Source organism: Chionomys nivalis, chromosome 1, assembly GCF_950005125.1.
Source record: "Chionomys nivalis chromosome 1, mChiNiv1.1, whole genome shotgun sequence".
Classification (NCBI taxonomy): Eukaryota; Metazoa; Chordata; class Mammalia; order Rodentia; family Cricetidae; genus Chionomys; species Chionomys nivalis.
In genome coordinates, this window is record NC_080086.1 from 186974218 (window position 1) to 187046306 (window position 72089).

Here is a 72089-nt window from a genome sequence, read left to right on the forward strand (position 1 = left end):
AAACCATTCTTATCCATTTTTCTCCTTTTGATCATGTTTCAATAAATTAGTTCAGACAATGTTATAGTTATGACTAATTTTAACTGTCAACATGACTGACTTCAGAATTATCTAGGAAATACACCTCTGGACATGTTGGTAAGAATGTTTGCAAAGAGGTTTAACTAAGGAGGAAGGATGTATACTGAATGTGGGCAGGTCTTTTCCAGGGACGTGGGTCTTGAACTGAATAAAAACGAGAGACCAGAGAGCTACATCACTCACTTTTCTTGCCAGGTAGCAGATGCAACCTGATCAGTTTGCCTCAGTGACCTGCTGCCTTGACTTCCCCACCATGGTGAACTGTCTATCATACTAAACCATGAGCCAAAATAAACTCTTATGACTTTTAGTTGCCTTTCTTAAATATTTTTTTACTGCAGTTATAAAAGTAGCTAATATAATTGCCAACTTATAGATTTCACCTTTTGGTCCATTTTCAAATCAGCTTTGCTCTATTCTAAAAGAATAGCATGAGTCTGATTCAACAGTTACTGGTCAAAGGAAATTCTAAAAGCCATAGATAAACACACCACAATCTATAGTGTTTGGAAAAATATATAGAACTGTTGCTGTGTCAATTGGAGGGAAAGACTATAATCAAATCTCATAATTTTACATACTATTTTCTTAATAATTCAACATCACTAACAAACGAGATTGATCTTACAATAATTAATAACCTTTAAGCCTGAAATAAGTAATGTATTCTTCTCTGGGAGAATATAACAAAATTAGTATGGTAACATTTTGCCCCGAAATTTTATTTTTAGCATCCAAATTAGATTGCTCTTTCTTTTCATTCTACATGGAAAAAATCTGATAGTCACATTTTAAAACTGTGTATACTAATATATACTTACAAAATTGTAGCGACACTATGCTTATACCTGACAAGAAAACACACTATTGCTAAAACCTACATGAATTACAAAGTCATACTTGCCCCTATGTCCCTAGTATCCTTTTACTTACTCAACAGTCATGGCTGGAGCCTAGAGGGCCCACGACTGTTCTCACCAAGCTCATAGGCTGGAGCCTCGAGTAGCCAGAGATATCCTCACCAAGCTCATAGGCTGGAGCCTAGAGGGCCCATGGATGTCCCCACCAAAGTCATAGGCTGGAAAGGCTGAAGCCAGCACATATACTGTATTCACCAAGGCATTGTGAAGAGCTGATTCATGGTATGTGCAAGCTTGAACTTTCATATATTGGGTTTTCTTACACAAACAGACACCTCTAGTTCATTTCAAATACAAAACAATTGCTTAACTTTCTATTACAACTGCTCCCACTAAACCAAAAATAATTTGCTGCTGTGAAAGTGTTTAGTGTTGGTTTAAAGAAATGAAAAGCTGTTATATAAGCAGAATATTATAATTAATCTTTTCTTTAACAAAAGTTAAATTAATAACCATAATTAATACACATCATATTCTGTCTACTTTACTATACAGAAATGGACACATATATACCCTTACTGTTTTTGATAAGATGAATTAAAATTTTCCTCTAGACTATTAGCTTGCTATGTGCACTTTTTTTTACAAGATTAAAAAAAATTGAAAACATTACAATAGAAAGTACTTTTAAAATGCATATAACAATGCTTTGATTATATTTTATGATCTAACAAATAAAGCTTGCCTGAGGACCAGAGTGCAGAGCTAGTCACACTAGCTAGCCACAGAGGCTAGGCAATGGTGGTACACACTATTGATCCCAGGACTTCAGAGACAGAGGCAGACAGATCTCTGTGGGTTCAAGGCCAACCTGGGCTGTGCAAAATTGATGGCAGTTTAAAAAAGAAACAGCTCACACAAAGGTGATACCAGCACTTGGGATCACACTCCTTTGATCCGAGCATTAGGGGGTTGGAGACAGGAGTGACATGGGTGTTCAGAGAGAGGAATATAAGGCAGGAGGAGACAGGAGTTCAGGGCAATCTGAGGAAGCAGTCAATCTGAGGATAGGATCGCCCCTTTGTTCTGAGCATTGGTAGAGGTAAGAACTCTAGTGGCTGGCCACTCTGCTTCATCTTTGATCTCCTAATTGATGTAAGTGGGTCTTCTATCTATCTGTTGTTTAATTGGTTAATTAATAAAGAAAACTGCTTGGCCTGATAGGTCAGAACATAGGTAGGTAGGGAAGACAGAACAGAATTCTGTGAGAAAGAAAGCTGAGTCAAGCAGACGCTATAGCTCTCCTCTCCAAGATGGAATCAGGTTAAGACTCTTCCTGGTCTAGGATCACGAATTATTAACCTTCATCAGGCGATGAAAGGAGATAGAGACAGAGACCCACATTGGAGCACCGGGCTGAAATCCTAAGGTCCAAATGAGGAACAAAAGGAGAGAGAACACGAGCAAGGAACTCAGGACCGTGAGGGGTGCACCCACATACTGAGACAATGGGGATGTTCTATCGGGAACTCACCAAGGCCAGCTGGACTGTGTCTGAAAAAGCAGGGGATAAAACCAGACTCACTGACCATAGCGGACAATGAGGGCTGCTGAGAAGTCAAGAACAATGGCACTGGGTTTTGATCTTACTGCATGTACTGGCTTTGTGGGAGCCTAGGCTGTTTGGATGCTCACCTTACTAGACCTAGAAGGAAGTGGGAGGTCCTTGGACTTCCCAAAGGGCAGGGAACCCTGACTGCTCTTTGGGCTGATGAGGGAGGGGGACTTGATTGGGGGAGGGGGAGGGAAATGGGAGGCAGTGGTGGGGAGGAGGCAGAAATCTTTAATAAATAAATAAATTAATTTAAAAAAAAAGAATCTACCTGGTAAGCCACCACCTCATGATGCTACACAGATTAATAGAAATGGGTTAATCAAGATGTGAGAGTTAGCCAATAAGAGGCTAGAGCTAATGGGCCAAGCAGTGTTTAAAAGAATACAATTTGTGTGTTGTTATTTCCGGTATAAAGCTAGCCATGCAAGGCTGGGTGGGAACGCAGCCTGCCACTCCTTCTACACCTAATAACTGACTCCAAGGTTTTAGTATTAATACCAATTAGAATTCGTGCTCCACAATGCTCTTAAAATATACTGAAAGTCATGATGGGCTGTTCCAGCTAAATTCCTGTGTATAAGCCACTTTTCATAGTTTCCAAATACTAGAGGCAGGAATGTCAGTAGATAGTTTTCCAAATATGAAATACTTATGAAGCTAAATATTTCATTTTTGCAAGAGCAAATATGAGCATCTATGAATTTACTAGGCATTTGTCGTGTGTATGGCAATAATAGGCATACAAAATTCAATATTATCACATTCAGATAAAAGACTTGAGTGATAACAGAATTGTCAACAAGTGTAAAACATTTTATGTTCATTTTCATGATATTCCAAACTATAGAAATAATGTCTCTGGTATTAATTTTTCCTTTTTTGTGTGTAAACATCAAGAAACTAGGGTTGGAGTTTCACTAGAAGTATCAATAAGCATTGATATAATTACATTATTAAAAATTATGCCTGCTTTTATCTTTATCTATTCTTGATAATCTGGTTCATATTATCTCACATTTTGGGATGCTGAAATAGTTTAATAGGGAAAGGAACTTGCTGACAAGGCTCAGAATTAGCTACACCCTTTGGGACTCACAGGATGGAAGGATAGAACCAAATCCTATGAGTTGATCTCTGACATCCACATGCATGCTTTAGCATGGGCAAGGGAGCAAAAACACAAACACATAGACACATGCACACACAGAATCTAACATAGGCACCAAATAAACAGGTAAATATAAATTTTGAATTATAAAAGTATTATTCTTTTATTCCCTGGTGGCTCTTTTTTCCATTATGATTTCACACATTTTTGCATTTATCCTCAATCTATACTATGTATTTCATATATGCGCAGCTGTTTCAGTCTCATGAGATTCCTATGAGGTAACTGCATGTTTTCAATGAAACTGGGCATTCAATCACCATAATTTGGATGATTATCCCAGGGGCATACAGATAGCCAGTAGAATACCTGGCATGAGACTCACATCTGTCAGACTCCAGGCTCCTTGTCCTAATCGCTCATTCTGTAATTGTGACGTCAACTAAAATGCATACTTGATAAATAGTAATGTTGCTTGATTTTCCTTGACAATCCAATAACTGTACCAAAACATGCATGGAGTGCTGAAACCACAGAGTAAGCTTTTTATTAAGGTTCATCTTCCATTTCATGAGCTAATATTCTCACTTTTGGGTAGCCAGAAAGCCTACAGTTCCCTTTAAAGAAACTACTAACTTGCAAGCTGCCTACTACACAGTTACTGTGTGTTAGTTCACCAATGAAAAGTGGAACTGCGTAGCCTGTATCCAACACAACTGCTGTCAGAACCACAGTCATAAAAGATACATTGTGCTTTTATGCAGAGCTTTTTTTTAAAAAAAAAAAAAACCTTGATTATCCTATAAATAGGAAAGTGTAGTAGTATTTCATTTTATAGAAGGAAAAATTGAGACAAGGTGAAATCTTATTACAGGAAGGTTACTCAGTAAATTGATAGGAAGGTTTCCATCTACCCATAAAGCACTCAGAATGAGAAGCAAAATAACCTTTGGTCCCTGTAGTACCCTAGTAGTCAGCCCTGTGAATACACACAGCCACCAAGCAGGACATAATTTTATTTCATCAGTATTATGACTAGCAGTTAAAAGTAGATGCTACATTATAGATTTCTGGGTACCGTGAAATCTCCCCACTAAGTTATCTGATATTTATAATTTGCTTTCTATTGCTAACAGTGATGCTTATGGCTAGGAATGAGAGGGGCAGTGTGTAAGGGGAAATGTAATATGATAATGGGAACCACTATTAATAATTTATACTTGTGTAGATTCTCCCAAAAGTTGGATTTTTGAAGGGAGAGAACTGAATTAGCTGGAGATCAACAGGAATTCGAAGGGAAATTTGCTTGGAAGAGGGTGGACTGAGCCACAGTCCAGCAGACAACACCCAAAGACCTGGAAGTAAACTGATCTGCTTTTCTCTTCTCAGGGGACAATTACCCAAGCAGTAAGTCCAAGCAGCCAAAGTTCATCCAACCTTTATTAATTGGGAAACAATAGTTGTAATAATTTTGACTACATAAACGAATGTGCTTAATATTGTAATAAAGTCCCTTCATGCAAAACATAAATAAATTTAAAATGTTGAACTTGGGTACAAATAAATCCCAGGCTTATAAAAGAGTGAACTAACTGTGCTGAGCACTATTACTGGTGACAAAACAAGGGGTCACCTGTCACCAAAATAGAATGTGTCTGCTAAAGACGGCTATGGCCCCATATCATCACTCTAGAGCAAGCTCAGTATCTTGGGAGACATGGCCAAGGATTCAAGTCTAGGTAGGCAGTGGAACTGTCTGTCAGAACTGTTCTTTTTTTGTAATTATTTAAGACAGTAAATAAAACAATAAAAATGCGTTGTGGACATAATAGAAGTCTCCCATCTAAAATTTGTCCGGCAGGAGACAGAAATGTTGCTCTACCATAGCTGTTTCCCAGGAATGCCATTCATTAGGGAAACCTTGTAAATATGATCATTTCACCACCACATTGCAAATCATAGACTCTAGGGCAGTGTGCTTTGCTAAGTTGGAGGTCTTATGTGTCTTTATCACGGAGTAGAGAAAAAGAGAGCAACCAGAAACCCAGATCCAACAATCCATGAAAATAGCCTAAGCATGCCTTCTCAGGCGTGCCCTACCACATTCTTTTTTGAACCATGGAATTATTAAAGTATAAACATGTTGCTTGCAGATGTTTAAGCAGTTAGGATAGTGACATGAATTTTCCCATTATTTCTGTAATAACGTGTTCAAGAAGTTGACAGGTATGTGTGAGGAATGGAGGACAAGCCCCGGAGGTTCTTTTTGTTGTCTCAGTGTCTGATGAAACTGTTAAAAGAAATGGTAATCCTAGGAGTTTCAATGTTTACCTTTTATACACTGGGTTCCAGTGATCAGGTTCTGATCTCACATACCAGCCGGAAACACACATTTTATTTTGAAGGCTTCCAGCTATAGTACTTTAAGATCATGGCTATTTTTGCAATTTACCTTTTAAAATAAATAATATGCTACTTGGTATTTGATAACAGGTCAGTAACTTTGGATATCTAATATAACTTTGGTGGTATTATAAAGGCCTATTATTAATATCTAAGCAGTTTACCATACAGTTTAACATCTAGAATCACATACAGATAAGAGATATTTGTTAACCACACATTTTGAGCAGACTTCATGAAAGTTATTGCAAATGTCACCAGTAGTTCCATATTTATCTTGAAATTATTTGTACACATTCTAACAGTCATCAATATTTGCAAGAAAATTTCCTAAATATCACTAGTTCTTTTAAGATGTAAGGCATCTTTGAAGAATTATCATTTTGTGCTGCTCTACTTCAGTATGGAGCAGTGAGCAATTGAAGGCCTGGCACTATTACTTTTTCACAGGGTCAGACTTATGTCTAAAGATTGATAAGCAGAGCAGACAGAGTACAATGTCAAACACTCACGGGGCAGAAGGTAGACCAGGAAGCAGTGGATTCCAGAATACCTACTCAAGGTTCATGTTCAGAGGAACCAAAAACCAAATTTCATTACATTTTTCAAAGTTTGTAATTTTCGTTGGACTGTGTGTTCATATCAAGATTATTTTGTTTTCACAGGACTGCACCTTCTCATCCTTCTAGATATTATACACATAGCAGAGAATTAAGCATAATAAAACACTAAAATTAATTTGTATTGATAATTGTTTTCATCTTAAAAATGAGGAAGTAATCAAATGCCAGAATTAACTTTTATTGATAATTGTTTTAATATTAAAAACAAGAAAGTCATCATTTTCCCCTGAATGGTTATGTGTTTTCTTTAATGATAGGGCTACAGTTGCCTGGTAAGTATGATTTATCAAATGCACCAATAACTGTTTGCCAAAGAATAATAATTGTATCTTGCTGAAAATGATGCTCACATCTCTGTCAAGTTCTCCCACAACAGAATGATTTACTTCTGAGTAAATTGAGTAAAACAACGAGCACATTATACTTAGACAGCCACTTCATATACTTTATTTATTCCACAAAAGCAAAATTGTGAAGGAAACAATTTAACAGAAGCAAACGCTGCTCTCTTCATCTTCGCTTTCCTCGCTGCCTGTAGCATTCACAGTGTGGTGGTTATATTGTCAAGATTCTACTAGATTGCAATTCATTTTCCCCCTGTTACCCAAGAGCCTAAAAGCAAATTCCCAACAATACATTAAGTGGCGTAAAACAATTTTTGAAAGAAAGAATTAGATTAGATATGAAGCAATACAGGAAAAGTTGGAGATTGGGAATTGCGCTTATCAAGTTGTGTGTGAAGAAATGTCATTTGCGTGATCTCAGAGGAACCTGTTGTGACTGTTTGAAACACTCTACCTAGGATTTGTCAGGTTGTAGCCTAATTCCTGGATTCAAAGAAGCAAGGGCTCACTTTTCTTGCAAAACTGTCCCCAAGATGGACCAATTTGTCTGCCAATGTTTATCGCTCTTTCAAGGTAGCTGTACTAACTGATTTTTTTTTTCCAAATAAAGGCTAAGCTCCAGACTTCTGTATATTTAACTGTTTTCTTGGTCATGAATATGCTTAGTCTTTTTCCTAAACTTTTCCACAAAGTTACTAAATATCAAAAAAAATCATATATGATGTTTCATTGTCTAGAGAAAAGGCAAAGATAAAGATAATTTAGGTACTAAAACCTATTCCAAATCCACAACCCTCACGCTCCGTCATTTGCTTGATCTTCTTTCTTCATTGTGCTAGAAAGCAAAGCGTTGGTCTCTTGTTGTTTTATGACAATAAAGCTTCGAAAAAAAAAAGGTATAATTAGCTGAGTATATCCATCACAGCAGATTCCTCTGAGATCTCTCAAATGAATTTCTTCACACAACTTGATAAGCACAATTCCCAATCTCCAACTTTCTCTGTATTGCTTCAAAAAGCAGAAGAGAAAAAGAAGAAAATAATGCTAGAATTGTCTAAGAAATGATTGTTTTGGAACATCAAACTCTTTTCGAAGGCCATTCCTCCCAGGAAGCAGTCGAATTTTATTTACATGTTTTGTTTTCTTTATGAAGTTCGTATTGCCTGTTTGGAGGGAACACTGGAGCATTGCTCTGTTGTAATTCCTCGACATTCTGGCTTTTAACACTTCCCAGTTGCTGCGTCGCCTAGAGAAACTGTAACTGTGAAAACAATGTCTTCTCTGTGGATATTCCCTCTTATTTTTCTTTCTATCTCCTAAGGACTTATTCTTCAGAGAAAAGGGGCGGGGCAACCAATTAGGGACACAGTGCACTGTGCCCTTTACTAGGGAGCAAAAACCTTTCCAAAGACGTTCCCTTCTAACATAATGGAATCGGACAATTACAGTTTTCAGAGTTCTATAACTCTCACTGCTCTAGTGCTTTCCAAATATTTTCATTATGTGATAGAAAATGGCTTTCTGCTCAGTACACCAGATAAATCTGACCATGAAGCTACTTGCAGGGTAACTGAAAGGTGTTGGTCTGTGCTTTTATTACACTATTTATAGAACGATGGCTAAACCTCACATTATCTTATAACCCAGGAATAAATTATGCAGTCTTATGTATAAGGCCTGAATTCCCAACCAAGTAAGAAATAAGACTGTGCTACATTTGAGGACTTTGGCTTTACAGACTCCTTACTTATGCAAGGGAAAATGGGGCCATGCAGCCTGACAATCCGAGTTTGGTTCCTGGAATTCACATGGTACAAGAAGAAAGCCAAGTTCCACAAGTTGTCTCCTTACCTTCCGTTAAAGGCTGTGGCATTTGTACACACACACGGGGTGGTGGAGAGAGGCAGAGGGAGAGAGAGAGGAGAGATTTGCATAATTAATAATATTTAAAAAGAAAGAAAACTATTATTCAGTGATTCCTTCCCCAACTACAGACAATTATCCCTACTATATACAATCCGTGCTTTAGCTTTACGTTTTTAGCTTTAGTTTTTAGTTTTAGATTTGAGCTACAAATCTCCTGCTCTGTAGTCCTTCAAAGTAGGGATGGGGATGTAACTTGTTCACTTGTGTTCTTCTAAGGTTCATGGAGTAATCAATCAGGGGTTTTCTTTTTAAAAATTATTGATTTATTATACAAATGTCTTTCTCCCCCCCCTCTGCGTGTGTGTGTGTGTGTGTTCACATGCCACAGTCCTTAATCGAAGGTAAGAGTAAAACTCATGGGAATTGTTTCTCTTCTTACATCATGTAAATTCCAGAACTCAAACTCAGGTAGATGGGATGGGTGTTTATTATACTCATATAAACTTCTCATGTGATGATATGCAATGGTTTATTTTTATTGAGCTCTTTGTTATTTTTAGGAATTAGAAAAAATACAGAGTAATACTATTATAGTATTTATAGAAAACCAACTCAGAGAGTTATGGGAATTGCATTCTCCAAAACTCATACTAGCCCAATAAAAAGAGAGAAGAAAAGCAAGGAATCCATTTGAGTCCCAAACGGGCCACTTGGAATTTGTGTGACCCAAACAAATTACCCTTTCTGTGCAGTGAATCTAGTCATTCTTACAAAGTTGCTTGTTGAGGATCAGCCTCGACTAAAACACTTCTTACCAGGGTACGGGCATGAGAATTTAGAACTATTAGTAAAGAATACGAAGACACATGTAAAAATAATAAAACAGAATCCATAGAACAGAATCAGGAGGGCATTCCAGTGAATACTAAAATTGTCCATGTTTAATTTTCCATGCACTTTTATACCCTAATGCAAAAGGGGAAGAAGGATACAAAAAAACTTCTTTTTTTTTTTTTTAAAGTTTAAGTTCCATTTTATTTTCCCAAGGTGTTTTCTTCTATTTTTATGAAGTCACTTTACATGGGCTTTGGTGGAGATCATGGTGCGGCACCAGCAGGTCTAAATCGGGGTGGGGGTGTTCGGTCCTTCCGAGCTTCCCGAGATCGATTCCTGACTACCTTGCTATGAATAGCACAGCTCACACAGTTATGCAGCTTGACATAGAGTTTGGGGAGCACATAGGCGTCGAAGACACTTGCTTCGGTTATGTCCTTGACGGCAGCCGCCTCTACGATGTTCCGAATGACGAACTTCTTAATGGCCTTGTCCTTGGGCACACAGCAGGCGCAGTTAGTGCAGCGAATTGGCTGCACATGGCCGCGGCCCTTTTTGGCACGACCGTTGTTTCTCCTTTTTTTGGTCAGCTTGGAGCCAAGTCCCCAAAAAAGCACAAAAAACCTTCTTTAACATGTTATAAAGGACAACTCAAAAAGTTAATTGCAAAAAAAAAAAAAAAAAAAAAAAAAGTTAATTGCTTTAACACTTTGAGACATCAAGTCATTAGTATTCTGTTGTCCAGGCAGTGAAACTACCTTAGACCAAGTATCCTGGAGGCAGCCATTCTCCAGGTAACCTCATATTATAAAAGAAGGAGCAGAAGTACATTGCATATCCTGTCCATCTTTCAGGTAGATGGAATGGATCTACCTGTATGAGCCATCTTAATATCAAAAGAACCAAGTAATCACATCCTGTGTTGAGATGTGCAGCTATGCTCAAAAAAACTATTTTGGGCAACTGTCAAACTCTTTGACTATCAGACAAGGTGGCAATAAGCTCACATTTTTGGGCCTCCACAGTTGCTTCAATATGTAAGCATGATGGCTCTTGCAAAAATACTTAGCAGACCACCTATATCACTCAATAGCTATAATCTTCTAGAGTCTTGAGTGGGTTGGAATGAAGTCTTGACCAGATTTGTTTTTTTTTTTTTGATTAATTCTTTTTTTTTATTCTTTTTTAATTAAAATTTCCAACTGTTCCCCGTTTCCCATTTCCCTCCCCTCCTCCCACACATTGCCCCCTCCCCCCACTCCCCTCCCCCACTCCTCTTCTCCTCCCCCCAGTCCATTCCCCCTCCCTCTCGATACTGAAGAGCAGTCCAAATTCCCTGCCCTACAGGAAGACCAAGGTCCTCCCACTTCCATCCAGGCCCAGGAAGGTGAGCATCCAAACAGGCTAAGCTCCCACAAAGCCAGTTCATGTATTAGGATCGAAACCTAGTGCCATTGTCCTTGGCTTCTCATCAGCCTTCATTGTCCGCCATGTTCAGAGAGTCCAGTTTCAACCCATGCTTATTCAGTCCCAGTCCAGCTGGCCTTGAAGAGCTCCCAATAGATCAGTTCCACTGTCACAGTGGGTGGGTGCACGCCTCGTGGTCCTGATTTCCTTGCTCATGTTCTCCCTCCTTCTGCTCCTCATTTGGACCTTAAGAGCTCAGACCGTTGCTCCAATTTGGGTCTCTGTCTCTCTCTCGATCTATCGCCAGTTGAAAGTTCCTGTGCCATTCTCCTTGGCCTCTCGTCAGCTCTCATTGTCCGCCACATTCCGAGAGTCCGGTTTTATCCCATGTTTTTTCAGTAGCAGTCCAGCTGACCTTGGTGAGCTCCCAATAGATCGGCCCCACTGTCTCAGTGGTTGGGTGCACCCCTCATGGTCCTGACTTCCTTGTTCATGTTCTCTCTCCTTCTGCTCCTCATTATAACCTTGGGAGCTCAGTCCGGTGCTCCAGTGTGGGTTTTTTTTTTTTTTTTGAAATAACATGGCAACTTGTTAAAATGAGTCCTTCAAATCCCTGGGAATTCATAGAAAGAGAAAGAGACTAGAATTGTATTGCCACAGTCAACCTTTAGATCCATTACTTCTCTACACTTTTCTAAAGTGATCCTCTTTCGGAATCCTGCCAAAGGTAGGAAAAACAGTGCTTTCTTTTAACTTAATTCCTCCCAATTAAACAAAAAGAAAAACCATTATTTTTTAACTAACAGCTAATTCATATTACATTGTTCCACAAGGAAAATGTCCCAGGAGTGGTCAAGTGAAAGGGCAAGTTAAAAATGAAACATAGATACTCTGTGATGAGTCTTTCATGACATGTTTATTCCATCTGTTTTAAAGAGTATAATTCCAATGCAAATTGACTTCTTAGAGTTAGTCACAACTTAGCAATGTCAATAATAGATTTTTGCTGATTTTTATAATTTGACTATTACTAATAAAAACTTGATCAGAGGTTCTTATTTTGGGTTTCTGTTGTTATGAAGAGATACCATGACCATGGCATGACTATGGCAACCCTTATAAAAGAAAAACATTTAGTGGGGTGGCTCATAGTTTTTGAGATTAAGTCTATTATCATCATAGTGGGACATGGTGACCTGGAGGCAGACATGGTGTTGGAGAGTCTTACATCTTGATAGGCAAGCAAAAGGAAGAAACTGTATCACTGGAGCATATATGAGACCTCAAAGTCCTTTTCCAGAATGACACACTTCCTCCAGCAAGCTCACATCTCCTCCAATAAGGCTAAATCACTCTACTTGGGGACCATTTTCTTTTAAATCACCACATTTTACTCCTTGGCTCCCAAAGGACTGTAGCCATATCATGGTGCAAAAATGCATTCAGTCAAACTTCAAAAATCCCATAGTCTGTGGCAGTCTCAAACTTATTTAAAAGTCTAAAATTCAAAGTCTCTTCTATCATCTATTACATCTTAACCGTAATCTCGTGATTCTAGAGAGGCTAAACAAGAAGGTGAACCCAAAGAAAAACATATAAGCATCCTCCTGAATATTCACCTTCATCAGGCGATGAAAGAAGACAGAGACAGAGACCAACATTGGAGCACTGGACTGAAGTCTCACGATCCAAAGGAGGAGCAGAAGGAGAGTGAGCACGAGCAAGGAACTCAGGACCGCGAGGGGTGCACCCACACACTGAGGCAAAGGGGATGTTCTATCGGGAACTCACCAAGGCCAGCTGGCCGGGGTCTGAAAAAGCATGGGACAAAACCGGTCTTGCTGAACATAACAGACAATGAGGACTACTGAGAACTGAAGAACAATGGCAATGGGTTCTTGATCCTATTGCACGTAATGGCTTTGTGGGAGCCCAGGTAGTTTGGATGCTCACCTTAATAGACCTGGATGGAGGTGGGTGGTCCTTGGACCTCCCACAGGGCAGAGAAACCTGCTTGCTCTTTGGGCTGAGGAGGGAGGAAGACTTGATTGGGGGAGGGGGAGGGAATGGGAGGTGGTGGCGGGGAAGAGGCAGAAATCTTTAATAATTAAATAAATTAATTAATAAAAAATGTAAAAAAAAGATTATAGTAAATCTTGCTATAATTTGTCTCTTGCTTAGCTTTCTGGTTGTAACCCTCTGTCTTCCAATGAGAAGTTTTTAGTGAGCACAAAGTTGGGGCATGGTGATTTCTTACTTAGCTGTAGAGTGTTGTAAAGTGTTGCTCATTTCCTGTTTTTCTGGGCACTTGTTCTAGAAGAAGTCTTGCAAAGAAAGCACCATCCTTCATGTCAAAAATTCCTTCTGATTAACCTTCACCCTACTTTGCCTGTCTTGGCATTCAGCGTCTAAAATATTTACAACATTTGGATCCCATGGACTGTCCATGACTCTGTGCTCTATCTCAAACATATTGCCACTTAAAACTCTGTTTTTTTATACTGAGTGGCCAACGTGGGTAATTCCATACCCCATGTGATTGCAAGATGCAGCCCTGCACTCATGTCCTAGGCTTCTATTTTAGGAGAAATGTGGGCACCAGTTTTGAGGAGCCCTGATGCTTCTCTACCCAAATGAGGTATCTAGAGAGGCTAAGGCTAAAATTAAATTTTATCATACAACTTTGTAAATCAATTCTGAATATTTGACTTGTCTCACAAATCTTCGTTTCTTTCCCCAATATCCAGTCTGAAATAAACAATTCAAGCCCAAATGTGGATTCCAGCATCAGTATGTCATCTAATATGTCTTTGTCATTTGAGATTGTAGTCTTTATATCAAGATATCCATTAATTAATAAAAAAAAACAGATCACTCACATCTAATATATTGTGTTATAAGATATGCATTACCATTCCAAGATATAGGGAAGGGAGCATAGTGAGGAAACATTGGCCCAAAGCAAGACTGAAAGCCAGCTGGACAAACGCTAAATTCTACAGCTCCAAGTATGATGTTAAAAAGCTCTTTAGATCTCTGACTCCTTTCAGCTTTGTTGACTGCAACACACTTATCCCTCTTGAGATGATTCCACTCTCTGTTAGTAGCTTTGCTTGGCAGGTAACCCGTAACTCTGGCATGTTTAACATCTTGGTGTCTCCAAGGCAATGCATGCTTCCTTCACAGCTTCATACAATGGCCTTGCTGGGTCACCATTCATCTGACACATGGCAGACCTTATTCATTCAGAAACATTCCATAACCCACCTTTTTGTCCTAACTCCACAACCATGTGGTCAAAACTGCTGAGTCCTGCTTCTTGCTCACACTAGAACGTGACCCCTTCATTCAATTACATCTGCACTGCCTTTCCATTTTTGATGGTTTTCTTTACTGCCTAAACTTGGCTGTACTGGAAACTTGCTCTACAAACCAGGCTGGCCTTGCCTCTGGAGTGCTGGGATTAAAGGACTGCACCGGCACTCCAGACTGTAAGGTTTTCTTTAATTTCTTTCACAAGTAGGAAATTTAGCTGGGTGGAGTATTGCCTTGAGGTCACCACTCCCTTTATTCTATTTCTTATTCTGTTTATCTCCTTGAACACAGGATTTAGCTCCCTTCCATGTCCACATATTTTACATTTTGTAATTTATCCTACTCAGCTTCTTCAATTTCATTATTCAAATCTTCGTTAAAGTTGTCACTAATAACCACATGACAGAGTCTATACTAGGCTGTTTTGAGATTTCTTCTGCCAATTGAATTAATCCAAAAGTCTTCACTTCAACCTTAGATGGAATCTTCAGACAAGGGCAAAGTCAACCACATTCTTACCAAAATATCACAAGAGCAATCTCTATGCCACATATTAACAGTCTTCTCATCTGAAACTTCTTGACCAAAGCCACCACAGCTCAAATAACTCTTAGCACAGTTTTCCATGCTCCTTCTAGTATGGCCCATCAGGCAGCATTTAAAGCCTCCCACTTCTTTCCTAACCCAAACTCCCAAAGTACCAAACTCTTCCAAATAAAACCATGATCCAGTCTATCACAGCAATATCCCACTCCTGGTAACAACTTCTGTCTTAGGGTTTCTATTGCTGTGAAGAGACACCCTGACCATGGTAACTCTTATAAAGGGAAACATTTAATGAGATGGCTTACAGTTTTAGAGGTTTAACCCATTATCATCATGGTGGGACATGGCTGCCTTCAGGCAGATATGATGCTAGAGCTGAGAGTCCTATATCTTGAGAGGCAGGCAACAGGAAGTAAACTGTCTCACTGGGTGTGGCTTAAGTATATATAAGATATCAGAGTCTGCCTCCAGAGTGACATACTTTCTCCAACAATACCATACCTACTATAAGGCCACACTTCCTAATAGTGTCATTCTCTTTGGTGGAACATTTTCTTTCAAACTACCACAAAAAACATGAAAATTATTTAAGATTCAATTTTGATTCATATTATTTTTATATACAAGATATGATGATTCAGTGGGTAGAGGTGCTTTCTGCCACACCTGAACATCTGAGTATAAATCTGTGTTGGAAGGAGCGAATTGACTCCCACATATTTTCCCCTAGTCTCTACGTAGTCACTGTGGCGTGTGCTTGTTTCTTCCTCACAGATAAATAAATGCAATTTTAAAAAGAACTAATTCCTATTAGCAATGAAAGCTCTTACAGGGTGATCAATAAAAGACATTCAAGTATGAAAGGTTTGGGATATATGTAAAGTGCTTGCCTAGCCTATCCAAGACCCTGGGTTCTATATCTGGCACTGTAAAAACAAAATAACAACCAACCAAACAAAAAAGATACTTCTGGATGAGTATGTTTTCTAGCTCACACCTCTATTCTTAACACTGAGGAGTGAGATAGAAGGATTATATCACAAGGTATATGGTATCCCGGGCTACATATTGAATTTGAGGCTAACTTGACACTATTTCAAAATAATGAAGCAAAAAACCCTTTTATTATGCTAATGCTTTATGGCTGCAGTCTATAGAAATTTTTTATTTATGTCTATTTGGTTTTTCTATTTTTTTTCTAAAGAGAGAAAAATAAGTCATAGAGTTGGATGGGTGGGGAGTTGGGGAGGTTCTGGGAGGACACCACAAGGGAAACTGTGATAGAATACACTGTATGAATTTTCAATTTAAGAAAATGTTTTGAAGTTAGGTACAGGCAAGATTTGTACCACAATCTGAATGCACTGAGCACTGTTCCCACTTGAACTTCTGCACTTCCCATGCTGTAGATTTTGTGGCAGCCATTCTTCACCTGTAATAACAAAGATGATCACTGACCCTCACTGTTCCTGCCTTGTTTCCTGGTTTTATTAACTGGAGAGCCAAATGTTTCCCAACTTGAAAAACAACAGCTGTCAACAATGGTCCCAGCAAAGCTGCCACTCACAGTCATGAGGCCACATGATGGAGAGGAGGCTTTCTCTGCAAAGTGAGAATACATGTGAGCCAGTCACAAGCATCCCTCCTGACTGCAGTTGCTCCACCAAAGTCCTCGTGTGGACTAAAGGGAGCCCTGCTAACGTTTTAGGGACACTGGGGATTTTCCACTTCCACACCAGCTCTGGAGTCACAAGAAGAGCTGAAGGAAACAGAAGAGACTGGTCTGGGGAGGTGGGGCTGAGAGAACAGTCTAGACACAGAAAGGGATTTCCAGTTAGTGGCCTTGCTCAGATATAGTTCTAATTTGAGTAGTTGCTTGTTCCTGACTGGTATACAGACTCTTTAGGTGAGATTCCTGCAAGAAGATGTAATTTCCTCTCAAAGTTGCCTGAGGGTAATAATTACTGTATGTGTTTGAAGAATAACAAGTTCCTGGGCCCCATACTAAGCATGATCACACCAGGGTTTCACTGGGAAGCTTGGGAAGTGAGAGGTCAATGAGAGATTTTCTCGAAAGAAGAAAAAAAATGTGTTCAAGGAACAACTTGAAGCTTAAGATTTTCCTTTCACTTCCACACACAGAGGCATAGATGTGCATTTATACATATACAAACATGCCTGAGCACATTCACACACACGCATGCACACACATACACACACACACGCACACACATACACACACACACTCAAACACACACATACCTTTTGGAATTGTGGACTGAGTACTGTGTTCTTGGGAAGCAGTGAAGAAGATGGAGCAAAGATTGTACCTTTATTATTACATCAGTTAACAGTAGGCTTCTTCTAAAAATTATTTTCTCTTGCCCTATTTTTTTTTGTAATCTACACCAAAGTTTGGCATGAGAACTTTCCACAGGATATAGCAAGTGACAATGCTATCTTTTGATAAAGCAAAAGATTTTACTATTCAGATTGTAGCAATACTGAGAGGGGCTTGAAAACAAAAGTTAATGTGTTGTCTTTTGCATCAGACATACTAGAAAATGAATTTTGCTATTTTTATGTCTTATAAACATGGATAATTCTTTTAACTTCTGTGATACTAAGCTTTACAAAATGATCAGAAAACGTATTTTTTGGCCCTAATCACAAGTAATATTTCTTATTAAAACGATTATATATTACATGATAAAATTTGTGATAAATCAGTTTTTCCATGTAATGGAAATAATTTATTTGGAGGCAAGCAAATTAGACAGCATATAATACCTAATCAAGGAGTTGATATTGATCACCATCTGTTATCTGATCAAGGAACCATTACTGATTCAGTTATTATTGATTACATTGATTCAGTGGTTATTTCATAGCAACGCCGTTTCCAGGGTTAAATGTAAGAACAGACGGTTGAACACTTTAACCAATCTAGTTGATACAGACAAAAGTGCCCATTTATGTGAACTTTCTCTCAAACAGGAACATTAACAAAGACAGCCCTGATAAGTGACAAGTTCTGTAAAAGGAATGTTCACCAAGCCATCCACGAAGCTCAATTATTGGGTCAACATTTTAAGGGACATAAACAGTAATTTCCACATAGCAGAGAGCAAGTTCCACGTTGTAATGTAACGAGTTTAGATATTGAAAAAGCATTCATTTGTAGAATAAAAATCTTAGACAACAACTCATCTCCCTCCTATACATTCATAGTACAACACACTGAATTTAAAATACAGAATACTTAGATCTCTGTTGCTGCAGACAGTTATTACTCATTGCAGATGTGTTTTCTATAATACCAGGTTTTCATCTCATATGCCTTCTATGCCTCAAAATAGCAGTTCATTCTCTGAAGACATTTCAAAATCTACCTTGAATTTAGATTCTAAAATGATGGGGAAAATGGGAAGGAAAACTACAAATAGTAAAATTTACCAACACAGGCTACCAGTTAAATCTGAAAAACAAAAGGACGACTCTCCTCTTTACTCACATTTTCTATTCCTGGTAAATGAGAGAAATATTCACATCGATTTTTCTAGAATAGTATCCAGCTATATTGAAACCGGACATTTTTTTTTTTGTCGAGTTACAGCTGTGTTTTAATCCTGTGACTGGTATGTCTTCGATCTGGTTCCCCTTTGTTTCCACAAGCACACAAACATTTGAGTACACCGTAGTAAAATTACAATCCTGCACAATACATAATATTGCAAGTTTTTAAGTGCCAGAATGTCACTTAGATGAGTATTTTTTAATGCTTTATCCAAGAGGACATATGTAGATCTTAAGTTCTTGATATATATATGCATATATGTGTATTATAATTTATGTGTTTATATACATACATGTGTGTATTATTTATCATATTTCATTACTGCTATCAAACAGGTTGCTTTCAAATTTTCACTATTAAAAGAGATGCCACAATGAAAAATCTAGGATAAAACAAAGAAATGCTTGATCAAAACATATTTTATTGGAGATAAAAGGTAAATTTAGGGAGAGACACATAGTGATGGATGAGTTTTTGATATTAATGTCAATCATCTATCAATGTCAATTCTATTTTATCAAGAGGATACTTTTCTCAGTAGTTTTTTGAAATCTATTTTAGCTGCTTTCTTTTGACTCTGATCTTTAAATTTTATTTCATTTTAATCAAGGTAAATTATCTGTCTCATTATTAATTTCTTAAAATATGTTGAGACTTCTTATAGGCTATTCCTTCTATAATTAACGCAGGACTCTATCCATCTGTATTAGTTAAGGCTTGAAATTTTTTTACCTATGTCTTCTGTGTCCTCAACATTTTCTTTTTCTCCATCTGTTTTTATAAAGATGTCCTTTTATGAAGCCTTCCTTTATGACTGTGGGTGTCAGTTTTAGCCTTACAACTTTAAGAGATTTTGCAGCTTCTCTAAGATTATGTAGTTAGATGCAAAGAGGGTTATGAGTATTTCATTTTTTGGTGGATGATCCCTGCTAATGCCTTTTGATTAAATTCCATTTTGCTCAATATTAGCATTGTCATTTGACTTCTTTTTAAAGTTGAAATTTAACTAGCACGCCTTTTTTATCTGTCACTTTGTTCTAAACGTCACACAGTTGTCTTTGTGCTTCTTGTGCTGTTCCTAGGAAGGGCATTCGATTTGCTTTTAATCAAGTGTAATAACCTAGAGAGCTAATATCTCCCCCAACTTCTTCATATTTTCTAGTTTCTCTTTTCCTTCCTCTTTTTTCTTCTGATTCTTTATGTCAGGTTTTTAAAGTTTTCTGTTTTCCCCTGTGTCTTAGATCAGGTTCACATTGCTGACCATGACCAAAAGCATCCTTGGCTTAGATTGTCACATCACGATTTATCATGAAGGCAGAGTGCTCAGGAATGCAAACAGGACAGAAACCCAGAGGCAGGAACTGATACAGAGGCCACAGAGAAGCATTACTTACTGGCTTGTTCCTCATAGCTCATTCAACTTCCTTTCTTATAGAATTCAGGACCACCAGCCCACTTAGGGATGAACCTTCCTGGATCAATTGTTAGTAAAGCAAGTCCTCTATGGGCTTGCCTACAGTCCAGTCTTATAGAAGCAGTTTCTCAGTATAGGTTCCCTTCTCTCAGATGACTATAGCTTGCATGAAGTTGACATAAAACTAACAGGCACACCTTGCATGACTTAGAAGAAATGTGCCCCATTTGAAAGTGTATTTCCGTTTCCACATTTAAAAGAATTGAAATAACAACACACATTTGACTGTTAATTTATCTAAAACTTCTTAAAGATATTCACAATTTCAAGTTTTTTCATCAAGACACGAATTCCATCTTGCAATTTCCCTTTACCTCACACTGTTTTTGTGACTGATTTTCAAAGGAGATTAGGAATCATAGCCCTGCTCTGAAAATATTAACCATAGCTGGTCTAGACAAAAAAGTAAAAATACGATTTCAACTACTCTCTCATACCAAAATCCTAGATGCATAATATTCTGTGAGGGGAAGCCAAGGAGGGTGCTGGCAACTGTTTCTTCTTTTACATGCATGGGACCCCTCCTCATCAACAAATAACAAACACAAGATCCATCATATAGATTTTGTTAGCTGATTGACACTTCTAACCCAGTATGACTGCCACTACCTCTCCCCACATTGCTTTAGTTTTTATTTTTAAGATTTATTTTCATGATATTTAGGTTGTGTGTGTGTGTGTGTGTGTGTGTGTGTGTGTATGTGTGTGTTTCTGTCTGTGTATATCCACATGCTGGAGGAAGCCACGTGCACAGTATTGATTCCACACAGAGTAGAGTTACAGCTCATTGTGAGTTTCCTGATGTGGATGCTGGGAACCTAACTAGGGTTCTCTCTAAGTGCAATATGTGCTTCTAAACTCTGACCCATCTTTCCAGCTCCTTCTACTCATTATTTTGCATTTTAAAAAATGAATTTCTAGTCCTCCAAGGTGTTTATGTTAGATTTCAGTCTAGGTTTACATTTTCAGATTTACTTATTTTATTTTTCCGTATCATGAAATAGAACAGATAGTTCAGAACACTGTCATTGTTTAGTGGGAAAGGCAGAATCCAAGACATTCCAGGCCATTGATCTTCAGAGCAGCTTAGTAGCATAGAAAGTAAGGTCTTCCCTCCATGTTCACTTTCATCACTTACTCCAGCACTGCCCAGAGTCTCCTAGGGTAGATTCAATGACGACAAACATTCTTGTGAATCCATGCACTATTTAATTTACTTGTGTAACTTTTCCTTATATGAAGTAAATGTGATTTCAATAGGATCACATAGGAGAATCATTCAAAAAAAAGCAACATTAAATCAACAAGTGTTAATTAAATTTGTATCATATATGTTGTTAGTGACCACTTGTTCATTTCCTGGCTGCTCAGACCCAAGTAATCACACAGAAACTATATTAATTACGATACTGATTAATTGATGTCTCAGGCATATTTCTAGCTAACTTATATCCTAAATTAACCTATTTCTATTAATCTGTGTATCACAATGAGGCTGTGGCCTACCTAAGGTTCTTGTGCGTCCTCTTTTGGCAGCTATGTGGTGTCTCTTTGACTTCACCTTCTCTCTCTCTCTCTCTCTCTCTCTCTATATATATATATATATATATATATATATATATATATATATATATATTTGGATTTCCTGCCTGGGTTTACTCTGCTAAGTCATTGATCAAAGGAGCTTTATTAGTCAATAAAAGCAACACATATACAGAAGGGCATTCCACATCATATATGTTATCAAACTTAAAAGAACTTAAGTTTATCTGGGTCTTTAAGTAAATAAAATTATGTGGTCATTCTCCTAAACACGTTTGCTTTGTCTCAATTGCTAAACAGTACATCCTGATGTGAAATCATTAGTTCAGTGTTACCTGATTTATTTAATTGATCCTGACCCACTGATCCTCTGATGTGGTACACTACACTTAACAATAAAATCTTATAGTCTAAAATATTTTGTACAGGAAAAATACAATATATTATTCCTTTAAAATTTTTTGTACCTATTTGTTATATATATGAGTATTTTTGTAAATGTATGTTTGTATTTGTTGCCGCAGAGGTTAGAAGAAGGCATAAGGTATCCTATAACTGGAGTTACAGATGGTTGTGACTACCATGTGGGTCCTAGAAACTGAACGTTGGTCCTCTACAAGAGTACCAAATATTCTTAACTGCTATACTGTCTCTCCAGTCCAGAACAAATTGTTTCTATAAGAGAGTATCTATGATATTTCATGTGAATTCTTTCATACAAAAGATTTGAAAAACAACAAGTAGAAAACAAAATGGGAACAAATGTGGCAATTAAAAAAATAAACCACTGGAAATCTTCTATTTTATTTCATACAGGTCATCAATATATTAATTTGTCTCTTTCAATAAAGTCAATAAATTTACTTTTTATTTTAGAAAGAGATTTGGTTTCCTGTTAAAAACTAATAAAGATCATTTCAGGTTACTGATCTTTTTTTCTGGACAGGTCACTATTCTCATACGTTGTAACTTAATCTACTCACTCTGTATAGATTCCTCAAAAAATAGTTTTGAACACTACCATGCGACTAAAGAAACCACAGTATTTTTACTGTGCAGAAGAATTGCTAAGCTTTTGCCTCTTTTTTTTTTTTTTGATTAATTTCATGCCTGACTCAGTCAGAGATTAGGCCTTGACACAGGTTATAATTAAATATTGAAATCATGAAGTGCAAGAATGTTTAATTTTTAAAATATGAGTTTTAATTTACCTCATACAGAGAGTAGCTCTGGTCACCTGCAGAGATGCATTACACACTACATTGCCTAATGCAGGATGCCTGAGTGAGGCTGAGCACACAGCCAAAGTAAACTAATGCAATTTACTGAACAGCAGTCAAATATTTATCCAGTTGATGAAGCAGACTTTATGTGAAACTCAGACAATAATTAAAGAGAAGCCTTGCTTAAAACATGCTTACCTCCTGTTTTCACAAATATGTTAGAGCTTCCTTTCTTGATCCTCCATATTCCTAAATAACATCATGCTCCTGAAGCACTCCACATTCTACAGAATTATTTTGAAGCCAGTCCCTACTGTTTCCCAGCATTTTTGCAGTAAGGAAGGTAGACTGGCTGCAGAAGCAGCTTCATTCTCCTTGTCCCTACACTTATGCAGTATGACTGCAGTGTCGCCCATGAAAGGCGATTTTTCTCATCCTTTGAATCTGCCTCACTTGTGACTTCCTTTGCCAATAAAGTGTAGGGGTCATATTGTTATGGTGTTTAGAGCCTCTGCTCTGTCTGCTCTTCAGCTTGCTTGCCACTTGTTCTTTTTAGACCCTTCCATAAATATTAGGACAAAGTCAGAAGGTTTCTAGAAAGACGAGAGACCTGAAGGAGAGAGCTTATCAAAGACTTTTCAACTCCTAGATACCTTACTGATTAACTAAAAAGATGTCCAACCAAGTTTGCTCAAGCAAATCTTCAGGCAAGAACAACCCGAATTACTTGTAGACTCATGATAAATTTTATTTATTTTGTTATTTTAAACCATTATTGTTGTAATTGCTGGTTATACCAGAATAGCTAAAGGAAGTATGATTGGGAGAGCTAATTCAATTTCCCCATTTTAAGAATAAAGCAACAGAAGCCTCAAGTGGCCCAATGCTTTAATTATATTTATATATTGCTATCAGAGCCAGGTTTAGAGATTATATCCCCCAGAGAATTAGTCAAAACCTTCTGTATTTTAAAAGTACTACTTATCTTTGTCCTCTTTAAAAAAAAAAAGACAGATTAAAGTATGCCTATCAACAAGCCCGTGAAATTTCTGTAAAATAAACTGGCATTTTAAGCATAATCTTAATATACATATATTCATTATAGTCAAACTAAAGCTACCATGTGTTTTCTTAGATCTCCTTTCCTAAGTTGTATGAATTCTAAATGACAAGATTGACTTCATGCCTAAGAATCTTATGATCTTCAATCATCATGATATTGCCAATTATTACTTTTTTAGAATATTACATAAATGTTGAAGTCCACAGAACCTTTGAAGAGTTATGTTTGGTTGAGTTAAATTTTCCCTGACTCTCGTTGCATCCCAAATACCATATTGAATATTAACAATATACACCGCACCATCCCTGTATCATTTTGGAGATGACAAACATTTAAGAACTATTCAGCTACTTAGATGAGGTTCACTGAATGAACTGGGGATGCCTATGTCTACACTTTTAGCAGACAGCATATGATGAAGTCATGCACAATCAAGCCAGCTCTAGAATAAAAAAAATATGATATTTGGGCTACTTTTCAGACCAGAAAATATTTTCAATTTTATTTGTTGTACCTACAATTCTTATCCCATAAAACATTAGTTTCCTTTTAGCTCAGGTACATCACCAAGATTGCTTGCAAAATCACAAATAGATGGACCCTGGCCCCAAAATCCCAGTGGAGGTCTTCTAGTAATGAAGTCTTGTAGAGAAACAAACTGCTGAATAGGGGAACAAACTACTGATTGGGGAAACTCACTTTGAGAATTCTTCCTCATAAATTCCAATAAGTTTTTATAAAATTTGTGGATACTTTATCCTAAAATACACCATACTATGATATTTGAATGGAAGTTAAAGAAAGCACATGAACTACATTTACAACTTATTAATTAAATTCTATGTTACAACAGTCTGTCAATCAAAATCAATAACACGGTCACTGCACGTAAAGTTTGTACAGTTCTGACTTTTGTTTGAGTTATATTCAAAGTTTGCCCACAGACCAAGGGATATGGTGGAAGGGACTTGTAAAAAAATAAAATGTTGTACTGTCACAAGACCCATAATATTTGGAATGCAGGCAAATTAGCTCAAATGATCATTTCCAAAGGGAAATCATTTGCTAGAGTTTTAAGGTAAAGCAATACCCACTTCCAGTCCACAGCCAGGGTTTTTGTTTTGTTTTGTTTTTAATGGGAGTATTCACATAACACTTTCCATGACAGTTTCTGCTTTCCATCACTCAACTCTTTGTGAAAATAGTCCATTTCTGGCTTACTGACTCTTTTTGGGCTTCATCCAAAAATGAACTTCTTGAAAGGTTTTTAAAAAGTGATTTCAGTTATTTTTAATTCCTGACTGCTTCAAATAAAGAAAACAATCTATGAAAAATATAGTGGGATTTTAATAACATTTTCTCCGCATTTAAATATCAGATAACTTCCTAATGGGATTTTGCATATCTGTGTCCTCTACAAAAACCTCATACTTTCCTCCAGTTGAAAAGACAACCGAGATTAGAAAAAGATGGCTGTCTGAAATGGTCCTCTGATAAAATGCACAAAAAAGCACATGTGTGTCCTGAACTCTTGAGTGTGCACACTTAGGAGGCGCCAGCCAAGCCCATCTTTCTTCTTGGAGTAAACATGCCTTCTCTGGTATTTAGAGAGCTCACTTTCTGAGGGGCCTATCCTGTAGTGTTTATCATTTTTATCAGTGTGGTTTTTCTCCATCACCTCCTTAAAAGTTCATTTTCCCATTTCCTGCTTTTCTTCGCAACTCCTTGTAGGAAAAAAAAAAAAAAAAAAAAAAGAAAGACCATTTCAGATAATCATGCATTAGACAGAGATTTGTTTTTTTTCCCTTCTACTTTTAATATTCTCAAGCAGAATGAAAGCTTCTATATGTAAAACAACACAGCCAGGTTGCTAATGTGGTGGATTCTAGCTCAGAAAATGCTTCTCACAGACAGGATGACACAAGACACAGGTTTCCTGTTGATGAAGACAATAAGTTCTTTAATACTGACACTATTCACAATCCAGTTATTTGGTTAGTGAATTATTTTAATATTGTATCATTATGAGATACTGTAAACTGACATTTAATGCTTCAAAAATTTCTATCTCATGGAAAAATGTATTTTCTTGCTGCAAATATTTTCCATTTCTTCTTGAAGATTTACAATTAGTTTCAATTTGCTATGAACCTTTGGAATCATGTGACTTCTATGTCTGATACCTGACGGGAATCTATGATGCTGCCTGCTGACTTTTTCTAGTGGTGAGTACCCACCTATCAAGTTCACATGTCTTGAGGAGAAGGTTTTGTGATTTGAGATGTCACTATGGCTTGCATATTAGTGACACACTGCACGAATCAGCAAGCTGATGGGTAGACTGACCGAGTCAACGCCCCCCACATACACACACACACACACTTGGCTTTAAAGAAGGCTGGAATGGATGGGATTGAAATCAAAATAACTAGATAATGATTCCCCAACCTAGTTTAGAAGTTCACTAGAAAAAAAAAAAAAAAACTCCAAGACAAGAAGCTGAAGAGCAGCTAGGTGTAGACCTAGACCTATAATAAATATGTCCTGTTAAAGAAACAGGAAGCTGAAATGAATGTCATTAGGAAATAGCCTGAGAAACAACTGCCATGTAACAGGTAATGTTGAAGTGTAACCAATCACACTCCTCTGCAATAAAGGAAGGGGGTGGTTCCTCAGAGGAAAAGATGCCTGACACCAAGAATCTACCAAAATAAACTGAGATGCTGCACTGACAGTGTAAATAACAGGCCAGGAAATTCATTTATGCCAGTCAATGAGAACCTTGTTATCACTAGGAAGTCATTGTATTGCTAGTCAAACAAATTTATCTAATTATCTCTTCTTAGAATATCCAGAGGAATCACGCAATTATAGTTTTTAGCGGAAGATGTAGGCAAAAATGTTGACTGATAAAGGATTAGTCTTCCTAAGCTCAAACATTCTTGGAAAAATTCATGCATATCTATCAGATAAATAATGTATCTTATTTTTATAACTTAGGTAATCACTCTAAAGTTTATTGTGACTCTCACAACCATTTTCTTCCCACTGGCCCACATCCTACCTGCAACACACTTATTTTTAGATGACTTTTGCTGAGTGCTTCTTGTATCACTTGTCTGAGATAAAGATCAAGTGGCTTTTATATCTTACAATAGAACCATGCAGATCTAAGACTTTTTTCCATGATTTGCTACTAGAAAATATGCTGATGTGTCCATATTTCAACTTTCTCTTAGTTATTAGATTCCTTGAATACTTTTATTATCACTGTGTATGCACTAGTTAATGATAAATAAACACCTTTATCTTGAAAAATGGTTCTATTTGAACATCCACACTGAAATATGGCAACTATTTAGCTGTGCATTCATGCTATGAAACAGTTTAGCACCTTAAATGACAACGGTTATGACCAAATGGGTCAACAGAAACTAATTACACAAACCACATGTACGACATCACATATCTTGAAATCTTCAATGATTCAAACTATTAAAAGTTTCATCAAACTCTGTATTTTTGCAATGCTTCTGTCATGGGGCTGGAATGGGCAATGCTTACTGGCATTATCATTATTGTTGCTGCTGATGTTGCTATTATTATTAATATTACTTTAGTAGCAATGGTAGTCATATCTCCTTGTTAGGAGATAGAAGGGAATTTAGAGTGTTAACTATTCTTTCCACGTGAATGGATTATTGAAAATTTATGAAACACTTGTGTAGAATGAATGCTAAGAATGGGATCAAATGTTCAGGTCAAGTCTTCCTTGCTGCAGGGCTCCAGGGAGTCCCATTTCTACCATTCTCCAAGTCCTGTGCAGAGCATAGGTCTTTACAAAGAGGTCTAATGTGGGTTCTAGCTCAGTCATTGCTATTTTCCTGACATAGCAGGCACTCAAAATTGCTTTCCCTAAAAATGTTTCACTCCTCACTTGAATCCACAATAAAATTCTAGTACTTCCGTCTTCATTTTATATCCATCTCCTTCACTTTGGGTCAGATAGGATGCAAATCTTCAAGGAGTATCTAAAAACTGGCACTATCCAACCTGTCTCATCCCAGAACAAAGGTCAAGAAAAAAATGGAATAACTAACTGAGGCATCTTATTAGCGACTTTTACAATCTCTTGGTTCAAATCCCAATAGAGCACTGTTTCTTAACATTCCTAGTCACAGCATTAATGCTGTGGTACTCATGTTGTAGTGACCACAACCACAGAATTATTTTATTTATTTATTCATTGAGAAGGGTTGCTCAGGCAGCTCTGATTGTTCTAGACCTCTCTCTGTAGATCAGGCTGGCTTCGACCTCAGAGATTCACCTCCCTCTGACCCTAGAGTGCTGGGGTTAAAGGTATGTGCTACCATATCTGGCTACTGTTGTTTTTTTTTAATTTTTTTCATTTATATTTTTTGCATAAAATAATTTTTTTCTTTTTTGTTTTTTGGGGCAAAGTTTCTCATTTATACTTCATAAATGTATTTTTGCTATTATTATGAACCATAATGTAACTATCTCTGTTTGTTCATGGCCTTGAGCGACCCCTATCAAAGGGTCATTTAACTTCCACTGTGTAAACAGTATCTGAAAGGCTTCAGTTACCATCTTAAACCCTTAGTCTCCTTGGATTCTCAGACTTCCAGAGCCACAAGGACAGATCAGCCTATAATGAAAATTTTCCCTAATCTGTTGTACAAGGTGAGCGGGCTGCATCCCACCACCTGGGTAGCTTAACCACACAAAAATTGTATTAATTAAATTACTGCCTGACTCACTAGCTCTAGCCTCTTATTGGCTAACTCTCACATCTTGGTTAACCTTTTTTATTAAATCTGTGTATCACCACGTGACTGTGGCTTACCAGCAAGATTCTAAACTATGTCTGTCTCAGGCCAGAAATTCATGGTGTCTGCCACTCTGCCCTTCTTCCCAGAATTCTGTTCTGTCTTCCCTGCCTATCTGAGTTCTGCCCTATCAACTAGGCCAAGGCAGTTTCTTTAATTACCAATGAAAGCAACACAAATACAGAAGGGCATCCTACACCACTAATCAGAAGCAGCCATCTTGGAAAGGGACCATCTACTCAATTGATCAGTACTATTTCTGGGCCACCACAGAGAGAACCAGAGCTAAGGTAATGAATGATTCAAGATGTTAAGTTATACTAGGAAATTTCTCTGTAATGCCTACTCTTTTTCTTTCCTAATTTAGTACCATAAAGATGAGATAAAATATATTCCTTTTCTAATCTTAAAATGACAGCTTTAATCAAAATTTTTTACTAAACTCTTACTGATATTTATGTTTGCTTTCCTTTGTGTGAGCGGCTGGACTCCTGGGATGGAACCCCTTGAATGAGGGCTCTTTTCCAGGGCCCCAGTTACAGGTATATGCACTTGGACAAATGACCTTCCACGCCAGGAGTTCTTAGTTTGTTTTGTGTGATGTGAGGATTTTCTGCCATTTGGCAAAAATCTCAGAAACTTTTGCCAGAATAAATTTTTTCTTTTTTTCTTTCTATTCCTTCCTTCCTTCCTTTTTCCTTCCTTCCTTCCTTCCTTCCTTCCTTCCTTCCTTCCTTCCTTCCTTCCCTCCTTCCTTCCTTCCTTCCTTCCTTCTTGTCTTTCTTTCTTTCTCTCTTTCTCTTTCTTCCTCTCTCTATCTCTCTATACCCCTCCCTCCCTACTCCTTTCTCTTTCTTTCTTTCTTTCTTTCTTTCTTTCTTTCTTTCTTTCTTTCTTTCTTTCTTTCTCTCTTACTTTATTTTCTTATCTTTTGAGTCTTTTCTATTATTATTATTATTATTATTATTTTATTATTATTATTATAGAACAAGGCTGCACTCTTCAGCCCAGACTGTCTGTCTTGAAACATGTTAAGTAGCCCAGGCTGGCCTCAAGTTTTTGACAACTCTTTGCCTGTGCCTCCTGACTGCTTAGGTAACAGGAAGATTGAGGCTTGTAATTGAATAAAGAAAAACAGAAACTTTTTAAAGTAGCCAAACACTAATTTTCTGGTATACTTATAAATGCATTTCTTATTACTAACTATAAGTATCAACAGATGGATCTTATACATACCATATTTTGAAATACTAATGAATGTAAATATTTCAAGATAGCTGTAACACGAAAGGGGCATGCTTGTTGTTGGGGTTTTTGTCCTGCCCAGTACCCCACAACTGTTTAGCCCCAAAGAAAATCACACGTAGGTCTCTATAAATTATAAGCTGATTGGCTCATTAGGTCAGGCTACTTATTAGCTCTTGTAGCTTATACTAACCCATTATTCTGATCTATTTTTGCCATATGGCTCTGTACCTTTTTCAGCTGGCAGGTCACATCCTGCTTCCTCAGTGGTCTGTGCAGGACTGGGAGGAATCAATTTCCTCCTTCCCAGAATTCTCCTGTTCTCATTGAATCATTTCTATTTCCTGTCTGGTTTTCCCACCTATACTTCCTGCCTGGCCAATCAGCATTTATTTAAAACATGATTGACAGAATACAGACAATTCTCCCGCAGATAGCTACAGCAATGTGTTATGAAATAAACCATATCTACTGATAGCATAATGATATATTCCTATTGGTATAACACTATTGATGTTTATTACTTACATTCATTAACACATAAGTGCTTAAACATATACATATAAATAGCATTATAAAGACTGAACATGCTGTATTTATGTATTCAGGAGTATACATACATACACATGTGTAACAACAATTAAAGAGAAAGGGCCATGAATTTGAAAGCAAATGGGGCAGCAGTTTACATGGGAAAGTTTAAAGAGAGAGAAGAGAAAAAAATAATGTAATTATAACCACAAAAAGTAAAACAATGATTTAAAAAATGAAAAATAAAATGATGAAATGTCATTTAAAATTTAAATAAAATTTTAGTAAAAGTCAGTGCTAAGTTTCAGTTGGGGCAAGTAAAGTAGAGATATAATTATTTTTTCATGCATGTTTAAGGACACCCTGATTTGATCTACTGACAGAACTATTATGCCTTATGTGTTTATAACAGAAAGATAAAACAACACATCTGTAGTTCATTGAGTACACTAAGATTAAATAAACTGCCTTCCACAAATATTTAGTGAATATTTTCTACTTGCAAGGACATATCAGTGAACCTCACATACATTGTATTGGGAAAGAAATGATTCAGTTGTGGGTGACTAGCATTTAATATGTCTATGTGTGTGTGTGTGTGTTTGTGTATCTGTCTGTATGTACAAAATGGCAAAAGAATGATTATAAGATGTGCAGGAGGGATTAAGTGAAAACTGAAGAAATGCCACTGGAGCAAAGACCTGAAGAAAGCAAAGTGCCAGAGCCATGGAAACAACTGGATACAAGTGACTGCACTTGTGCCATCTACTATAGCCTTTCATTGAATGGGTTAATTGATAAAAGTGGGCCATTGTATACTGAAATTCATCAGTATTCTTAAGAATGAATACATAAGTTCTTCTTTATATAATTGTGCATATCTTCTTAGATTAACATATAAATTATATCATATCTCTGTTTGAAAACTTGGTTTTTCTCCAATTTTTATATGAAAGTTTTGTCACAATGTTTTATGTGCCTAACACTGTACTTCACAAAATTAAGTAATTTATTTTAATAAGGACACAAAGTTATGGTAACCTTACCCCATCAATTTTTAAAATGAAGTTTCAGAGCTGAAGAGTTAGCTCAGCAGTTAATAGTACTAGGTACCCTTCCAGAAGACACAGGTTCAATTATTCCTAACGACCACATGGCAGCTCACAACTGCAGCTCAAGTACCCAGTGCCCAAGGATGTGATGTCCTTTCCTGGCCTCTGTGGAACCAGACACTCATGTGATGCACAGACACAAACGGGCTCAAACAGACACACACATAAATTAAAACAAAATCATTAAGAATCAAGTCACTACGTCACTAAAAGACTAAATTAATTCCTTCTGTTAGGGTAAGAATTTGAGTATAATAATACCACTCACAATTTTTTAACTTCTTGTCTATTTTTTCACACAACCCCCTGAAAATGGGTATTGTATTTTGGCAAGAGAGTGTCCCTTCTCAGGGGCTATAATTTTAATATTCCTTGGTATTAAATGAGAAAAGTTTTTATTGTGTTCATTAAGGAAAATGTTCAAAGAGTGAAAAGATGACTCACAAAGGGTCAGAAAAAGAAACTCCTAATTAAGGAGAAAACACTCATTAGAAAACTCTACTATAATATCATAGTCGCGTATTGTTTTCAGTTCATATTTGTGAATATGAAAAAGAAAGAATTAAAGATAATCCAGAAAAGTAATAAAAGAAAGTGCAAAGATTTTTCTATAATTTGAGGCATGCCAGTGGCCCCATGGCTCTTGGGAAAGTTTGAAGTGAACATGTTCAATCATAGGTTAAACTCTGAAAAAGCAGAGATTTTATGAAGCAGGTGAGAAGGAATGAGGAGCAAGGGCGGTGTGGGATATCCTTTTGTATATATGTTGCTTTTATTGGTTAATGAATAAAGCTGCTTTGGCCTATGGCAGCTGAATAAAAGAGATATATAGAGAAAGTGGAGGGAGTCAACGAGACGCCATGAGGCTGCTGAAGGAGAAAGACGCAAGTCACCATCTAGAACCTTATGGGTAAACCATGAGCCTTGTGGTAAAATATATAATAGTGGAAATGGGTTAATTTAAGATGTAAGAGTTAGTTAATAAGAAGCCTAAGCTAAAGGTCAAGCAGTGCTATAATTAATACAGTTTCTGTGTGATTATTTTGGGTCTGGGTGAACTGGATTGAGCAAGGAGCCTCTGACTACATGAGAGCACTAAGTTAAATCTTAGTAACAAAATCTGCCACATTTTAGAGACTGTGAATATTTTTTTAAAAAGTATAACTTCAGACTCAAGTTTTACTTTTATTTTGCTCTTCTCTCCAAATTTGTTTTCTTGATCCTCAACAGCACTTCTTTTTAAGGTATGAACTTTAATAACTACAGTAAGTGTGAAAAACCCAAAGAAACCATCAGCAGGGAGATGGCTAGGGAGGAGAGAAAGAATAGATATAGGTATTTAATACTGGAGGCTATAGAGAGTGGAGGGTGGGAAGTAATAACGAATGAAGTCCCCCTTGGCTTCAGTTTCTGCAAGAATGGTGGATAGATGCTGTGTGATGATCAAGATTATGGATGGGAGCCGGGAGGTGGTAGTGCACGCCTTTAATCCCAGCACTAGGGAGGCAGAGGCAGGCGGATCTCTGGCAGTTAGAGGCCAGCCTGGTCTACAAGAGGACAGGCACCAAAAGCTACCGAGAAACCCTGATTCGAGAAACCAAAAAAAGGAAAAAAAAAAGATTATGGAAGGAAGGTTAGTACAGATTCGTGTTGACAGGTGATTTTAGGTTGACTTCAAATGATGTAGACAGCAGGAACTTATAGACAATTGAAATGCACATGTAAATCTTTTGTAGGAAAATCTACATACCCAGCACAGTTTCAGGAATTATTAAAACTTGGATAAATACAGAAAATGATGTTATATATTTAAGCCATGTCCATCGTATAAGAGAGCCAAAGCAGAGTTCAGTGGAGTTCCATGGAACAGTACGATCTGAGAGCCAGAACAGTGCTTGAGGCCCCACTTAGTAGCCAAGTGGGGACTTGAGCTCGGAGCTCAGTTGCTAGAGTAACCAGTGTGCAGGGCTCTTTGACAAAGCCCTTGTGTTTGTATGGGTACAAAAAGTCTGAAAGTAGTGAAGTAGAGGTGAAAAGAAAAGATTATATTATAATCCACTCTGCTTATGAGGAGAGGAGTTAATGACCTGGAAAGCAAAGGAGCAAGAAAGAGAAAGGGATAGGGAGCGACTGACTAGATGCTAAGACATCACCAGAGCCTGGAGCAGCTGAAATTATGTGCAAAAGTACAATTGACAGAGTTGGAGAAGAACAAGGCTTTTGGGTTTGCCAGGTAAAATTATAGAAGGTCAACCTGGCCATGAGAAAGTGGGCCTAAGGTAACTGGAACCTTGCAATTCATCAGAAATAGCCACATATTGTGCTATGTGCTGCCCAGCATCAAATATTCAGAGGGTGTGCTTGTGTGATTAATATGTTTATAATGAAACATGTGTTATATATACAGACCAGAGCACCTCTGCATTGTTAATACATTTTCAGTTCCTAGGAAGTAATTACGACACAGTGCAAGACTAAGTAGATTGAGCTTTATTGGCCTTATTTTCAGAAATGCACAGCATCACCAGGAATGCTGTACATGGCTACAAGTCACCAACAGTACACTTTTATCATTCTGATTTGAATTGTCCTACTTTTATAGGTTTTTCAGAAGTTCACAGCTTCACCCAGAACCTCATGCCTGGGAATCTGCACACTGGAATGGACGGGAATGGAATGCATTGATAAAGATTATATTATTTTGATATTTTTGTTTGTTTGTTTTCAAGACAGAGGCTTTCTGTAGTTCCTATCCTGGAACTAGCTCTTGTAGACCAGCTGTCCTCGAACTTAAAGTGGATCCATCTATCTCTGTCTCCCGAGTGCTAGGATTAAAGGTGTGCGCCACCACCACCTGGCTTGACTTATTTATTTATTTATTTATTTATTTATTTATTTATTTACGTATTTACTTTATAATGAAGAAAGTATTTTGATTCTCTTCTTTGACCCCCCTCATTGTGCTGACTGGGTGGGAAATCAAGTTCACGCTGACAGCTCCATTGCTGAATGTCCACTCATTTTCCTTCACTTGATCATTATCCAATCATCTTCCAAAAGGAACCTTTGTATTTCAGTGACCATAATCTTTTACTATGGATAGAATGATACTAAAATTTTTGTTCAGACGGAATTATTTGGGGAAAGAAAAGGAGTGCTACTGATACTCAAAGATAACTAAAATGAATTGGGACTCTCAGAGGCAAATCAAGACAGATGCCTATCCTAACCATCTACTACAGGTATGAAGGAAAATGAATTATTTATTGATCATAGAAGACACCAGATATTCTTGACCTGAATGACTGAGAAAAATTCCTTTTTGAGGGTAGTACCATCTAATTCATCATTACAGCTCAAGCATCTAGCCCTGGGTGTAGTTCGCATTTGAAATAAAGTTTAAGACTCAGTCAAGAGCTCTGCATCAATCTCCAGTTTACAAAACCACTTGATATCAAAACCAGCATTGCTGACCAGAAAATACCATTATGCTAGTAAATAAAAGGCCTCTGCTTCCCAGACAAGAAAACAGTTTTTAATAGTCATACAGGGGATTCTTTAAGAAACATGAAGTTTCTTATTTATTTATGAAATACAGAGGCTCAGAATCAAAGAAGAACAATAGAATTAACCTCGGTGTTATAGCACAGTCCTGATGTGGTAGTCTTCTTCTTTGTGTTGATTTCATTGGTTAAATAAAGAGACTGCCTTGGCCCTCTAATAGGACAAAAAATTAGGTTAGTGGAGTAGACAGAACAGAATGCTGGGAGAAAGAAGCCATGATTCTCCTCTCCGAGGCAGATGCAGGTTAGGATCTTACTGGTAAGCTACCACCTCGTGGTGGTACACAGATTATTAGAAATGGGTTAATCTAGATGTGAGAGCTAGACAGTAAGAGGCTAGAGCTAATGGGCCAAGCAGTGTTTAAAAGAATACAGTTTCCATGTAGTTATTTCGGGTAAAGCTAGCCGTGAGGGAGCTGGGCAGGATGCAGCCCACAGCTCCATACTACACAGTCCAAAGCTGCGATTGCCTAGAGTGACATTCTCAAGCTCAATATATACAGGAATAACTCGTCAAACTCATTCAAAAGACACTGAGAAGAAGATCTTTAGTGACTAAAGTAACTCACCTGCATCTTAACAATGGGCTATCTGTTCATTGTATTTTTTTTAAAAGAAGAATTATTAAGAATTATCAAGCTCTTTAGGTCCCTGCCTTGTTGTGGCAAAATACAAAATTTTGCTGTTGACAAAAGCTACTCAAGAAAGTGTTTATTTAGTCCAGCCTACAGTTCAAGGGTAGATCCATCATGGTGTAGGAGTGCCAGGAGAGAAGAGTGATGCAGCTGGTTATGCTGCGTCCACAGACAAGAAGGTGAGAGCAATAAAGGTCTGCACTCATTTCACTTTCTTTATTATGCAGCTGGGAACCAATCGCACAGTGTGGTACCACCCACATTTAGGTTTGGTCTACCCAACTCATTTAATCTAGAAAACCCCTTACAGTCATGTCTAGAAATTTGTCTCCATGGTGATTTTAAATCCCATCAAGTGGACAATCAACATAAACCATTATACAAGCCATGAAAAACAAAACAAAACAAAAACAAACAATGAACAAAAAACCCTGGAGAGACTTAACTGCACACTACTAAGTAAAGCAAGCCAAACTAGGAAAGTGACGTGATCCTGACTGTATGATATTCTGAAAGAGTCAAACTATGACGGCAGAAAGCAGATAAGTGGGTGTCAGGAAAAGGTGGAAGCAAGAAGTAAATAGCAACACATAGATAACTTTGGGGGCTATGCAATCACTCTGTGTGGTGCTAATGATGGATACTAGCCATTATATGTTTATCCAAAGCTATACAATGGGCACGTGGAATGAATACGGATATGAACTATGGACTTGGGATCATATATTAATACATATATCTGTCTCATAGAGCAGAAGGTATAGCTGGGCTGGGATTGGAAGTGTGCAGTTAATTTCTATACATACAACCCTTAGAGCATATCACATTGATCCAGTCATCTTTTCCTGTTTTTAATTACCCACTTTCACAGCATTACTATGTACAATATTTCACTGTATGCCTAGGTCATACCCACACAACTAGCACAGCCCAGTGTCTACATAGAGTCACAATTCAGTACTATATTATTGATTGGAGGGTAGAAAGCACTTGACCTGTGTCTTCTCATAGAACCACTGGCTAATGAATCCCATCGAAGAGAGCCTATGCTGACATATAAGCTCTCAATTATCTGCACACCCTATTCCTTTTTAAAGCCAGCTTCTAATACAATTTTTCTGTCTTCACACTCAGCTCTGTTTCAGCTCTTGAGTACAATTGTTGTCTAGACAACAATTACTAAGCAAATACTTACAGTCAAGAAACGTAGTTTCTTGCTAAGCTCTTTGCTTAGTCCTATCAGAAGAGGAGCTTGGAAGAACACAAAGTAGAAGTAATGGAGGCCTCCCATGAGCTCACCCACATTGTCTCTCATAGTCTCCTCTGCTTAAAAACAACTCCTTACACAGTCACCTAGACTACTAATTTTCAAATGGTATTTACCAAAGCATCTAGATTGGTGTTTTTAATAACATGGCTGTAGTGTAGCCAAATTGCAAGGAAACTGAACCCCATGCCATCACATATGAAGATCTCTTCTGAAAGACCTCATTCAGCTAGCCTGTGCTCACCTCCAAGCATTGCTTCTACATATTTCAACCTTGAAAAGTTGCAATAGTCATTCTTATCCTTGATAGATATATTTTTAAAGAATCTTTATTTGCCAAAGTAAAACAAAGCTAAATTTAAAATAAAACGTAAAGAAAAAATTGAAACAAAGGAACCAAGAGGCTACATAAGAAAATTTGGGATTCATTTTTAATGTTAGAGCAAGAGAAATTTCAGGTTTTGAATCCTAATTTTAGTGTGTTCAGTTTTAATGGCAGCACATACTTTTCTCCATGAACCTTGATTTCCTACCTACAATTGGAAAGAGGTCATTATCGAATCTGTGTGTCTGTATCACAGCATCCAGTGAATTCAACTATCAGGCACTTAGGGTGCATATGATAGAATTCTGGGGACAGAAACTGTTTAGTGTCATTTTCCCATACTTTTACACTAGATCTTTGTCCCTGAAATCACTGGGTTTTTTTTCATTTGTATTCATTCATAAATGGATTTTAGACATAAAGCAAGAAAAAAAGTCAGCCTACAATTCACAAACCCAGAGAATCTGACAACAACATGGACCCTAAGAAAGACATACATGAATATAATCTACATAGGAATTAGAAAAACACAAATAACTCTCCTGAGTAAATTGGGAACATGGGGACCATGGGAGAGGGTTGAAGAGGAGGGGAGAGAGGAAATTGTATAGCTCAGTAAAAACAAAAAAAGAAAATCTTTGAAAAAAATGGAAAGAAATCCTTGTACCCTACTCTCTGCTTTCCTATCTTTACTGTCCCTACCAAAATTCCACATTCATGATTTTTCCACTGTTTTTCTGTTTTCTAATCATGTTTGTTTTGTTCTACCAGATTACATAAGGGCATTTTCTTGGAAGTATTTAATGTACTCTGGGCATACTTTCCACACACAGACTCAGTTGCTCTTTCTCTTTTATGTCTCTTCCTCTGTTAGGTCCCTTGTCCTCTAGACAGTTTCACTTCTTTTCTCTTATTATCTGTACATATATATTTTCATGAATCTATGTAAAATCTTGAACCTAATACACAATATAAAAATGTAATATGCTGGGTGGTGGTGGTGCATGCCTTTAATCCCAGCACTTGGGAGGCAGAGGCAGGCGATCTCTGTGAGTTCAAGACCAGCCTGGTCTACAAGAGCTAGTTCCAGGACAGGCTCCAAAACCACAGAGAAACCCTGTCTCGAAAAACCAAAAAAAAAAAAAAAAAATGTAATATTTGTCTTTGTGAGAATGTCTTTAATATGATTGTCTATAGTTACATCTATCTTTCTACAAATGACAAAACTTTACTCTCTCTTATGGCCTGAAAGTTAATTCCACTGTGCATATAAACCACTGCTGTAGGATGATCTTTCTTTATGCTGTGAAGATGTATTCCTGTCATTCATTAATAATAAAGCTGTCTGACCAATAGCCAGGCAGGATAAGGTTAGATGGAACAATCAGCCTGAGGAATCAGCTAAAGAAGGGTAGAGTAAAGAGAGATGCTAGCCAGCCGCCAGAGGAACACAATGTGCTAGGGAACAGGTAAAGCCACGGAACCATGTGGCAAAATGCAGATTAATAGAAATGGGTTAATTTAAGTTCTAAAAGCTAAAAGTCTGAGCTACAGGCCAAACATTCTGTAATTAATATAAACTTTTATATGTTTATTTGGGGACTGGGTGGTCTACACACAAAAAAAGTTCCACCTTCATTTACAAACCACAATACTCTCCTCTGTTCATGTGTTGATGGATATTTCGGTTGGCCTCACAACTTTGTTCTTTTGAAAAGTGTTGTGATGTGCAAGCATCTCTGTGACATGTTGAAGTGTACGGAGTAAATGTCCAGGAATGGTATAGCTGGCTTAGATGGTAGGTTGAGTAAATTTTTTCATTTTTGAGGAAACTTTGTCACTTCTTACTTATCCTTCGCCCTAAGTTCAAATGTCGAAGTTCATGCCTATTTTCATAATGGCTGGACTAGTTTCCATTTCTGCATCCCAACCAACCTCCTCATTACCACACAGCCTTCCAGAGCAAAGACCTGGTTGCTGCACTCCACTCTGAAACTGTATGTGTCACCATCTTGTCACAAACTGCATGTTAGCTCTCTTTCTATTGAGAGCAAACTGATAAACACTCCCTGAAAGTCCCCTTCTCTCCCTGTCTGCATCTTGCCTATGCTTGTTTGGTTCCTCCATTGTACTATCATAAAGGCTTCCCTAGACAGAGTTAATCATTCCAACCCCTAGCTCAAGGATGACATACACCCCTGTTTTGAGATCTATCATTTATTTTCTTCCTATTATTCTGTCTCCTTCCTCCTTCCCAGAGACAAATTCCTGGATGACAGGATTTAAGTTGAATTATTCATCTGTATAATCAAAGGAACAAACCAATGGCATGGTACAGAATTCAGACAGATTGCCTATTGGTGAAACAATGGAGTGAACTAGCAGACGGTGAATGAATTAGGAAAGTCTCTCTTCGCGGTGCTGGATTGTTAAATGAATTGTCTTCCTATAGGGCATCCGTGCAAGACTAATTTGGCAGGTTTCACAGTTCAAGTATTCTAATAAAAGACTCAGAAAAAGTTAAAGAACTTGCCTAAGGTAGCCAGGTATAAAAAGAACAAGCAAAGAAAACACCACAGAAACTTAAGCCATGCTATCTTGCTCTTTTTCATGCAGTGTACTTGCCTCTGGTAAATAAAAAGTGAGAATAAATATCTAAGAGAACACTTTTGATAGCTGAGAAACTTTTCTCTAAAATCCTTGTGAACTTCTTTTGTTACCACTATACCAAAACATGAAAGATTCAGCACTCACTAGGGAATTGCTGGGGATGCAGGAAGTTTAGAAGAGCCTAGGAAAGAAATGAATACGAAGAGTTTATACAATAAGACTTCCACTTTGCTTTTGTTATGGAGAGCAAGGAAGTACTTAAGATAACCATCTTTAATATGCAGACATTGTGATAATCATCCAAACTGTGGATCAACAAGTACTAAAAGGATATTTTTTCCTGGTCGCATTAATATTCTTTCATCCCTAAGGGATGTACAGTCTTCTTAACTGTTATCTGAATTCAGTATAAATAGATGGGAAAGACCGTGTGGTTAAATGTTGGTCAATCACTAGTTGCTTTGCATGCCAATGATAAGGAAGTAAACAAGCCAAGTGAAAAAGCACATCCTTGAACGGGGGCTTAGCAAATTATTTTCAAAATTCACTAATCACTTATTTGATAACCATTTCAATATAATACATTCATGTGGTGTTCTCCTTTGGAAGTCGATATTCACCATAATTAAGGTTCATTGGACCACTAAGGAGCCTGTTGGTATTCACGCATCATCTCTGTATTCCTTTATCTCCCAGGAGCTTGCTATGACCTACAGTTACTATACTCCTGCAATAGTCACCTCTATCCAAACGTCCTTTCTTCTTCTGGTTTTATTGCCACCACAGCTTGCACCAAAAATATTTTATTCTGAACTGTAAGATAAATCCTGCACAGTGCCCAGTCTGAGACATGTATCACTGACACTCTACATCTGCCATTGTTTTCACTTGGACGCTGAGATCAGAGTCTCCCATCATAGACTGTGTTCTATAGTGTTTAGGGCCTTGGAGAAAGGGTGGTAAAAATGTTGATTTCCTCTGGTGGCCCTGCACTTTGCAGACCTTTACTAAGTCTTCTCTCTTTAGCTTAACCCTGGGTGAAAGAGCACAGAGGACTCTCCCCAGGACTACAGTGGGCATAGAGATCCTCACTGTGTGTTTGCACACAAATGGAAGCAGATGTCATTTAGGAATTCTCAAGGTCTCACTTCTTCTATCTTGGGGGAGGTTTCACACAAAGCACACAAAAAAAATGCTGATTGCTAAGGTTACAGGTGTTTTATGCGTGAGGTGTATTAAATGAGAGGAAACTGAACAATGTACTTATTGGGATTTCTTTCCTTCTTTTTTTTTTTAAGAGCAAAAAACCAGGAATTCGAGATGCTGCTTAGCAAGTGGCAAGACTTAATGAAATCATGGTTGTGGAGCAAGAGATTGAGGGAGCAGCATCTCAAATGGGCTCAGCCTTCAGTCTGTTTGATTGACACTGGAGTAATATTCCCCACAGGGACTGCAGAGTTGAAAAGAGAAGCGTTATGTTCCAGTAAAAAATTAAAATCTTGATCTTTGCCATGTTAAACAAAAAGTGGTAATGAGACAGCAGGAAGCTACTTTGGTGAATCAGCAGGAAAACTGGACCAAACAGCTGGAGAGGGTGATGGTGCCATGGTTAAACTAACTGATTCATTAGACAATCATACCTTCCAATTATGTCCCATCAAGCTTCATTATCTACCAATTCTATCATAGATATTACCTGAGTCCTCACAGCAACCTGGCATGGCAGGCAATTTGGGGAAGGGCATTCTGAGAGATGCATGCTTGGGCCAACTGAGGTGCTTTTTGTGAGCTTCCACATGCCATCCCCAATTTCATCCAGTTACAACAGCTCCTTGATGTTTGTACTTTAGAAGAGGATGGTCAGGAGCTTGTGGAATCATGTTCTTTTAGTAACTGTTTATTAACTGTACATTTTTCCCAGATGAAGATCACATGACGAATGACCAAGCACCTCTGCCCCGAGTGGCCAATTCCTCCCAATGACCTCTGACTTACTAGCCATAGGAGGGACCATGTTTACTCTGTCTGTCTTAGAAAGAACCTGGTTAGCCCTGGCTTCTTTCTTGCAGAGTCAGAGACGATATAGGGAGGTGGATTTTCAGGGAAGCCCTAGTTAAATTTGACATCATTTGAGGAGTTCCAGTTCCAGTTAACTTCCATTGTATGATGGTCAGTGTATCTAATAAATACTGCAGAAGTCTATAGAAAGTGGTTTCCTATTCCTAAAGCAGAGATCAAGTGGAGGTATTCCCTTTTCTTCCGCAGGATGCACTATGTTTGAGAGCAAGGCAAGAGCTGCTTCAACAACCAATCTTTATTCCACAAGTGTGGAGTCAGACTTGGGCATGGAAAATAGTCTTGAAGATTTGATGATACTTTCAAATTTTTATTGGCAAATGGTGAACCTTTTTTTTATTGCTTTTACTGTTTCTTTAGGTGAAATGATACTTTTTAAAAATGAATTTGGCTTTGTTGTAGAGTACTGATTCCATCAGTATTAAAATTGACATTTGTAAATTAATTTCATACCAGTATGATTGATTTAAAGCAGATTATTCTCATAAGGTTATATTAGTACACACATATTTGTATTCCAAAATTAAATATTTATATTTTATCAACAAATAGCTACAAAGATAGAGATGTGAAGTGGCTGCTTATTATTTTATTATTATCTTTATTATTAGTTATGCAACTTGCAATTGTAAAATTGAGACCCACTTTGTTATTTTTAATGATTTCCTTAGCTTCATAAAAATATATCCCAAGAAAGATATACACATACTGATAGATGATAGATAGTTAGATAGATAGGTAAGTAGATAGATAGATGATAGCATATTCCCATGCTTAATTTCAATCTCAAGAAACTGAAAAATTTAGCAAAATAATAAAATATAGAAAGAATATCTCATTCCATGCATTGTCTAAATACCAGTTGGTCAATCTTAAATAATCACCAATGGCTGTTTATCCTAATCCCAATGCTAAATCAAATAACACACAATTTTATATCACAAGAGTCACTTGTATTAAATGTAAACAGTGGCCAAGAGTGATGTGTCTGCATGGATGGTATTGGTGATATTCTTCACCCATGACCAGCTGGTGATGCTCCAGGACCCATAGAGTAATGAGGTGGTGATTTTCTTGAAGTTTTGCTAGTAATTATCCATTTTTAATAAACAATAAAATAAAATAGGGGTCCCTTGAAGGGGGAGCCTTCTTTTCACTGATAGAAATGATTTTAAGTAAGACATGATGTTGTGGGAACTGCGGGTTGCGTTCCTGCCACCCAGCTCCCAGCCGCCTGGCTAGCTTATGCCCCGAAATAACAACACACAAACTGTATTCTTTTAAACAATGCCTGGCCCATTATATCTAGCCTTTTCTAGGCTAATTCTCACGTATTAATTTAACCCATTTCTAATAATCTGCGTAGCACCACTAGGTGCGCTTACCGGGAAAGAGTCAGCATGTCTGACCTGGTGGCTGGCTGCATTGCATCTGGCTCTGAGAGGAGCTGCCCTGCATCTGAGCTCACTTCCTCTTCCTCCCAGCATTCTGTTCTGATTACTCCACCCACCTGAAGGCTGGCCAATCAAATGAGCCAAGGCAGTTTCTTTATTAGCCAATGACCTTCCTCCATCAACATGATTACTAAAGTAGAATTCTTCATATTGTTTAATCTGGAAGATATTTCTGTCCTTTGAAGATTTTGTTTTGCCATTTCACCTGCCCATCAGACACTTTAAATGGACATGGTTGGAGAATGAACCCATAAAGAGTATGTTAGAATTTCTCAGCACTGGATTTTCCTTGTTGGATTGGAAGAAAAAAAAAACACCTTTATTTAACTGGAAATGGATAAATGCTGTCAAATTTCTATTTGAAATAGTTAAACTGTTCTACTAGTAGAATCACAACCTGACTTATGCAAATCACTAGAGTTCTTGGTAAGCCTGACATTTATAGAATTAATGAGCTAAATAATTAAGTGACCTAGTAAGTGAATTGGTAAACCAGAACCATTAATCTTTTAATGAATTCTTTACTATCACTTAAATAATAAATTTTTTGCATAATTTTAATGGATTACAGTAAAGAAACATTAGAATAAGAATCTCATCATGTGGAGGAACATTACGTCCATAAATCTGTCATTGTGTCCTTTTTTATTGAATTCATTTCTATTCAAATTTAGAAAAGTGTCAATTCCTACAGTAGTGATTACAGTCTCTAGTTTTGAAGACATTTCCCCCACTCACTGAGACAGAGAAATAGGATCACTTACTGGGAAACAAACAAACAAAACCCCACACAACTAAAATGAGCAATTAGCAACAGCCATAATTTTATAATTCCTCCTTTTGATGATATACACCACCCATGTTTCATAACCTCCAAGCCTTCTTAGAACAACTATCATATAAAATAAGGCCTGAGCTGCTTCAACTTTCAAAGCATTTCTCTATGCTACACAATGAGTACCTTCACTTTTGATTATTGTACCTTTCTCGGCAAATACACAATGCTCTAACTAGCTATTCTGGACTAAACACAAACAGAATTTAGAGCCTTGAGATATCTAGGGTTGAATTAGTCATTAATAAGAGGAAGGGACTAAAAGTTGGCTCTTCAGTATCTTTGATATTCAGTACCTTCCTCTAGAGCAGCAGTTCTCAATGTGTGGTTAGCAACCCTCTGGGGGAATGAAAGATCTTTCCATGTGGATCTGGATGGAAGCAGAAGTGAGTAGGAACTAGGAAGAGTAAGGGAAAGAGAAACTATAAGTAAAACATGCTGAATTAAAAAAAAATCTATTTTTAATTAAAGAGTAAAAATTTAAAATACCCTTAAAGAGAAAAAGAAAAGGAAAACATATGGTTTGAATACTTTCTCATTTCTTAGGTTTCAAAACGACAGAACTAGTGGTTTGCTAGAGCACAAGACAAATGAATAAAAAAAATCTTTCTAAATTTATTAGAGGGTCAGACTGAGAACACAGCTTAAGCATCTTCAGGTTTGTCCTAAGAGATGAAACGTCTCAAGCCACTGCATCTTCTAAGACTTCATTATTATTATTTGAATATTGGAAAGTATGGTTTGAATATAAATGTCAGAACTTGTATGTGATAATATAATCCTCCATGCAATAGTCCAATAGAGAGACCCTCGCATATCAACCATATTCTAGGATAAATCACAGGTCTCTTTGTCTCAGGAAAAGTGACTTGGTCTTTAGGGTAAAAATATATAAATACATATTCATATATATGATAGAATAAAAGAATGCATGCATGATTGCTTAAATAATAAATATGACTAATTTAATTTTCTTATGATTGTACTCAACTAGTTAAAAGTTAAGCCTGTATTACTGACATTTGTTCAAACATGTTTGATTTGATTCAATATCTTTATCTTCCATATAGTTTTGAAAAAAAACATTTATTTATAATACTGCATTGATGGGTTTTCTAAAGACATTTTCTCTCACGTTTTTGTAGACTCTCTGATGTTAATATTTTTATAGTTCTTTCTGCAGTGCCTGCTCAATATTGTAGCTGATGAAATGAAAACATTTATTTTTGTCTACAAGTTCAGTGTTTGCCTCACCTGCTGATAGTTCTCGCCTGAATCCTCGCTTGGCCATGCACACTCTGTCATGTGACCTTCATGCCCACTGGCACGATAATCATTAAAAACAACTGGACAGTGCTTCCTGTAAAGTGTGAGGCTGCTGGCAGAAGGGGAACAAGTGTAAGGACATCTATGACTACAATGACCTCTGTGAACTGAAGATATTTGTTCCCCGATGAACTTGAAATAAGTGACTAACATAAGGAAAAGATGAAAATCCACTTAGAAAGTTCCTTATTTCGAGTAAAGTACTTTATGAAGAAAATCCTTGATGGAAAAACATTAAGAAGCACAAGCTGTTTCTCAAATCCTAGCTTTCATGGAAAAGTACAGGATGCAAAATCCCTGGCAAAAGCCAGACCCCATCATCCCCAAACTCATCTTCACCTGCGAATGTGATTCCGATGGCTCACACGAAGCCTGCAATTTTCAACAGGGCACACATTGATTTTTCAGTGTGGCTCCAACTCAGTGCTGCTCTGTGGAGCAACTACATGACCGTCTTCATACCATCCATATTAAAAATAAATTTATCGTATAGACCTTGGCTCTATGGGCCCTTGTGTTAATGGGTCTAACTTTTTTAGGCTGTCAGAGGTCAGACGTATGATATTAAGCATTTTTATGCATGCTAACCTTAAATACTGTCATTTGTTCCCTCCCTCAGTCTCTCAAGAAAAATAACAGTCAGTTGGAGGATGACTTAAGCTTTCTGTGATTCTTGGGCTGCCTGAATTTCATAAATATAAATGTATTGTTCACATTTTAGAGTTCAGGAGGTCTTGAGTTAAGGTTCCAGCAAGCTTGATGCTTTGCATGACTCACTCCCTGCCTAAAATGTCACTGTCTTACTATTGTTATGTCCATCCTTTCCTGGAAGAAACACCAAGGGAGCCTCAAGCCTTCTTCATAAGGATCTTAATACCACTCAATGTCATGAATACTTAAGAACTAAATAACTTTCCAAAATTCTCACTTCTTTTATTCCTTTTTATATTTAATTTTCTTCAGTTCTCATACAATGCATAGTATTCACTTTCTTCCCTCTTCCCCCAGTTCTTCCTGATCCTGCCCAGCTTCAGGGTCTTTCTCATCTCCCAAGTTTGATGTCTATAATTCAATACTGCCTATGATCCTTTAGGAGTGGAATGAAATCGTAGTTGTTCCAACAAAAGGAAGACTGAAAAAGGAAGCTTCACTAAAGCAATGTGGGGGGAAAAATCCTTGGCATACGGCCACATCTATTTGTGGGTACTACATTGGGCCATAGTCTAGAGAACTGTCTTTATGATTAATTCCCATCTTGCTGCTGAATCGATCATGCAGTGATCTGCATTGATTATTAAGGTGACTGAAGTAACCGGATCAGACATGGCTTACCAGTGCAAATTGGCTAATTCATCAACACATAAAGATTTCAGGAAAAAGATTAGTGATTGTCACATATCACCAGGAAAAAAATTACCTCATACTTATCGAATCTGCTGGGCCCATTTTTAGTGACATGTGGTATAATTTTTAATAAACATTTTTTTTTTTTACCTTGGAACTATAGGTTTGACGTCCATCAGAATAGCAAAGGCTGTATTTAATCCTGAACCGTCTATGTATAAGTCAGAAGACTGACATTTGGGTAGTTGAACTCTCTCTCATTATCTTTGGGTGATTTATCCTTTTACTTTAATCTCAAGTTAGATATTAGAAGGCTGCAACTTCTTGTCAAACTGAACTCTAATTACAGTAGACTTTCACAGTCAACTATGAGATCGTCTGGGGAATGTACATCAGAACTGAAAAGATCCCCTTATATCCCTGTCAATTTCAAATCAAATATTCTAGTGCTTAATATTGATTTTTGATTTTCTTTTTTTTTTTTTTTGTTTTTTCTATACAGGTTTTCTTTGTTTAACAACTGTGACTACCCTGTAGCTTACTTTATAGATAAGGCTGGCCTTGAACTCACAGGTATCTACCTGCCTCTGCCTCCCTAGTGCTGAGATTAAATGTGTGCACTACAATTGCCCAGAATTATTATTATTTTTCAACCACATAATTAGAACCACTAATTTGGACATAAAGCTGAAACTGTGCAGTCTTTTTTTTTTTTTTTTTTTTTTTTTGGTTTTTCAAGACAGGGTTTCTCTGTGGCTTTGGAGCCTGTCCTGGAACTAGCTCTGTAGACCAGGCTGGTCTCAAACTCACAGAGATCCGCCTGCCTCTGCCTCCCAAGTGCTGGGATTAAAGGCGTGCGCCACCATTGCCCAGGTGAAACTGTGCAGTCTTGTTGTGCAGATATATCTTGGTTATATACCATGCACCCGTCCCTGGGTTTGATTCTCAGTGTTTATCAATAGATAAACATGCAAATAAATATGTAGATTAATAAATATTGTCTCATAACAATATGTAGAAGCTGAGTTCTGAACTTTCAACAGCTAAGTGAGAAGTAAAGGTGTTAGTATAACAATTTAGGGATTCACCCACACCCCTAACCACTTTGAAGTACGTAATATTTCTATAAAAACTTAAAGCTCCTTTCTCACTTTCCCTTAACAAATTTATACTCACATCATTAAAAAAAAAGTGTGGGGGAGATATGCACCTCTTCTACTCTTTTTTGTTACTTTAAGGAGAAAAGATTGTCAAAAGCCACCAGCATTTTCAGGAACCTGGGAGGATCCAGCTTTTTGAAGAGTTTTCTGCTGGCAGTGAGCATGGCCTGAGACAGTAGCTTTCTGGAATTCTCCAGAGCATTTGGCATTGGGTCTTGGTGGCCCTGGTTTTGGACAGTAGCTCTGTGTTCAGCTGTGGCATAGCCTAAGTTGGAAGGTTTCCTACAAAGAAATACTTAAACTTTAAAGGACAGGTTCACTGACAGACCCCAGCGAGTACTCTTTGGAAGAGACATATGATAACTTTTCCCCCTTGTTTTTGAAAAGCAAACAGAGTAGGATTCAACAAGCAGCAAACTGTCAACTGTTTAGACTGACTCCGTTCAGCATATGAAGTTCTCCAGGCTGGCAGAGGGGAATACTTTCTTTGAACCTTTAAGTAATATGTAAAGTTGAAAAAAGGCATACATGCCAATAATTAAAAGTAAGTGAGTGATACCCAGTGTAGCCTACTTGAAAGGCAGGGTAGACTTGTCTCCACTCAGAGGAAGTTGGATGTGCTGAGCTTCTTCCCATGCTTTCCATTCTTTCTAATATAAGCAGTGAGAAGTTCAAAAAAAGGTGTGGGGGGGGGCAAGAAAATTCTTGAAAAACTAATTGGCACAAAGCTACAAAAAGAAAAAACACTAGTTGACTATTGTGGAACATTTGCCATTTCTTCCCATTGGGGTTTACATCACTCTACACAATGACTAAAATTGGGAACCCTTGGCATAGGCATGAAGGGATGAATACGAGAGAAAGCAGAGGTCAGGCAGCCAATATCCCATTTCTACAAAAACCTTATTTCGGGTATAGTGGGACAGAGGCATTAATCAACTGAGATAAAATATTTATGATAAGTATCTATGGAAATTTGTTTACTTTGTGAGTTAATTTAAAGAAGTTAAAAAGCAATATAAGCAATATAAGCAGCTGACAAATGGTGACTTAATCCTTGACTCTGTATGGGTAGTACGGTATACTATGGGCGATTCTAAAGGTAAGAGGCAAGAAGCTGCTGGAACTATTCTAAAAGCCACAGAGTCTAAAAATTTCTCAGACATAAGAAACTAAAAATCTCATATTTGTGTTTGTTAATTTCTTGGCAATTGGGATTATACATAGATAAATCTTTTAGTATTTGTATATACTGAATACTTTAAATTTTAGCCCATAGTTGAAAATGTTATACGTTCATTGGTTACGTACCTAAATTTTAAACCAAAGCCTATTCATGTTCTGAGTTAAAATAATAAGAGCAAATTAACGACTGAGATGTTTAACCTTCAAAATCCACTGAGCATGGTGACTCTGTGTGCTAAATTTGATTTATGAGCTCACTGCCTACTTATGTCAGAGTTGCTTGCTTGGGAGGTTTGGGGTGGTTTCTTCTCCAACTTGTCAGTTTCCAGATTGTTCCCCTCCTATCCATGGAGGGCCTTCACTGTTAGCTCAGTTATAGTTTTAATTACCTTTAAAAGTCAGCAAGACAACATGTGAACGTTCCTACCTTATTAAATAACCCTCCGGATGTAAGGCTCTTAATCTCCATTGAAGGAGGCCGACTTCCCTGCCATCCAGAATTGTTATTCAGGTGAAGGTGTGACCTGCATAAAAATCTCTCTTTGCCCTTTGACTACCCAATAAATATCCTAAGGACAGAAGTGAGGATAAATTAAGAAATCAAATCAAGAATGATGGAAAAGGCTTACCGCTGTAAATAATTAGACAAAGAGACTTAAGACAAGGCCAGGGAGAGAAGCTAGGAAAGTCAGTGCCAAGAAACTCCTTTGGTATCACAGAAAATATATACACATAAAGCTGTGTGTTCAATATATGTTGGAGTTAAAGCAATATCCATTCTTTTGACTTCTCAAAAACTGGTTTCACCATGTACCAGGTAACAAATATTGTCTGTATAAAGTGAGCAATGGTACCAAGACCCTTCTGAATAAAAAGGACATGGGAATGAAGTTTGAGTAGGGTGTAACGGGGGGGGGGCACAAGTCAGCCTCTTATTTATTGTGGCCAAGGAGTGACACATGAGGGTTGAGAAAAGCCTCTGTAGCTGAAGATGAGCAAATCTAACCAGAAAGGGGAAATGGGAGAGACACCTGACAGATGCATTAGTGAAGGTGGAATACAGAGTATTGTGGGATGTTTTGTTCGCACTCTGACACGCGCAAGACTGCCAATAAAGTTTACTTGGAATCAGAGGGCCGAGCTATCTGACTAAAGTTAGCCTTAGAGGTTTTGGAGGATGGAGGACATATATGGAGACTCAGGAAGTAGTAGGATGGGGCAAATGATTCTCCGTGCTTTTTGGATCATATGAGGAGAGGAAGGAGATCATTGGCAGCTTCTCTGATCATGCATTCTGATTCTTTCTCTGATATCTGTCTCTTGAGTGTTAATTGATAGAGAATAATTAGATAAAATGCTTCAGCAGAGGATGACAGTGTCAGTGTTGCTTGGCTGCTATGTGGTCATAGTTGGTGTAAACTCTTATTAAAAGCATTTGAAGGTGATTAAAGTGATTTTTGAATGGGGGCGTGTGTGTGTGTGTGTTTGTTGGTATGTGTGTGTGTGTGTGTGTGTGTGTGTGTGTGCGTATTCATGTAGAAGCCAGAGATCCCTTTAGGATATTATTCTTCCAGAGTCATTCACCTCATATTTTGAAACAAGACCTCATATTGGGACACAGGACAGGACTCACACTCACTGATGATGCTAAACCAGCTCACCGGTAAGTCACAGCCACAGCGGTCCACCTATCTTCATTCCCCTACTGCAGTGATGATAAGCACATGCCACTACATCCAGATTTTGGAACACCGTTTTTACAAGAAAAGATGTCCATACACAGGGATAAATGAAATCTAGATAGACTCACTACAGCTCAGATTCCTTTCATGTCGCCTGTTAAATATATACTTTTCCCAGGTACTTTTTCTCTTTGGTCAGCAACTTCCTGAAACTATATATATCTACTTTGGTTACATTAGTGTCTTAACCACTTAAAAATCAATACTAATGTATTTTGGCTAGATATTTGACTTAATTAAAGACATGTGACCCTTATAAAAATGGTAAAAAAAAATGTACCAAAAACTATAGGAACATTGAATTCCATTGGTTACACACATTCCACTTGGAAAATGAAAGTTGTATGGAAGAATTATCATTATTTGAAATCAACCTTGTCCATTTATTTTATAGTATCAGTTCAACTTCAGGGTCCCAGTCATATTTCTTACATATCTATGACATACTGAAAGTCTTCAACAAATGCTATATTGTTAATATTAATGGTATGCATGATTTGACAACTAGTTATAACTGCCCACTCTGCCTGAGGAGAAGAAATTATGCTGAATATCCAAGAAAGTAATTGTAAGAGGATAGTTTACTTTCAATGAATTTATTCATGTTGTCATGTATTTGCTTTGCTTGTGTTTGCACACTGCATCAGGTTACAGACCCAAAGTCTAATACTACTACTAATAAAAAATATATATGACTCAGCCTTTCACTGATCTGCAGACATGATGAGAGGGTTGTCTAAGAGAATACGGGATGTAAAATTAACACACAGAGAATAAAATTATTTCTTGGCCATGAAGCAGGTCTGATGCATATTCCATCTACAAACGATAGTGCTGTTTGGCTCTGTGGGTACTCAGCTCCCTATGTGTTCCAGGTACCGTTGTTAAACCTGACAATTTCTGTAAACATCCAGTCTTCTCCTTGAAATGTTTCTAGAGGTTACCACTTGTTTCCATCAAAGGAAGCAGCAAGAGGGAAGAAAAGTAGTTTCAAAGCTAGACTTTGAGGGTTTTGCAGCTTCCTAAGAACTGACATTTGCTTGCTCATAATCCACTCCCCCTGTTCCTTTTTTAATCACAAGTGTTGGGAGTGGTATGGTAATGTAGGTCATAAGAACACAGTGGAAACCGGATAAGATTGTTTTATTTCTAGGGATGGGTACTTGACAGTATACTAGCTGGTAACACACAAGGGAGCATCTCTCATATATTTCTGGGAGATCTTTTCTTTTATCAATAAAAATGTTCTCCTTCCTTCTTCTTTCCAGAAGTTTGTTTTTATCAAATGCAAAGTTGAGGCTAAAGACGAGGCAACTATTTCAGGACTCTGAAGCACCAAATGTGAGAGTCTAAAGTGTATATAAAACATAAGAGAGCAGAACGATAAAGAATCAAATATTGCCAACTTCTTACAGAGGGAAAGCAAGAAGGCCAAAGTATTGAGTTTTGATGACATGGCTCTGAATTGTAGATGATGTCTAATATAAACACAAAAAACAGCAACAAAAAGCAGAATCTTGTGTTCTGCCAGAGAACTGCTTCTAGCCTGTTTCCCATATGCAGCTCAAATGGCTTCACGGATATCATAACTTGAGCCACCGAAGTTGATTTTTGTTCTTGTCGTTGCTGTTGTTTGTTTTCATTATTCCAATTTTTATATTTTACCTGGGTCATATGTAATTTGTATAACATACTTTATTTGGAAAAAAATGAACATAGAACCTTGAATTCCAGACCATCAATTAGGAGATCAAGTGATGGGCAGAGAGGAAATATGGTACATTTACATAATGGAGTACTACACCGAAGGAAAAAATAATGACAGCTTGAATTTTTTAGGTAGATGGATGGAGCTAGAAAACATTATCTTGAATGAGGTAGCCCAGACACAGAAAGACAATTATCACATGTACTCACTGATAGGTGGTTTTTAAACATAAAGCAAAGAAAGCCAGCCTACAACCCACAATTCCAGAGAACTTAGACAACAATGCAGATACTAAGAGAGACTTACATAAATCTAATCTACATGGGAAGTAGAAAGTAGAAAAAGACAAGATCTCCTGAGTAAATTGGGAGCATGGAGACCTTGGGGGAGGATTGAAGGGGGAGCATAGAAAAATGTAGAGCTCAATAAATATCAATAATAATGTATAAAAAAAAGAGGAAGAGAAACCAACCCAGAGAAACACATTGAAACTGTCAAGCAGCAGTTGCTTACTCTGTGCTGAGAATAGTGTTGTTTCCCTCACTGGCGGTGGAGCTGCCTGATCAGTTTCCTGAGGGTGTGGAGAGGATGCCCTCCTGGCCACACTCCACTAAAGCAGTTCTCTTCCTCATGTCACATCCAGCATCCTTCAAGAGAAGCTTCAGCTGGCCCACTATGGCCATTCACAAACAAAGACCAAGGCTTACATAACATCATCTACAGTGGGTGAAAACCCTGGAACTCCCTGCAGCCAAGAGGAAGACACCAAAGTGTGGTCTGCAGTAGTAAAACACTGTTCATGGTCAATGACAGCAGATTATGGGATAATGGTGGATAATACACAGCAGCCAGAGCCAGTGGGCACTGTGAGTAGATGCTGCCTCCCACACTTGCATTCCTCATGACCATGTTTTGTATGTCGGGCTGCACAGCTGCTTGGTGCTAAAGACGCTGCATCAGTATTGCAGGGCATGTGACATCAAACAGGCAGAGAGGCAGTGAGCATGCTCTCATGACACTCCAAGCCTGCACTCTAACTCACAAATGCCACAATGGAGAGCCCACAGGACACATACCTACCAGAAATTTGGCTAATTATTTTTTAAAGAACGTTGGTCCTTATGTTTAACTTTACCATCACTTTTATGAAGCTCTTAGGTTTCAGAAGAGCAATTTGTGGATGGAGAGATAACTCAGAGATTAAAAGCACTTGCCGCCTTTGTAGAGGATGTGAGTTTGTTTCCTGGAGACCACATGTTGGCTCGCAACTATCTGGACCTCCAGTTCCAGGGCATCGGAAGCCCTCTTCTGATTTTGGTGAGTGTTGTGGGTAAGTGGCATACCTATATGCTTTCAGGCAATCGACTCGCGCATATCGGATAGAAATAAATCTGGAAAGAAGGATTTGCCTCTGCACAAATAACAACAATTCAAGTGGGATGATAAGTGGTGGTGTGTGAGGCAGGAGATGAGATGGTGTGAAAAGACAGGGAGTTTCAATAAACTGCCAAGCTCTAGTTCGGGGAAAGGCAGCAAGCAGCACACAGCTCCAGAGCATGGTTAGTGTGTCAACCTAGACTGTGGTCTATCTGGGTCCGGAAAGAAATGAAAACAAAAAAAGTTTACAAAAGATGTTTTTCGGTCTTAACATTCATACATTGGTCGGACAAAACAGGGATGTGTGTCGGATTCAGTGCAGTAACCTCCAACTGGGAAAAAAAATTCTTGGTTTGAAAATCAAGATAGAGTGGGAGAGTTCATGGCTGTCCCCCAAGCACTTCTGAAGCTCTGGCAAGAACACCATGAACTCAGAACCAGCCAAGATCTTTGTGAGGATCAACTGACAGCTATAGACAAAGTTTGTCTTTGCATCCAAATCTCTTGCCCATGTCAAAGAAACTTTCTTTTCTTTCATTTGTGCCTCTTGTACCTCTGGCTCAACTAAGCTTCAGTCAGGATTCTCTTCTGATCCAGAGTTATTTGCATCACAGAGATCTTTATGATTAAAAAGTCAGTCATGGAAGAACCCTGGGAGGACTTTACAGGAGCATTGCAAAGGAGAGCCCAGAGTCAGGAGGTCCTGTTCAGTATTTCCCAGATTACACAAGGTATGCAACTTTTGTGCACTGTTCTGTAAGGACGTGCGCTCCCTCATTTCACATCTAAGAATGCTCACATATTTACACACACTGCACTAGCTGCAACTGTCTAGATAGCAACACCAAGGATAAACAGAGATCCCTAGAAGTGTAGAAATGAGCCAGAGTGTAAACTTGTTGGCACATTTATGCTTGATTCCCCAGTTGGGTTTCAGTTCATTTTGAATCCACATGAAATGTTATGATGGAAAATTCCATAACTGGCCCATAACTCACATTCCAATGGGGATCCAAGAGCCAGTTTCAGCAAATCAAAACTAGAATTCAAAAAGACATGTTTGGCTGTGTCATCACATAAAAATGATAATTATAAACCCTGCCAAAGGAGAACATTTCTTTAGAATTCGCTGAATGTTTGCGTATCCATCATTCAATTGGTTCATTAGGTCAATAGAAATAGAAAATAGCTCATGTTTACAAACATGTCCCTTAGTATAAATCACAGATAGATGCATGATTTTAGGATTTACTTTGTAAAAGTTGCCGAAATCATAGAGATTAGTCGAGTCCATGTGACAATATAAAGACAACATAGTTATTTGGTTCTGTATGATACAGGCATCTGCTTGATTCATCTGGCAAGTGATATCAGAATGGCAGAGATATCTGTGGAAGAGGTGAGAAGCATATGTAAGGGGATACTCAGCAAGGTACCAGGCTTGTTTTTATTAATTGATGTTTATAAGAACCAGTCCAGCCTTGTGAAATCTGCACTTAGAACTATCTAAGGGCAATGCTTTTGTGGCAAATACCTTTTGGCATGGTCCTTTATCATTCCAATGTTAATAACTCTATCATTCCAATACCACCGCACAGAAGATCGTACTTCCAGCACATGGTAGAATTTTAGGATATGTAGCCAAACTATAGGTGACATGGTAGTTCAAAAATATATATATTCACATATCCTTTAATACTGTGTTTAAGAAAGAGGGATGGCAATGTGGCTCAGTGGACAGAGGTATTGCTGCTAAGCCTGGTGACCTGGATAGAGCACTTGGAACCCACACAATGGAGGGCAAGGACAAACTTTAACAAGTTGTCCTCTGACCTCCTCACATGTGTCAAGGTGCATGAATGATTTAGGCTCACTCACACAAAATAAAGAAATGTTAAAAGGTAATAAATAGTTCAATTCCTGAATGAGATCTCTTTTTATAGTGAATTATTGAAATGTGTTCCTTCTAAGATTGTATTCATAAAACCAAACCAAAATATTTTTCTGTTTTGGGAGCTTTTTCTCTGACTTAAAACACTTGTAAGGAAATCAGAGACTGTATCATGAAGATATATAGAGGCCCTTGAAGAAACAACTTCTCAGCATCAGAGAACTCTAGACAACAGGCAAGTCCAGAAGTTAAAGTAGGACTACAGCCAAGACAAGGGTCTTCATAGCATATTTTTGACTGATAGCTTATCCAGATGACTTTGTTCCTGGCCAATCACTAAATAGAACCTTGTGAACAATTGTAAGACAGAGCTGCCAGGAAGCCACTCAAATTCCTGAATAGGAGAAACACCATGGCATCACAAATGTGTGTGTCTTCAGCTGCCTGAACTTATGGCACTCTTGCTGTACAGAAGGGGAGCAGGTACACATGGGCATCATGGTTGATGTTGGCACACCAGACAATCATGTAGGGAAACATGCTTGGATTTGTACTTCCTACCACTGAGAGGGATCCGTTCAAATAGGACCAAAGACTTCTGTGTAAAATTAAATGTTCCAAATATTTATATATGTATAGGTTGATTCCTTTAAATGTACATTTTTTGGAAAAAAAATGCAAATGGTCTTTCAACATAAGTGGTGTTCAGTCTCATTCACAATCAGAAATATTGAAATAAACAAACTGATGGATTTTAAACATATCCAATTAGTTAAAAAGATAATTCAAGTGATGCTTATGTTCTAACCAGCAAAACAAGAAGCATGTTCTCATGTATTTTTCTTAGAAATATGAAATGATTTTACTCCACAGGAGGACAGTTTAGTGTTCTCTTCCAAATTCCTAGCTGCATCTATCCTTTGACCTGACCATTTTGTGTCTAAGATTTTATCTTAAACACGAGCCCAGTCTGGTCCTCTGGCTGGCATGTGTTTGGTTGAGTGGATCCTGGCCATTTCCTGCCCTCTGCTGCAACCAGCAGCAGCCATGTGAGCAAGTCACTGCAGTATGTGATACATGTGATCTCTGAGCCCCCAATGACATCATGAGTTTCCACCAGCTCAATTTTTCCTGTCCTGTAGATTGAGAAGAACGTGTCCCAGGACAGCAATTGTTCTTTTGTTCTGACCTAGATAGCTTTCTATAGTCAGGAGCATAGAAAAGGAGCCCCCTAAAAATACCCATGCCCCAAGTAAGAGAGAAAGAAAACATATGAGCCTCTGACATCCAGAGGTTGTTTGAATTGATACAGAATGGCCTAGTAAAAACAGATGTGGATAAGAGCTACTATTATGTAAGAAAACGGATCCTAAGAAAATATTCTCATTTGGGGCTGGGGAAATAGCTCAGCAGTTAAAGGATACATGCTAGTCCTGCAGAGGACCCAGTTTGGCTCCCAGTACCACCTTAGAAGTGTATACAAACAAGCCCCTGTAAACAAGGTTTCAGCTCCAAGGAGATGAAACACTTCTGGGCTCCCTAGGCACCTAAACTTATTTACACACAACTACACACACACACACACACACACACACATACACACACACACAAAACATACACCTATACATAGTTAAAAGTAAGATAATCTAAAATTGAAAGAATTTGCATTTATTTAAGAAAAAGCCAAATTTACAGGTATCTGAATGCTCTTGTAATTATTTTCTTGATTTAAATAGTGTCATAAAATTTAGGACATTAAAGACAATATAAAAATTTATGTGACAAAAACCACTGTATTCAGCAAGTCCAGTTTTATCCCATGCTTTTTCAGACCCAGGCCAGCTGGCCTTGGTGAGTTCCTGATAGAACATCCCCATTGTCTCAGTGTGTGGGTGCACCCCTCGCAGTTTGGATGCTCACCTTACTAGACCTGGACGGAGGTGGGTGGTCCTTGGACTTCCCACAGGGCAGGGAACCCGGATTACTCTTAGGGATGATGAGGGAGGGGAACTTGATGGGGGAGGGGGAGGGAAATGGGAGGTGATGGCAGGGAGAAGGCAGAAATCTTTAATAAATAAATAAAAAAAAAAACACTGTAACAACAGCCAAAGCAGGCACCAGTGTAAGCATATTGCTGTATCTCCTTCCAGTCTTTTCTACTGTGTGTCCTTTTAAATCAAAGTGGAATTCATTTCATATGCTACATAATCATCCCCCCCCCCGCCCCGAACAGAATACAAAGGTATCTCAAATGACGATAACCATTTTAGCAAACAATGGAAGTTCTAGCAGAGAGCTGAGAAGAGCAACTCATGCATGCAAGCCATAGGGCAGTATTTTAAGTCTTCAGGTCATCCTGTGTGCCTGAGCCCTGGCTCTACATGGACACGTTAGCAGAAGGAAAGGTGAGAGCTACCACGCTCCTGGCCACCGAAGCCGCGTGAAGGGAGGAGGGATTCGGGTCATGTTTCACAATTGGGAGGTGTCTATCTATCTTCAACGTTTTGGAAAAAGCCACAGGCATATATGCTTTTTTTATATTCTTCTTTTTCTTTTCTTAACGTCTGAAATTTTCACTTAAAACCATATAGGATGATACATTTTTGGTTTTTTGTTTTTCATATTCTTTTTAGAGAGTATGGTAAGAATAGGCAGAATTGTGTAGGAAGGTTTTTGTATCATCTAGTTCCCGTGGCTGAGGCAGAGCTCCTGGTAGCCATGCCAGTATTGGTTCATCACAGTAAAACCACTGTCTCAACAGCTTCACACTGAACGGTACAGGTATTTTCTTCCTGAGACACGGGTCACTTTTAATTTCCCATGTGTCACCTTTGCACTGACAGTAGAAAGCAGGGCATTCTGGTAGTGTGCATGTGTATGTTTTAAATAATATAAACTTAAAATCCACATGTAACATTCAATTGTCAGTATGGAGCACGGTGAACCCAATGGAGGGAATTACTGTCAGGGTGTGTTTCTTATTTCACTAAAGATCCAGGGAATCGACTCAACTGGCCTGGAGGAGAGGGTCCCAGCAGACACTCCTGTACTTTAGAAGCCCCAAGGCAAAATTTTCAATGCTAGAAGGTGATTTCGAGGGCTATATTAGCCCATAAGCATGCCCATGAGGACTAACGGGAACACTGTAAGATAAAAAAAAAATATTATAAAAGACAAGGTGAAGATGAAACAGATTCCAACTTCTCTGGCAACTCTAAATAATTTAAAAGCACAAAGCACAGGCTGCTAGGACGGGTTAAGTACATCCAGCTCTGAGCCAGAAGACCTGTGTTTTAAGAGTTTAACATTTTGGATAGTAACAAAGAAGCGGGGGCTTGAAAGCTATTCAGGAAGTGCAGAAGAGAGAATGTTGGCTTTATATTCTCTCCTCCTGAGAAGGAAACGATGATGAGGATGGTTGATATCAGGAGCAATAGTTACTCCCCTAAACCAGGAAGAGACTGTAGGAGAATGAATTCTCTAAAGAGCATTCATTTTCTGCCCCCCTTCCCCCTATTAAGCAGGCAGTGAGTTCCTGGTATCCACGTTTGCCATTTGCTAGTTACAGAGGTTCGTGAAGCGCTACTGCAAGCATTTAGGTCGCCTATGAACATGATGCTACAGAGGCTTTTATAACTGTGCTTTGTGAGGTCAGCATTTACACACTGAACTTACGTTCTCATATCTGAAAAGTACTCTAGTGGAAAAATCTACCCATGAACGGCATTAAGGGCTAAATTAATATTGTTACCAAATTTTGGAATCACCAAGGAACAAACCTCTGGCCTAGAGAGATCTTCTAGAATATGCTAATTGAGGTGGGAGATGCACCCTAAAATGGGTGGCATCATTTCATGGAATGGCATCCTGCACTTTAGAAAGAACCAGAACTGAGCGCCAGCAATCCTTGTGGATGCAGTGTGGCTACCTTCTTCACCGCCATGATGGATACATCCTTCAGCTGTATGCTGAATCATTTCTTCCTTCCCTTGAGTTGCTGCTTGTTAGGAACTTAGTCACAGGGATGAGAAAGCTAATAGGACACCATGCTCAAAATGAGATAGGCATATACATGTGTGTGTGTGTGTGTATGTGTGTGTGTGTGCGTGTGTGTGTGCATATGTATATAGTAGCTGTTATCCAGGAAATTTCTATACACACACACATTATATATATATATATATATATATATATATATATATATATATATATATATATATATAGAGAGAGAGAGAGAGAGAGAGAGAGAGAGAGAGAGAGAGAGGATGATGAGGGGAAGAGAAGGAATGCAATAATGACAAATACCAGAAAGCATAAAAAGAATAAACCTTTATCTCCAATCAGTGAATCCATAAACAGTTGTTCAGAACTTTCAGCAGTTAAGATTCTCCTACAGCACACCTAAGATTGTACCACCAGAGGGAAGTAGCCGAGGAAGGTACTCTCAATTAGCAGTCATATGCATTATGTCAGCGCCCTAGTACTTTGTCTAGTGATATCAAGTCGTAATGATGGCCCCGACCTCCTCTTTCGGCTCTGGCAGCTATGGCGCTGCTGTTCTCATAAGGCAGCCCCACAGTGTGGGATTCTTCCACCAAGCATTTCTGCTCTTTGACAACCTTCCTAAGCTCATTGAGGAAGGCGTTGTTGTTCCTGCAGGTGTTCTGTGTTTATTAGCCCAGGGCAGCCTCTGGCTAAGATGATGTTAACTCCATGATAAAGCCACAGAGGAGAAGCCTCACACTTTCCTTGACACATGTCTCCTAAACTTAGTTGGAGTTATTGGCTGGAGCTAGAGTCATGATTTTTCTTCCAGAGGTACTAACTATCATGGTTAATCTTTTCTTCTGGTCATCTTGTCATCTATTCTTTCTCTACTCATGTAGCATTGTTTTGTGCTGCTTGAACCATAGATGCCTATATTGCAACTAAATTTTAGAGACCAAGCTGGCGAAAATGTAATTATTGTATACGCACCTTGTCTTCTAAATTATTGTCAAATCACAAGTGTTTTGTCTTTGTCTAGGTACATTCCCTCCTTTGGCTCTTTTTGCTTGTTTTGTTATGTCACAATTTGTTGGTTTTGATTTATCTTTTTCTTTATCTTATTATTCCTTAGTTGCCTGTTTGTTTTCTAAGGAGAGACAGAAAGCATGTTGTTATGGATGGGAGGGGAGGTGGGGAATAAGGGGGAGGATTAGGGGAGGGAAAACGATAATCAGAATATATTGTATGAAAAAAATCTATTTTCAATAAAAGAAAAAATGACTAATGTTGTGGGGAGCTGTGGGCTGTGTTCCTGTCGCCCCAGCTCCTGGTCGCCTGGCTAGCTTATGCACTGAAATAACAACACACAAACTGTATTCTTTTAAACACTGCTTGGCCCATTATATCTAGCCTCTTCTCGGCTAACTCTCTCACCTGGACTAGCCCATTTCTAATAATGCGTGTAGCACCCCAATCTTACCGGGAAGATTCTAGCCTACGTCCATCCTGGGTCGGAGCTTCATCGCATCTGCCCTGGTGATGAGCTACACGGCATCTGTCTCTGAGAGGAGCTGCCCTGCATCTGAGCTCACTTCCTCTTCCTCCCAGCATTCTGTTCTGTTTACTCCACCCACCTATGTTCTAACCTATGAGGCCCAAGCAGTTTTTTTTTAATTAACCAATGACCTTCCTCCATCAGACTAATGCATTAACATCCCAACATGTGACAAGCATTTATGATGTGTGTGTGTGACCCAGGTGAAGAACTAAAGAAAATTCATGAGTTTGTTGCCTAAACAGAAGCTGGTTACAAAGCTATATTTATTACAGAGGTAATTTAGCATTGTGGTCATTATGCCATTTCAATGCAGCCTTTCAAAAAGAAAGGTTGTACAGTGGAGTATCCCACAAACCACCTGTTGTCAAGACATATCATATTTTCCTATACTGTGTTCAATCATTTCCAAACTATTTTCTTAAATATGTCATATTGGAAGGAATTCCTTTGGACTCTCACTAAATGCGAATTCCAGCTGCTTGCTCTGTGCATTTGTCTGTATTGAGTTTTCGTAAATACGTGCTATGTGGTGAGGTTGTTAGGGATCCCCATCTCTCAAGACCAGAGAGTGCCAGGTTTTCGACCATTTTGTTTCTGCTATGCATGCATCTGTAAGTCTCATTTACTTTTGTTTTTACTTCTATTTTTATATCTTTAAAGCAATAAAATAGGCATAGAATACATAAAGTTCATCCTTTTAAGTGTCTACTTCAGTTGTATTATGTATTCATATAATATCATTCAATCACTATCATGACCCAATTTCATAATTTTCTCGTCATCTCAGAAATAATGCCATAGTTTAAACAAATACGGTCCCAAGAATTCATATATTTTAATAATTTGTCCCCAGTTGGTGGTACTGTTCAGGAAGGATTAGCAAGTGTAATCATTTTAGAGGAGGTATGCCAGTGGGCGTGGGCTTTGAGTTTCAAAATCTTGTACCATTCCCATTAGTTTTTTTTTCTCTAGTTCCCTGCCTCCTGCTTGTGGGTCCCATTTGAACTCTCAACTATCACTCCAGCATCATGCTTAGCTGCCTGCTACCATGCTTGCTGACATGATAGTCAAAGATTCACCCTCTGAAATGGTAAGACCAAGCATCTATTTCTTCTATAAGATGTTTTGAACATAGTACCTCTTCACAGCAATAGGACAGTAAACATGACAGACTTAAGATCTTAAGATCCTGTCTCAAATAAAGAAACAACAAGCCGGGCGGTGGTGGCGCACGCCTTTAATCCCAGCACTCGGGAGGTAGAGGCAGGTGGATCTCTGTGAGTTCGAGGCCAGCCTGGTCTACAAGAGCTAGTTCCAGGACAGGAACCAAAAGCTACAGAGAAACCCTGACTCGAAAATCAAAAAAAAAAAAAAAAAAAAAGAAACAACAAAACCCCCATTTCTCTTTCATATCCACTCAACTGCAACTATATTGTCTCCCTGAAGGCCCCAAGAGCCTTCATCTTACTTCCTTTGCAAAAATAGTTTTTTAGTTACTTGATATTGAGAAAAAGGTATCGGTTTTTATGTATAGATAAACTGACCTCAAGGACCTGAAAACACCCGAGCACAGAACAAGACACAGAATTATTTATCCAATGTCCAGTTTTCTTGACACTGTTTCCAGGCCTCTCTACTCAGAATGTTATAAAATAAACAGTCAACAAATTTATGTCTCCTACAAATGCCAAATGCTACACACTCATGAAGTCTTACCACTGTGACTGCCTAAATATGAGCTGAACCAGGACAAAACAATAAATATGCTAAAGTAGATGAGGGAAAAGTCTATACAATGAAGTAAAGGCAAGTAAGAAATGCTGATAATGAGAGAAATATTCTCTCCTAGGAAAGAGCACACCGATTAATTTTCCAATACTAGGTGTTCAATCCAGAAAACCTAGAACATTAACACAGTAGAGACTGAACAGGTTGTATTTATTTATTTGTGGAATATATATGTATATACAAATATCTGTGCAACAACAGTTAATACAAAAGAGGCCATAGATTTCAGACAGAAAAGAGAGTTATATAGTAGGGTTTGGAGGGAGTGAAGAACAAAATGATGCAATTATAATCTCAGGAAATTTTTGAAAAAGCGGGCTATGCAATGGGAGAAGATACTTGCAATCATGTAGCCAAAGGAACCTGACATTCAAAACACATAAGGGTCTCAAAAAACACAATAAAACTACTGATGATATTAATAATAACCTGTCTTTCAAAAGGTATATATATATATATATATATATATATATATATGTGTGTGTGTGTGTGTGTATTTAATCTTGAAACAATATATATAGGGAATTTTGGCATATGTCTTTAACCCTTGTGAAGATAGTTGGTTGTGGGTTTGAACCCAGTCTGATCCACATGAAGAGTTCCAGGCCAACCAGAGCTACATAGTGAGACCTTGTCTCAGATGAGCCAACAAAACCAAAATTTATCAATATTTACTTATTTTAATTTTGTTTAATTTTCATTTGTCAGGTGGACTTTAAGAAACTGTTGTGAGGAGAAGGTTGTCTTTGTCTGCACAGGGCCAGGGCCAGAAAATTCTTCTCACACTCAGTTTTCTGCTGTCTGATGCGGATGTTTCCCCACTTGACCCTCTCCCTTCTCTTAAACGGTCTTTTTCTGTGGATGAAGATTGAAATATCTGACCCACAGCAACATAGAACTCTTGCTATTTGATGCTGTGAGACCTAGCTACAACAGAGACTGTGTATTGGGAAATAATACTTTTGAGTTCAAAGGAAAGTGCTACTTCTGAAAATACATATTTTAGACTCCAAGAGCAACAGAACCATTCAAATAAATAACTTATTGTTTCTATGTAGGGATGTAGGGTTTCCTATTTCATGTATGTATGTGTGTGTCTGTGTGTATGTGTTATATGTGTGTATGCATATGTATCTGTATGTGTATGTCTGTGTGTCTGTGTGTATGTCTGTGTGTACACATGTGTGTGCCTATATGTGTGTCTGTTTGTGAGTGTCTGTGTGTGTACGTGTAGATGGAGCGGTGGGCCACTTCCCACCACCCAGCTAGCTTTACCCGAAATAATTACATGGAAACTGCATTCTTTTAAACACTGCTTGGCCCATTAGCTCTAGCTTCTTACTGGCTAACTCTCACATTTGATTAACCCATTTCTAATGAGTGTGGCACCATGAGGTGGTGTCTTACTGGGAATATTCTTAACCTGCATCCATCTTGGAGAGGAGAGCTATGGCGACTGTTTGAATCTGCTTCTTTCTCCCAGCATTCTGTTCTGTCTACTCTGCCTACTTAATTTTCTGTCCTATTAGGGCCAAGGCAGTTTCTTTATTAACCAATGAAAGTAACACGTAGGCAAATGACCCTCCTCCATCATGTATGTCTCTGTGTGTGTCTGTATGTATATCTGTGTGTATATGTGTGTGTTTATGTTTATGTCTGTGTGTGCATGTGTATATCTGTGTCTCTGTATGTGTGTTGCCTTTTGTTCTTTAAGACAGAGTTTTTCACAACCCTAGCTGGCCTTGAATTGACTGTATAGCTGAAGATTACAATGAACTCCAGACTCTCCTTCAGCATGCTATTTCTAGAAGTAGGAGCCAGAGGTATACAGAGATGAATGATCAAAATCTGTTGTGGGTGGGGTTAGGGAGCTATTGACAGATGTAGTTAGAAAATTCTTCCCAGCAACTATGAACCTCACGTACAACAGCCACCAGCCAGGGAGTCCAGCTTCATTCTTCTAATCACAGTGCGTTTGAATGGGAAAACTGCAGATTGCAAAAATCATTTTGAATAAAGAGATGGAACATCACCTATGTAATACAGACAATATTTAACAGCATTGCATGATATGTATTCTTATCATAAATGTGTATGATATTTTGGGTGGATGTCTCACCATTATAGCAAAGGATAAGATTTTGATGTTTTGGTGATAGATCAGATACAATCAAGAGGGACACAATTACTTCAAGTATTGTCTATCAGAAAAGCTTTAAAACCAGGTTTTATGGCATAGAAAAAGAAATGAGATGTTCTACATCCTTATGGCAGGTAAGGAATCCTACACACAAATTTCAACCCCTGCCCTTGCCACTCCCATACATTTAAAGAATATGTATCTTTTCCAGAAAAGTCTTTGGCCACATAGTGCACTGCCACAGGGCAGGAGAAACATTTCAAATGAAAGAAAAGTCAAAGGTTCCGCAGGAAATTCCCAAGATATTAAAAGATGAGAGAGAGAGAGAGAGAGAGAGAGAGAGAGAGAGAGAGAGAGAGAGATTCACACCCAGCTTCATTGAGCTAGGTAGTCTCCCTCATGGCAGTGGATGGAGGAAGCTTTAGAAAACATTGGTGAATGAAAACATGACAGAAACCATGCAACCAACTTACATGTTAATATTCTATTTTGTAGTAGCCTTGTGAAAATAATTTTGTGAAGTTCATACTAGTTATTAATCTCATTTAATCTGGTATAACCAGAATAATAGTCCAACATATATTAAACCTACTAATGAGTTAACTTACAATTAAAAAATGTTTTCTTTATAATAATAATTTCAATGGCATATTATATTCACAATAAAGTAGTTCAGACTTGATCCACTTCTAATACCCAATAGACAAACAGGTCCAGTGACCAAACGATTAAGACAATAAAGATTTACAGCACGGTAGAATAGTCATGGTACCCAAAAAACCAAAAACAAACAAAACAAAAAAAGCCTCACTAAAACACAGGCTTCAGTTTGATGAGTCGATCCTAATGGCCTTGTGTTGGGAGTTGCTTAAAGGGAACTGAGAAAAAAAGAATAAAATGAGCTCATTTTATTTTCACAAGAGCCTGACATTGCTCAGGTAGAACCTAGAAGGATCTTCTCTCTCTCTCTCTCTCTCTCTCTCTCTCTCTCTCTCTCTCTCTCTCTATCTCTTTCTCTCTCTCTTTCTCTCTCTCTCTCTCTCTCTCTGTGTGTGTGTGTGTGTGTGCATCTACCTACCTATCTATCTACATAAGTGTGTGTGTGTATACAGAGAGAGAAGAGAATGACACACACGTGCGCGTGCACACACACACACACAGAGAGAGAGAGAGAGAGAGAGAGAGAGAGAGAGAGAGAGAGAGAGAGATAAAGATCTAGACCCCTGTCTAGTCCAGGAACAATAGGCCTTAATTGGGTACTTTGAAGTTCAGGACAAATGGCAAAGGTCATGGGCAGAAAAGGACAGTCCCATCTATGCAGAAAGAGACCATGATTACAGTGATTTGAAAGAAAATGGCCTCCACAGGCACATATGGAGGGACACTATTAGGAAGTGTAGCCTTGAGCAAGTAGGTGTGGCCAGGTAGAGAAAGTGGTTACTGGGAGTGGGCTTTAATTCCTTAGATGTTTAAGCCATACCCAGAATGTGACTCACTTCCTGCTGGCTCTGATCCAGATGTAAAACTCTCAGCCTCCCCTCTAAGCATCAGATCCACCTGAATGCTGCCTTGTTTCCAGCCACAATAATAATGAACAAAGCCTCTGAACTGTAATCCAGCCCAATAAAATGTTTTCCTTCTTAAGAGTTGCCGGGTCATGGTGTCTCTTCACAGCAATAAAACTCTAAGACCACAGTGAATCCTGAACATGGGAGGTCAGACCTCTCCTATGCAACCAATTCATTCATTTTTGATTCAAAACATAGGATTTAAAGATTTCCTGATGTGGGATTCCTCTTTGTATGCTGTGAATACCATTGGTGAATAAATAAACTGTCTTAGGCCTGTGTAGGGTAGAGTATAGGTAGGAGGGGAAAATTAAACTGAGTGCTGGGAGGAAGAAGGCAGAGTCAAGAAGAAGCCATGAAGCTGCTACTAGAGACAGACATGCCGAAACTTTGCCGGTAAGCCACGGCCATGTGGCGATACACAGATTAATGGAGATGGGTTACTTTAGGATATGAGTTAGCTAGAAATGCACTTAAGCTATTGCTCAAACAGTATTGCAAAAAATATAGTTTCTATGTGGTTATTTCAGGAGTCTGGATGGCCAGGAAACAAACAAACAGCCCCTTACAACAATTTCCTCTATAAATAATATTGCTCTTGGTATTGGGGACACAGCAATGAAATGGAAGTTTAAAAAAAATCTTGTCTCCCATGGACATTTCTGGTTAAGGTGTAAAAATGTTGAAAAATTATGGTGAGACACATAGCATACATAATAGTAATAAGTATGGAGAGAATAATTAAACCAGGAGGGGTAAGGAGTAGGAAAGGTGCATAATTTTAAATTTTAAAAAGTGTGTTCCCAAGGTCCAAATGAGGAGCAGAAAAAGGGAGAACATGAGCAAGGAAGTCAGGGCCGCAAGGGGTGCACCCACACACTGAGACGGTGGGGCTGATCTATTGGGAGCTCACCAAGGCCAGCTGGACTGGGACTGAAAAAGCATGGGATAAAACCGGACTCTCTGAACATGGTGGACAATGAGGGCTGCTGAGAAGCCAAGGACAATGGTACTGGATTTTTATCCTACTACATGCACTGGCTTTGTGGGAGCCTAGTCTGTTTGGATGCTCACCTTCCTAGACTGAATGGAGGGGGGAGGACCTTGGACTTCCCACAGGGCAGGGAACCCTGGTTGCTCTTTGGACTGGAGAGGGAGAGGGAGAGGAGTGGGGGGTCGGGAGTGGGGGGAGGGGGAGGGAAAAGGGAGGTGGGGAGGAGGTGGAAATTTTTAATAAAAAAGTGTGGCAGAATGAATTGCAAAGTAAGAGAACAAAAAACTATGAGAATAGATATTTCCATTTTTCTTCTCTTTTTTTTTTTTCTTTTCTTGATACCTAATGAGGTGGCAAGGCAGAGAGAAGGGCTGGAAACAGGAATGAATCAGAGTAGTTTGGAGGAATGGATTGCCTAGTATTTACAACATCTGTGTAGAGTGTGATTAAATCGGCTTCTTAAACGCATATATATTTATATGGGAAAGAGTGAGCATATGTCTTACAAACTATTAGCTGTGGTTTCCTTTGGGAATGGCGTTGAATTTATTTCCACTGTACTTAGGTGCATTTTTCAGCTTTCACTGTAAGCAAGGGAAAACAGCCCTCAAAGTGTTTATGAGAAAGAAAAAAATAAAAAGAAAGCTAACTTCCTCTGCCAAGGGATAACGTCTGTGCAGTCAAGCTATTTACATAATGGGAACATCAGTAAATGCATCGTCTTTCCGTGTACTCTCAGGAACACCCACTGTAGCTCTCCTTTCCTGACTTTTTTTAGCCAGTTTTTTTTTTTAAATTTTAATCCACATGTGCAAATTTAACTTGAATATTGTCATTTGCGTTTTTTGTTTTTTGATATTCAGCACTCGATGTCAGGTAGTGCTGACAGCACCTTTTGTGAACTGCTGGCAGGCTTCATTTGTGATACACAGTCATTGCTTCTCTCCATACATCATCGATTATGACACTTAGCCCAGTCTGCCCCAGCACCTTCTGGTGTGCTCTCTTCTGGAAACTTCTTATGTGGATACGGTCGCCAAAGATGTTCTCATGAACTTCCATCTGGAATATGGAAGGTTGATACCATGCTGAGTCACACAGATTTATTGGCAAGCAATAAATCTCTATGGGCTTGAGATACAGCAGGCTTGCTGAGATCTGGTTTCTAGTTGTTTTAAGTCTCAGAGAGAAAAGTGATGAACAGATCAAAACACTTAGAAATGCCACTACTTTTAAGGGACATCATTTTATATGGATATAACATTATTATTGCATCAAACCTCTGAGAACATCACAAATATTTTGGTAAGTGTATGATCATGGAATGACATACTATTAATCTGTTCATCTTTACATGAAATCTGCTCAGTCACAGGATTTTCAAAGGCTTTTTTGGGTAATGATATAGAAAATATTGGAAGTATTTGTTTCTCCGAAACTTATGACTTGTGTGTGTGTGTGTTTGTATGTGTGTGTACTTGCACAAGCATATGTGTGTACATATGTGTGTCGGCTTGCACACATGGGTGTGTGTATGTGCATATGTTTGTTGGGGAATGCATTCTGATGTGAGGGCAAGCACACATGCCAACCTCATGTTATTCCTTTCCCACCTGTTACTTTGATACAGGATATCTCATTGGCCTGTAGATCACAGAGTAGGGTAGGTAGTTTGTCTGAGTGCCAGGGGTCCACTTGTCTTTGCCTCCCAGCACTAGGAATACAAGCATGGACCTCCACTCCTGGCTCTCCTATGTTAGGTGTTGGAATCAAACTCTAGTCCTCACACTTATAAGGCAAGCAAAACACTTTCGTAAGACATATTCAAGTTCTGGATATCGATACTTACAAAAGCAATTAATGTTGAAAATTTAAAGATTCTATTCATGAGAAATCGATTAAGAAAAGTTATAATCAAGCATAACATAATTTTGAAAAACAAAAAGAGAAATATTTTCCATAAATATAATTCTGGGGTTCACTCTAAGGAGAAAATGTGAGAAACCTGAATCTTCTCAATAATCGTTTTTTTTCTTTTTCCTTTTAGGATTTTTAGGAAGTTTGTATACAGAGAACCCTGAGCAAACAGGATACAAGTGGCCAGTTTGATAGCAGTGAAGTTGCAGCCTAGAATTCAGCAGGAAAGCTTAAGTAGAGCTTTTTCAGTTCTCTTATTCCTACATTACTTTTTACCAGTAAAGTTTACAGCAGATTTCTAGTCCACTTGCTAATCTTTAAAACATGTAGATCAAATAGAAATAACAACAACAAAAAATAGTTAAGTGCATAGAAGATGTGATTAAAACAGCTAACAGTTGAAAAACAGATCTAATTGTCACATAAAGGTGCCCACTCGCAACAATAACAGGCTTGATATTTTTCTCAGTTCTAAATGCTCCATTTCAAAACTGGTAATACTTTGAATAATAAAGATTGAATATAACTCAAAGGATTTAAATCATCAGAGTATCTTCTCTGTCACAGTGGAATCTCACTAGATATAACTAGGAAATTCTCTAAGCTGTTAAAATTATAATTTTAGCAATATTAAATACTCAGGCATATTAAAAACAAAATAAAATTTAAAAAATCTAAAAATCTTGGAAGAGAAAAACATTTCCTTTCACAAATAAATGGCATTTAGGGAAGCATGTGTTGTCTAGTGGCCGTGTTTAAAACACCCTTTCAAAATTGCATGTACCAGAAAAGAAGTTACAAAGTTTAGAAATAAAGCCATTTAAACTAGTAAATAAAAACCATCTCATTACTAAAACAAATCAACCAAGAAACGTATGAGTATCTACAGAGGAAAGCAAAAACAGTTGAGCAAGAATAAAAAAAGTGAAATTAATAAAATCATATGATATGAAAGTTCACATTAGAAAGTCAAAAATATTTTTACTAGTTACTAAGCTCACACATAGATTCAACTTAATACCAAGATAAATCCTAGCATTTTTTAATTTAAAAAAATGAACTTTTATATTTTATAGGAACCAAGAGGAACAAGAATATGAACAAAATTTTGAATAACAACAAAAATAAAATGTAGATAGAGAACTTGTACTTTTAAAAATCATGACTTCAAAGTTGGATAATATAAGCAGTAATGTAATAGTGTGGACTATGGAATACAATGTCACTCCCTGGATAGACCTGCTAGAATGTGGTCAGTAGTTCTCCTTCCATAACAACACACAGAGGAAGGCTCTTTCTGATCAAGAGTACCAGATCGTTTGTGTATCCATATGCAGAAAAATGTGAACCAACACTCCTTGTGAACCATTCTAGCCTTCCCAAATAGGTCATAAATGCATTTTAACTTAAAATATAAAACCAAGAACAATGGCATCTATAAAAGGCAATGTTAGATCCTAGCTTTCAGAACTGTGGGAAGACTTTTGTATAGAAATGGTGTTAAAATTGTGCAGTTAATTACAATAAACAAAATTACACATGACCTATAAAGCATAAGATGTTAAGCTGGGTAATATAAACGTAGCAATGGCTACTTACCAGGATGGACTGTCAGAAGATCAATGGAGGTTACAAATTAGAAAAACTGTGTGAGATGCTCCATGACAATCATTTAATAAACAATAAAGGGAACTTTGTGTGCCGCCATGAAGAGCCAAGCAGTGACACCACTTTGGAAAACCATTTATCAGAAGGTACATAAAATGGAGCAATCGACAGGCGTAGTGTCACAGACCTTTCATTCCAGCACCCAGGAAGCACAAGCAGAAAGGTCTCTCTTTGAGTTCCCAGTCAGATTGGTCCACATATGAACTTCCAGGCCAGCCAGGGCTACGTAATGAGAGAGATCCTATCTCAGAAATAAATAAATAAATAAGTAAATAAATAAATAAATAAAGCATTTGTACATCCAATCTCCAAATACACAGTAGGAATATATATGTATTTATGCATTATAAAA

The 72089-nt window shown here is 38.0% G+C and overlaps 1 protein-coding gene across 1 annotated transcript; it reads right to left on the reverse strand.

Annotated features, from left to right (window-relative positions):
- Nucleotides 1-9997: 9997 nt before the first annotated feature.
- LOC130863444 (40S ribosomal protein S26-like) lies at nucleotides 9998-45675 on the reverse strand. Its single transcript, XM_057753470.1, has 3 exons — nucleotides 45639-45675; nucleotides 33493-33628; nucleotides 9998-10361 (listed from the first exon to the last, which is right to left on the reverse strand). Exons 1-3 carry the CDS (start codon nucleotides 45673-45675, stop codon nucleotides 9998-10000), a joined length of 537 nt encoding a protein of 178 aa, XP_057609453.1.
- Nucleotides 45676-72089: the final 26414 nt, after the last annotated feature.

Coding starts and splice junctions, on each gene's coding strand:
- LOC130863444 (XM_057753470.1), bottom strand. CDS start 45,675: ATGGCCAAGCGAGGATTCAGGCGAGAACTATCAGCAG. Junction 33,629..45,638: donor CAGGCGAGAACTATCAGCAG/GTGAGGCAAACA, acceptor CACTACTTTCAG/ACTTTTTGTACCCATACAAA. Junction 10,362..33,492: donor ACTGTTCTGGCTCTCAGATC/GTACTGTTCCAT, acceptor AACATGTTAAAG/AAGGTTTTTTGTGCTTTTTT.